This window comes from Scaptodrosophila lebanonensis, unplaced genomic scaffold, assembly GCF_003285725.1.
Source record: "Scaptodrosophila lebanonensis strain 11010-0011.00,11010-0021.00 unplaced genomic scaffold, SlebRS2 tig00000136-arrow-arrow-pilon, whole genome shotgun sequence".
Lineage (NCBI taxonomy): Eukaryota > Metazoa > Arthropoda > Insecta > Diptera > Drosophilidae > Scaptodrosophila > Scaptodrosophila lebanonensis.
The window spans coordinates 1,588,541-1,660,629 of record NW_022060586.1 but is presented as its reverse complement, the minus strand read 5'-3'; the positions used below and the strand labels follow the sequence as shown (position 1 = coordinate 1,660,629).

At 39.9% G+C, this 72,089-nt stretch overlaps 2 protein-coding genes and 1 long non-coding RNA gene across 4 annotated transcripts; 2 read left to right on the top strand and 1 right to left on the bottom strand.

Moving 5' to 3' along the window:
* Nucleotides 1-24,652: 24,652 nt before the first annotated feature.
* LOC115629099 (stromal interaction molecule homolog) lies at nucleotides 24,653-38,069 on the top strand. Of its 2 annotated transcripts, XM_030525419.1 has the most exons (9): nucleotides 24,653-24,668; nucleotides 31,698-32,293; nucleotides 32,626-32,789; nucleotides 32,862-33,094; nucleotides 34,562-34,677; nucleotides 34,759-34,931; nucleotides 35,000-35,594; nucleotides 35,656-35,703; nucleotides 36,750-38,069. In XM_030525419.1, exons 2-9 carry the CDS (start codon nucleotides 31,849-31,851, stop codon nucleotides 36,911-36,913), a joined length of 1,938 nt encoding a protein of 645 aa, XP_030381279.1. In that variant the 5' UTR covers nucleotides 24,653-24,668; nucleotides 31,698-31,848; the 3' UTR covers nucleotides 36,914-38,069. The 2 variants fall into 2 exon arrangements, with proteins under 2 accessions (XP_030381279.1, XP_030381280.1); XM_030525420.1 differs by lacking the exon at nucleotides 36,750-38,069 and having other exon boundaries at nucleotides 24,654-24,668; nucleotides 35,656-35,923.
* Nucleotides 38,070-46,445: 8,376 nt separating this feature from the next.
* Nucleotides 46,446-61,769, top strand: LOC115629208. Its single transcript, XM_030525608.1, has 4 exons — nucleotides 46,446-46,518; nucleotides 49,778-50,120; nucleotides 55,812-56,024; nucleotides 60,509-61,769. The coding sequence occupies exons 1-4, from the start codon at nucleotides 46,446-46,448 to the stop codon at nucleotides 60,531-60,533; spliced, it is 654 nt and encodes a 217-aa protein (XP_030381468.1). The 3' UTR covers nucleotides 60,534-61,769.
* Nucleotides 61,770-68,702: 6,933 nt separating this feature from the next.
* LOC115629154 lies at nucleotides 68,703-69,817 on the bottom strand. The gene is made up of 2 exons (XR_003995870.1): nucleotides 69,489-69,817; nucleotides 68,703-69,235 (listed from the first exon to the last, which is right to left on the bottom strand). It is a non-coding gene; the product is annotated as an uncharacterized LOC115629154 (long non-coding RNA).
* Nucleotides 69,818-72,089: the final 2,272 nt, after the last annotated feature.

Here is a 72,089-nt window from a genome sequence, read left to right as displayed (position 1 = left end):
GATGATGTCCTTTCCGGCTTTCTGGATCATTGTGATGACAGATGTTCTCCATTGTTGAGGATAATAGTCCCATTTCATCATGCTGTTGAAATTGATGGTGAGAAAATTTACTGCACAGCTCGACAATACAATGATCATTTTGGGGGAAATTAAAACGTGGCTCGGCGCTTTTTTTTGCTTTGAAACTTGGCGCTTAATGACACTTGTAATTTCTCCAGCTTCGAATACGATAGGGGTGTGGTAGCTTCAAGATGACTGGTTAGTGGGAGCACAAAGCAATTTGTTGCTGGATGTGGTTTGAAGACTTTTTCTAAATGGGCGGCAAATAAATTTGCCTTCTCTGCGTTGCTGTGAGCCCACTTTCCTCTTTGTAATGTACGTAATGGTGATTCACTCTCGATTGTTGGACATACGCCTGATTTAGCTTTCCACAATGGGAATCGTTTGCTGTTTGGGGAGAGTTGCTCCATATAGTCCATTTGAGCTCGGTGATTCTCATCTTCTAGGGCTTTGTGTAGTAGATGGTTGGCTTTTTTTAACCGCTCTTTTGAGTCAGGTGATCTGTGCGCTTGCCACTCCCGCCGAAGCCTTCTCTTATTTCGTAGCAGCTGCTCAATATGCCTGGGAATACGACTGCTTTTGTAAAGCTTATAAGCTGGAGTGGAATGTTTTGCCGCCCGTGACATTACAGACACTAATGCTTCAACTGAGGTATCTATGTCATCTTTGCAGTTAATGTTTGGGCAGCCATCAATATGGGAACTTACGTACTTCCTGTATTTAAGCCGATCAGTTTTTCTAGAAGCTAAAAAGTGTGGGCGCTCCTAGTACTGTGGGTGGTCATAAAGGTGAAGAAGGATTGGCGAGTGATCCGATGATAGATCTGTTAAGTGCTCCACACAAATCTGAGCCTGTGGCACTCTTCTTGTAACAGCAAAATCAATCAAGTCTGGTTGCTTCTTTGGATCTGTGGGCTGATATGTAGGCCAGCCCGGGGAAATAAAGTCAAGCTTGTTTCGTGGTGTTATTATAGCGTTATATAGTTGTCTTCCTTTTAGGTTAATGAGTCGGGATCCCCAATGTGTGTGTTTGGCATTGTAGTCACAAACGGAGAAGCGCGGTGGGCAGTATACACTCTGTATTTTGATATGAATTGTTATGGCCTGTAGATAAGTTGAAGCAAATGCTGGCAACGGATAGTGCCTGATGCGACGCTTTATCAGGATGCCAGTACCTCCATGAGCCTTGCCATCGGGATGATTGGTCGCATAGAAGTTGTAGCCATTGAGATGAAAATAATTTTTGTTTGTTAGGTGAGTCTCTGATATGAGCATGCCGTCAATGTCATGTTGATTGGGGAACTGCAAGAGATCGCATTTGTGCTGTGAAATGCCATTCGCATTTCAGAAACATATTTTTAATGAAGCCGTTTAAGTAGATTTCTTTTTGATTAGTAATTCCAGAAGGAGATTTTGATTGCGCATATTTTCCTGCATCGTTTGTTGTATTGCTACCATTGTATTTGTTAAAGTTGCCAGTGTTGTATATCCTCATATACATAAAATAGCTTTTAACCATTCGCACTTGTTAACGTTGCTCCAGTACTCATTGTCAATGTACTCATTCACATATGCCACTAACAAAATACTCATACACAGTCAGTCTAGAATAAACGCTGATTCTTGCAAGTAGACTCAAACATCTCTCGCATCATTTATTGCTCGGCCACCCCAAACACAACAGCCAGAATTTATTCAATCCCACTAGGCAATCGGGATGGATTTGCAGTGGTATGTTGGGTAGTAGTTTCTGGCCCCTGTTGCGATGTCTGACGATTCATTATTCCTGCAGTGGTTTGTTTAGAGACTGAGGCGTACAACTCGTTGATGTAACTTAACGCCTTAGCAAAAGCTACTCCTGGAATCGTAGTTGATGGTATGTGTATAATCATAAGCTCTTTTATGATTCCAAATATGCGAAATTATGTTGGCGAAATAATTGTAAAATAAGCGAAAATGAAAGTGTTCAATTTAAAAGAGGTTCACAAATGTTTATTTTGCATAGGTAGCGATCACCGACTACGATTTTGCGCGATTTACAAAGTTTATACTGGTAGACGGAAAGCTAAGCTTCTCCGTACCAGATGCGATAACGAAAACGAAACTTAACTTGCAGAGTTGGCGACAATAACTAGTACATATGTGGCGGCTGCGCAGCAGCCTATGCAAATTTATGGCAAGCAACAAAAGGAAACGTTAAGTGCTCAGCTTGCTATGCAAAGCAAGTGACAAGAAAACGAGCACTTTGTATTGAGTTATTTACGTTACTTATTAACTATGATATGCTGCCGGTTTTGGCTGTTTTTGGCCGGATGACCAAACATACTCCCACTGTTGAAGAACCAGGGTCTTCAACAACATCTTGTTTCGGCAGCGGGCATAATTTGCGAACGGCTCGTCGAATGGTTCCAGTGACAGTCCTTTATTCTGCAACTCTCGACACGCCATCTGCGCCGCTGATGAGGCTGACCACCCTTGAGGGGCGGCAAATTCTCGTCCTTGACCAGAACGACATCATCAACGGAGAGTCCAGGCTGCGACACTCGCCATTTTGAGCGCTGTTGAAGAAGCGTCAAATATTCTTCACGCCAGCGAGCCCAAAATATCTGCTGGTAGTACGTCACGCGCTGCCATCGATCCAGCCGATTGAAGTTGAGCTTTGTCAGATCAGGCTCAACGTACGTTGACAGCGGAGCAGCACCAATAAAATGAGCTGGAGTCAAGACATCGAGATCTGCTGGATGCTCTGAAAGGGATAACAATGGGCGAGAATTAATAATTGCCCCGATATGTCATATAAGTGTGTGCAGCTCATCAAATTCGAGCAGCGATAGTCCAACGGATCTGTAGAAATGATACTTGGCAGTCTTCACCGTCGCTTCCCATAGACCACCAAAGTGAGGCGAGCGCGGCGGAATGAAACGCCAATCAATGCAGTCAGCAAGGCAACATTTTTGCACACCCTGCAGGTGCTCGCTGGATTCAAAAAGACGCTTTAGCTCAGCCATCTCGTTCCGTGCGCTAACGAAGTTTGTAGCGTTGTCAGACCAGATCCTCGTAGGTCGACAGCGCGTATGAAGCAAATGAAAATGCAAATATAGCATTTTATTGGTGCGTTATTGCGGACCTCGCTTTTGTAAAAAAACGGCCCACACAAATCCACACCAGTGACCATAAAGGTATGTGAAGCATCAACTCGATCCTTTGGCAGGTCAGCCATAACATGCTCCACAAGACGAGGCTTGGCTCGAAAACAAATAGTGCATTTGCTGACTACGCTGCACACTGTTTTTCGACCGCTAATTGGCCAATACTGCAACCGAATTGAGGCCAGCAGGTTACGGACATGGTAGTGCATAATGACTGAACGCGTGACTGGATGACGCCTTGGAAGTATAATTGAATGCTGGGCTCCAAAGTCGAGCGCAGTTACTTAGACGTCCACCAACGCGCATCAATCCAGAGCTGTCGAGAAACGGAGATAAGGAAAGACAGGAGCTAGACGATTTCAAAGTGTGTCCGGCCTGCAAGGCCTTGTATTCGTCCCGAAGCGTAGACGTTTGAATTGAGCGCATCAACAGCAGTGTTCCATGACGGATGCAGTCCACCGATAGCCCAGGAATTCGTACACGATGCAGGAACTTGTATACATATGCAAACACGCGCTGCAGCTTTCCAAATGTGTTAACATATTTGCATTGCTGTGCAATGTCTTCGCTCAGTGTGGTGCTTACAAGCGCTTTAGAGCGCTGCTCAGGAAGCGACGAGATGGAATTGCAAGACTCTGGCCAAGAAGATTTACCTTTCGTCAGAAATGCGGGACCATGTAGCCACAAGTTGGACTGGACTAATTCGCTGGGCAATGCTCCACGTGATAGTATGTCCGCAGGATTCAAATCGGTTGGAATATATCGCCATTCCATGCCAGAGGTCACCTCTTGAATAGTTGCGATGCGATTGGAAACGAAAATTTGCAACCTGGATGGCTCGCTGCGAATCCAAGATAGCGCTACTGCAGAATCAGACCAACAATAAAACTTGCAGTCGAATAACTCCATGCGAGATATTTCGTTTATGAGTTGTGCCAGCAAAACGGCTCCGCACAACTCTAGTCGGGACACGGTCAACGATTTGAGTGGCGCCACTCGAGATCTGGAACACAGCAGCTCCGCACGAGAGTGGCCTTGCGTGGTCGAAATGATGTAGACGCAAGCTCCATAGGCATCTATGCTGGCATCACTAAAACCATGCACTTCAATGGAAACACCAGCAGAAAGTGCAAGCCTTGGAAATTTCAGCTGCTTTGTGCGCTCAAAATCTGCAAAAGGATTATGCCAAGATGTTGTCAATGATGCTGAAAGGCTTTCATCCCAATCAAACTTTTCTCTCCAAAGCGCTTGCAGGAATATTTTAGCCTTTGCGATTACTGGTCCAATAAGTCCAAGCGGATCATAAAATCTGGCAATAATCGACGAAACAGTGCGCTTGCAAATTCGACCAGATGTCAATGTGGGCAGAAACGTGAAAATGAATAAATCCGTTGCAGGATCCCACGACAGTCCTAGAGTTTTTGTGATGTCACTGCCATCATCAAACTTAAATAGAGTTTCTTTGTCCTCTTCCGGAACTTGTTTGAGCACATCAGGATTACTGGAGCACCACTTCATTAGCTTAAAATTAGCCTTTACAAGTACCAGTGATTAAATCATCAACATAAAAATCGCGACGCAAGATATCGGAGCCAATAGGAAATAGCTCATGCTCATCTTCAGCCAGCTGATGCATAGTGCGAACGGAGAGAAACGACGCAGGTTTTGTACCGTAAGTGACGGTATCAAGACGGAAAACTTGAATATCCTTTTGAGGCGAGCCACGCCATAGAATGCATTGAAAATAGCTATCCGGATTTGATACTCGCACGCAGCGGTACATCTTGCAGATGTCTCCTGTTAAAGCGGTAGGAAACGTGCGAAATCGAACAAGCGTGTTTGCGAGCTTTGACTGAATGGAAGGACCAGCCATTAGGATGTCATTTAAAGAATGACCAGAGGATGTGGATGCCAGAGGATGTGGACCGTCAAACCCGACTCTCAACTTTGTCGTTGTGCTGTCCTCCTTCAGAACGCAATGGTGCGGAAGGAAATACTTGCACAAGTTTAGCGAAACTGGCGATACAAGCGACACATGACCCAACTCTAAATACTCCTTAATAAATGCAGAGTACTGTGTTTTGAGAAGTGGATTGCGTTCTAACTTTCACTCTTAGTTTATAAACCGACGATAGGCTTGCGTATAGGAATCGCCAAGCAGATCTGTGCTGAGCTTTACAGGCAGTCGGACGGAATACTCGCCAGTACGCAGGCGCCTGTAATTAGCCTTGAAATGCTTCTCGCAGTCGAACTCTTCTTTTGTAAGTTTTACAAACGGATCGACACCACTTTCAAGTTCCCAAAAAGAACGAACCATCTGCTCGATTCGTGTATTGCAATCCTGTGTAGACGGAGACTTGGATGTAACCAAAGCAGATTTCTGACGCTGCGAGCCACCTCCAGTAACTATCCAGCCAAAACGAGTCTTTTGCAGAAGTGGCAGGCTATCAGCCAGTTTAATCTGACCTACGCACAACAACTCGTAGAATAAATTGGCACCAATAAGCATATCAAATTGCTGTGGCTTGAAGAACGCCGGATCAGCTAAGCGGACATTGCTTGGTATATTCCAATGAGATATGTCAACCGTGAAATTTGGTTGGTTCTCAGTAATGGAAGGAGCGACCAAAGCAGTAATATTTGCGGAATAATCAGTGACCAATGATTGCAAGCATAAGTGCACAGTGCAACCATCAGACTTGAAACTGACGTCACCAAGACCAGACACAGAGGCCGACGACTTGGTCTTTCGAAGTTGGAGCCGGTGAGCGAATCGCGAAGTTATAATGTGCAACTGTGATCCGGAATCGAGCAGTGCACGGCAGGGTACCCAAGTCCCAGCGCGATTTTGAATGCTGATGACAGCGGTGGACAAGAGCACAACATCTGAGCTGAGATTTTGGGCAGGCAATGAAGCAAGCGATGATGGCGAAACAGCTGCGAGAGCGCTACGTGGCAGTAAAGATGAAGACAGCCGCGACTGTAAGTCAGAAGCGGACGATTGCTCAGGCATCAAATTTACGGCAGCTGAATTGTTAAAATGCAATAAACTGTGATGTTTGGCACCACAGGTTCTGCACGATCCAGAATTGCAAGTTCTCATTCTGTGTCCTTTTCGAAGACAATTTATACACAGAGAGAGGCGCTTTGCTTCCTTTAATCGAAGTACAGGCGACAAATTACCAAAAAGTGGGCAACTGTATATTTCGTGTGCATTATTGTCACAAAACAGACAACCATTTGCGGATGGATTAGTGGCAACAAACGAGTGTTTGGTGTTAGTGTTTTTGTTCTTTCCCACCTGATATTTCGACGAATATGATGCCATTGCATGATCGATGTTTTCCAATTTTTGGCACCTGCTATCCAAGAACGTTGCAAATTGCTCCCATGACGGTATGACGTTTAATGGGGCGGCTTCCTCCCACTTTGCCTGTGTCGCAGCATCCACCTTGCCCAAAATTGTCTGAACGATGATGCTGCCAGCTACATCTTGCATATTGCCCAAGATCAAAAATGCACGCACATTTGCGTTGACTTTGTCGGACAACTCTCGCAGCTTGCTTGTAGTTTCAGCGTTTTTAATGCCCAAAATCTCGGAGATGTGTGCCTGGAAAATAAGACGCTTATTGTTAAACCGCTTGTCGAGTAGCTCTAAGGCCACTGAATAATTTGCACCACTTATCTCAAGCGCACGAATCGTGTCCAACGCAGATCCTCTTAAGCTTGACCTCAAAAGCTGTAACTTTTCCACATCAGAGAGATCTGGATCCTTGGCGATCACTGATGTGAACATCGAAGCGAAATCGGCATATTCAGTATATCCACCACTGAATGTAGGCAACTTAAGCTCAGGCAAACGAGACCGATTTATAACAATAGTAGACTGATCATCTTGCCGAAGCGTCGAACACGGCGGCGCGCCAGATTGCATCCTTTGTATTGCATTTAGCAGGCGGCCCTCCAAGCAGACCACCAGCTCAGCAAAGTTGCAGCGCAAACTGCTGCCAATCTCGTCAAAGTCCAGCTCCTCTAATTTGTCATGCACCAAATTAAAAGAGGCCTGAATACCTTGCAGCATTTCCACACGTTTTCGCAGCTCACTTTCTGAAATATTGTCAATTTCACAATCATTTATTTTATTTTGAATAGAAAGCGCCCACGCATATAATGATTGCGCCTTGCGCTTATAAAACTCAACATTATTGTTGTAGCCTGCACTGCATTGCCCACAGCTGTTGACGTCGAAGCTGTTGGCGCAGGCGTCACTGCATCAGCTACGTCAGCACCAGCTGGTGCGACAGCTTGGTAGGCGCGCATTACGCGCGCGAATAACTGTTTTATCTGCTGATGTTTCGTTGCCCTCAAAAACGTCGCTTCACACGGCTGCTTATTGGTGGTACAGTAGGCACTTTGAACTTATACTTTTGCACTTATGTACTTGAATCTTTTTTATGTACATGAACTCAATTAAGTACACTTTTGTTTTTTAACGCGATTAAGCAAGGTTTTGTGGAATTATTAATCACGTCGCAGTCACCAAATGTATAATCATAAGCTTTTTTATGATTCCAAATATGCGAAATTATGTTGGCGAAATAATTTCAAAATAAGCGAAAACGAAAGTGTTTAATTAAAAAGAGGTTCACAAATGTTTATTTTGCATAGGTAGCGATCACCGACTACGATTTTGTGTGTTTTGTGCGATTTACAAAGTTTATGCTGGTAGACGGAAAGCTAAGCTTCTCCGTACCAGATGCGATAACGAAAAAACTTAACTTGCAGAGTTGGCGACAATAACTAGTACATATGTGGCGGCTGCGCAGCAGCCTATGCAAATTTATGGCAAGCAACAAAAGGAAACGTTAAATGCTCAGCTTGCTATGCAAAGCAAGTGACAAGAAAACGTGCACTTTGTATTGAGCTATTTACGTTTTAGCTCAGCCATCTCGTTCCGTGCGCTAACGAAGTTTGTAGCGTTGTCAGACCAGATCCTCGTAGGTCGACAGCGCGTATGAAGCAAATGAAAATGCAAATATAGCATTTTATTGGTGCGTTATTGCGGACCTCGCTTTTGTAAAAAAACGGCCCACACAAATCCACACCAGTGACCATAAAGGTATGTGAAGCATCAACTCGATCCTTTGGCAGGTCAGCCATAACATGCTCCACAAGACGAGGCTTGGCTCGAAAACAAATAGTGCATTTGCTGACTACGCTGCACACTGTTTTTCGACCGCTAATTGGCCAATACTGCAACCGAATTGAGGCCAGCAGGTTACGGACATGGTAGTGCATAATGACTGAACGCGTGACTGGATGACGCCTTGGAAGTATAATTGAATGCTGGGCTCCAAAGTCGAGCGCAGTTACTTAGACGGCCACCAACGCGCATCAATCCAGAGCTGTCGAGAAACGGAGATAAGGAAAGACAGGAGCTAGACGATTTCAAAGTGTGTCCGGCCTGCAAGGCCTTGTATTCGTCCCGAAGCGTAGACGTTTGAATTGAGCGCATCAACAGCAGTGTTCCATGACGGATGCAGTCCACCGATAGCCCAGGAATTCGTACACGATGCAGGAACTTGTATACATATGCAAACACGCGCTGCAGCTTTCCAAATGTGTTAACATATTTGCATTGCTGTGCAATGTCTTCGCTCAGTGTGGTGCTTACAAGCGCTTTAGAGCGCTGCTCAGGAAGCGACGAGATGGAATTGCAAGACTCTGGCCAAGAAGATTTACCTTTCGTCAGAAATGCGGGACCATGTAGCCACAAGTTGGACTGGACTAATTCGCTGGGCAATGCTCCACGTGATAGTATGTCCGCAGGATTCAAATCGGTTGGAATATATCGCCATTCCATGCCAGAGGTCACCTCTTGAATAGTTGCGATGCGATTGGAAACGAAAATTTGCAACCTGGATGGCTCGCTGCGAATCCAAGATAGCGCTACTGCAGAATCAGACCAACAATAAAACTTGCAGTCGAATAACTCCATGCGAGATATTTCGTTTATGAGTTGTGCCAGCAAAACGGCTCCGCACAACTCTAGTCGGGACACGGTCAACGATTTGAGTGGCGCCACTCGAGATCTGGAACACAGCAGCTCCGCACGAGAGTGGCCTTGCGTGGTCGAAATGATGTAGACGCAAGCTCCATAGGCATCTATGCTGGCATCACTAAAACCATGCACTTCAATGGAAACACCAGCAGAAAGTGCAAGCCTTGGAAATTTCAGCTGCTTTGTGCGCTCAAAATCTGCAAAAGGATTATGCCAAGATGTTGTCAATGATGCTGAAAGGCTTTCATCCCAATCAAACTTTTCTCTCCAAAGCGCTTGCAGGAATATTTTAGCCTTTGCGATTACTGGTCCAATAAGTCCAAGCGGATCATAAAATCTGGCAATAATCGACGAAACAGTGCGCTTGCAAATTCGACCAGATGTCAATGTGGGCAGAAACGTGAAAATGAATAAATCCGTTGCAGGATCCCACGACAGTCCTAGAGTTTTTGTGATGTCACTGCCATCATCAAACTTAAATAGAGTTTCTTTGTCCTCTTCCGGAACTTGTTTGAGCACATCAGGATTACTGGAGCACCACTTCATTAGCTTAAAATTAGCCTTTACAAGTACCAGTGATTAAATCATCAACATAAAAATCGCGACGCAAGATATCGGAGCCAATAGGAAATAGCTCATGCTCATCTTCAGCCAGCTGATGCATAGTGCGAACGGAGAGAAACGACGCAGGTTTTGTACCGTAAGTGACGGTATCAAGACGGAAAACTTGAATATCCTTTTGAGGCGAGCCACGCCATAGAATGCATTGAAAATAGCTATCCGGATTTGATACTCGCACGCAGCGGTACATCTTGCAGATGTCTCCTGTTAAAGCGGTAGGAAACGTGCGAAATCGAACAAGCGTGTTTGCGAGCTTTGACTGAATGGAAGGACCAGCCATTAGGATGTCATTTAAAGAATGACCAGAGGATGTGGATGCCAGAGGATGTGGACCGTCAAACCCGACTCTCAACTTTGTCGTTGTGCTGTCCTCCTTCAGAACGCAATGGTGCGGAAGGAAATACTTGCACAAGTTTAGCGAAACTGGCGATACAAGCGACATATGACCCAACTCTAAATACTCCTTAATAAATGCAGAGTACTGTGTTTTGAGAAGTGGATTGCGTTCTAACTTTCACTCTTAGTTTATAAACCGACGATAGGCTTGCGTATAGGAATCGCCAAGCAGATCTGTGCTGAGCTTTACAGGCAGTCGGACGGAATACTCGCCAGTACGCAGGCGCCTGTAATTAGCCTTGAAATGCTTCTCGCAGTCGAACTCTTCTTTTGTAAGTTTTACAAACGGATCGACACCACTTTCAAGTTCCCAAAAAGAATGAACCATCTGCTCGATTCGTGTATTGCAATCCTGTGTAGACGGAGACTTGGATGTAACCAAAGCAGATTTCTGACGCTGCGAGCCACCTCCAGTAACTATCCAGCCAAAACGAGTCTTTTGCAGAAGTGGCAGGCTATCAGCCAGTTTAATCTGACCTACGCACAACAACTCGTAGAATAAATTGGCACCAATAAGCATATCAAATTGCTGTGGCTTGAAGAACGCCGGATCAGCTAAGCGGACATTGCTTGGTATATTCCAATGAGATATGTCAACCGTGAAATTTGGTTGGTTCTCAGTAATGGAAGGAGCGACCAAAGCAGTAATATTTGCGGAATAATCAGTGACCAATGATTGCAAGCATAAGTGCACAGTGCAACCATCAGACTTGAAACTGACGTCACCAAGACCAGACACAGAGGCCGACGACTTGGTCTTTCGAAGTTGGAGCCGGTGAGCGAATCGCGAAGTTATAATGTGCAACTGTGATCCGGAATCGAGCAGTGCACGGCAGGGTACCCAAGTCCCAGCGCGATTTTGAATGCTGATGACAGCGGTGGACAAGAGCACAACATCTGAGCTGAGATTTTGGGCAGGCAATGAAGCAAGCGATGATGGCGAAACAGCTGCGAGAGCGCTACGTGGCAGTAAAGATGAAGACAGCCGCGACTGTAAGTCAGAAGCGGACGATTGCTCAGGCATCAAATTTACGGCAGCTGAATTGTTAAAATGCAATAAACTGTGATGTTTGGCACCACAGGTTCTGCACGATCCAGAATTGCAAGTTCTCATTCTGTGTCCTTTTCGAAGACAATTTATACACAGAGAGAGGCGCTTTGCTTCCTTTAATCGAAGTACAGGCGACAAATTACCAAAAAGTGGGCAACTGTATATTTCGTGTGCATTATTGTCACAAAACAGACAACCATTTGCGGATGGATTAGTGGCAACAAACGAGTGTTTGGTGTTAGTGTTTTTGTTCTTTCCCACCTGATATTTCGACGAATATGATGCCATTGCATGATCGATGTTTTCCAATTTTTGGCACCTGCTATCCAAGAACGTTGCAAATTGCTCCCATGACGGTATGACGTTTAATGGGGCGGCTTCCTCCCACTTTGCCTGTGTCGCAGCATCCACCTTGCCCAAAATTGTCTGAACGATGATGCTGCCAGCTACATCTTGCATATTGCCCAAGATCAAAAATGCACGCACATTTGCGTTGACTTTGTCGGACAACTCTCGCAGCTTGCTTGTAGTTTCAGCGTTTTTAATGCCCAAAATCTCGGAGATGTGTGCCTGGAAAATAAGACGCTTATTGTTAAACCGCTTGTCGAGTAGCTCTAAGGCCACTGAATAATTTGCACCACTTATCTCAAGCGCACGAATCGTGTCCAACGCAGATCCTCTTAAGCTTGACCTCAAAAGCTGTAACTTTTCCACATCAGAGAGATCTGGATCCTTGGCGATCACTGATGTGAACATCGAAGCGAAATCGGCATATTCAGTATATCCACCACTGAACGTAGGCAACTTAAGCTCAGGCAAACGAGACCGATTTATAACAATAGTAGACTGATCATCTTGCCGAAGCGTCGAACACGGCGGCGCGCCAGATTGCATCCTTTGTATTGCATTTAGCAGGCGGCCCTCCAAGCAGACCACCAGCTCAGCAAAGTTGCAGCGCAAACTGCTGCCAATCTCGTCAAAGTCCAGCTCCTCTAATTTGTCATGCACCAAATTAAAAGAGGCCTGAATACCTTGCAGCATTTCCACACGTTTTCGCAGCTCACTTTCTGAAATATTGTCAATTTCACAATCATTTATTTTATTTTGAATAGAAAGCGCCCACGCATATAATGATTGCGCCTTGCGCTTATAAAACTCAACATTATTGTTGTAGCCTGCACTGCATTGCCCACAGCTGTTGACGTCGAAGCTGTTGGCGCAGGCGTCACTGCATCAGCTACGTCAGCACCAGCTGGTGCGACAGCTTGGTAGGCGCGCATTACGCGCGCGAATAACTGTTTTATCTGCTGATGTTTCGTTGCCCTCAAAAACGTCGCTTCACACGGCTGCTTATTGGTGGTACAGTAGGCACTTTGAACTTATACTTTTGCACTTATGTACTTGAATCTTTTTTATGTACATGAACTCAATTAAGTACACTTTTGTTTTTTAACGCGATTAAGCAAGGTTTTGTGGAATTATTAATCACGTCGCAGTCACCAAATGTATAATCATAAGCTTTTTTATGATTCCAAATATGCGAAATTATGTTGGCGAAATAATTTCAAAATAAGCGAAAACGAAAGTGTTTAATTTAAAAGAGGTTCACAAATGTTTATTTTGCATAGGTAGCGATCACCGACTACGATTTTGTGTGTTTTGTGCGATTTACAAAGTTTATGCTGGTAGACGGAAAGCTAAGCTTCTCCGTACCAGATGCGATAACGAAAAAACTTAACTTGCAGAGTTGGCGACAATAACTAGTACATATGTGGCGGCTGCGCAGCAGCCTATGCAAATTTATGGCAAGCAACAAAAGGAAACGTTAAATGCTCGAGCTGCAGATTTTTGTTGGCTTAGGCGACTTTTTAACAGTGTGTGATTTCATATAGTGGCAGTGTGATTTCCCTCACAGTTGTTACATTTTTTAGCAGAGGGGTCCTCCTTATTTACAGGGCAGGCCTCATTGAGATGTACATCCCTGCAGGCAACACAGACTGCGCGTAGGGTACAATAGGTTATTGTGTGTCCATATTTCTGGCAGTTTGTGCATTGGACATGTCCATTTCGTTTGTGCGTTTCCTAAACGGTGATTTTACGGTGCACTAGATATTGCAGCTTATAAATTGGGTGAACTTAGTTTTTATTTATAGGCATACAGTCAGGTGTCAGTTCTGCCTTGAACATTGGTTGGGAGATTTTATTTCTATTTATTATGTTCATGGCCATTTTGACTTCAAAGCCCTTATCTTTAAGTCAATCTTTTATCTCGCTGACTGGAACTGTTGGCTCGATTCCTTTGATAACCATTTGTAATCCCTTGCTTCTTTTAAGTTGGCAGGTGTAGTAGTTCATATTTACATCGTCGAAGTATTTGACCAGTGATCGATAGGTATTTTCATCATTGACTTGTATTTTAGTTTCATTTATGCTACCCCTTTTTATAGACGTAAGATAGAATTTGTTTTCGCCAATTTTGGAAGTGAGCTTTTTAACCAATTCTGTAGAATGCTGGGTGAGCATATTAACGCAGGGGAGAGAGAGCGTTCTCTTAATCGTTGGCATTAATTTATTTTTTCAAATTTAGTTCGTTTTAATTAGTTCTAATCACAATCACAATTTACATGGGTCACACGAGCATAAGTGCCCATGCATACCCTGAGCGTCTTTTCGCGAATTAATTTGGTTAATTTGGCGTTAAGTGTACTATATTTTTAACACGGCGGAGCGAAATAAAAATACGTCCGACGTATACGACGTTCACTTGTCACCTGTCACATTTACAACATAAAATGCTTGGAGATATCGCCATCAAGCTTCTGGTATAGGACGACATCATCGACCTTGTAATTACTGTACCCTTCGGCTAATTTGCGAGGGCTGGGGTGACATCCACACCCTCCCACTTAAGCCAAAGGAGGATAAGCTCGCCATCCCAACACTGTGTACTTCTGCCAGATTGATAAGGAATGGTCGCCCTAGCAAACCTTCGCCTGCTTAAAGCAGGGCAGAGAGCTCTGCACTCTCTTTTTCTCCATCGTCCTCGCATCTTCGGCAGTAATCCTTATCTGGGATACCACGTCTGGTGGCGTGACGGCCTTCGGACAATGTCCAGTAAGTACTCTCAGTATCATTGAGACTTATGTTTTTTTTAACTATAGGAACTGAGTCATTTTAGTATCGCCGCTGTGTCAACGTCCTTGCATGGCTGCGTGTGAGAAGGAGACTAGCGGCATGTCAGTCAATGCCTTCCTCCCACGCGCCCGTTGAGCTTTGATTTAAATTAAAAATTAAATATGTTGATGGCACTGTTTCGTAATTGTGGGAGGTGCTCCCATTCCAGAAGGGTACGTATACTGACCGTGTAGTTCATGGAAAAAGTAACCACCGGCGTGTGATAGTCCTTATGGGTCAGAAACCCCGGAGATAAAGGAGATAAAGTATTTGTGTGTGCCCATTTACAGAGTCTTTTCATAAGCCTTAGGACTGTATTAGTGGTCATTTCCTGCCCGATAAAGTCGAAGGCCAGAATATCCAGTCATTTGGAGTGGTACAAAGGGCACTACTGATGGAAAGCTCTGCCGATCTCTGTACTCGGCTGAGCGACGAAAGATGGCTAGTTTTACCTAGTGCCGGCCATACCATATGATATGGGTCGCACTATCGATATATCCAGTTCACCATCCGGGGTGATATCCCCATCTGGCGCTAGTTGCCTTTTCTTCAGCAATGCTAATGTTATCCTGCTAGAACAGTTTTCTGTCCAGGAGAACTCCCAAGTATTTAGCAATGTCACTAAAAGATAAACTTTAAAGTTTATCCTTGCCGCAATAAGTTCCGGAATTTTGTACTCTCGTGCGAATGGTACAAGCTCGGTTTTCGAGGGATTTACCCAGGCCTAGGGGTAGTTCGAGAGTGCCTCGATACAGTCTCCATGCAGATAACCGCCACATCGTGGGGTATGACATCGTGACCATCTTCCACCATTCGCCGTAATAGCTGATTAACTGTTAACAGCCAGAGTAGTGGAGCTAACCCCTCCCCAACTTTTTGGGTACCCCTGCAGACAAACTTGCGGGTGGTTAGACCCCCGAGGTTGGGCACAAGAGCGTGAAGGGAAGTGTCAGTAGATTTACCTTTCCAGCAGGCATGTTGGAAATTAGATAACAGTGCCGGGTCAATGGTCTCTTTGAGATGAGCTTCTAGCAGTCTTCCCAGTGTTTTGAGCAAATAAAAGGACAGGCTGATAGGCCTAAAGTCCTATGGTTTAACTTGCTATGTTTTTCCAGCTTTGGGAATGAATACCTCCTTTATTTCCCTCCAACTAACCGGGAAGTGTGTAACGAAGCTCTGGGCCGGGAATGATCGCCGGCCAGAGTCGCTGCAAAATTATTCGGTTTCAGGGCCCAAAATAAAGAGAGTTGTTGACTTGGTTTTCAACACGTTACAATCTTCATTTTATTTAATGGTATGCCGCCTCCAGTGGCAACTGGCAGAATCGACTAGGAAGAAGGGGTTAGGGGAAACTTAACTACAATACTTTTATTATAAAAATTTGTTGGCAGTGCAACTGCTCACCTTCGTGGCTGTAAAAAAACTAAACTCAATTTTTCACGTTACGTCTATATACATATTTCCTTTTCCTTAAAACTGCACAAGACGGCAAGTCTTTCTCTAGTGACGACACCCTGTTACGGTCGCGGGTTTCGCAATTTAAGGCTTGCCGTTCTGCCCCTGGCTCCTGCTACTGGCCGCAAATGCAACTATGACCGGTGATGCGAACGCTTTCACTGTGTATGGCCTGTCATAGCGTGGTGCCAGCTTTGCTGCAAACTGTTCTGCAGCGATGGACAAATGGTGCTGTTTGACCAGCACATCGTCGCCAATGCGGGTCGTCATTCACGCCTCCTCAAGTTGTATTGCCGTGCTTGGTCTTCACTTGCCAGCCCCTGGATCCTTCGTACCAACTGCGTATCAAATTGCAGCAATGCTGTGTGCGCTTCGGGATTGGTTGTCGCGGCGTCTGGCACATCCTGATCTTCCCCATACAGTGTATGAGGTCGTCTTAGCTGACATCCAACAACAAATATAAATATATTTATATAAAATATAAATATATAAATACAAACAATATAAACGCTGGTGAGTAGCCTGTAGCTTCTGATTGTGCTGTGTTAATTGCCAAATGGATTTCGGAGCTGCGCAATGATGGTTTTGACCGTTCTGTTGCTGCGCTCAGTTGGGTGCCCTTGTGGCATGTATGGTGCTGTTAGCTGCTGTTTAATGCTCATCTTCTTGAGGAATTGCTTCAGTGTGCAGCTGGTAAGCCATGCGCATTGTCAGTGACAAATTGTTTCGGCGTGCCAAAGTGGGTCGGAATTCGTTCTCGAACGCCAGTTTTAACGCTGTGGTGGTGCGTATTGGGACCAGCCACGTCCACTTGCTGAACTTATCTACGAGCACCAGCAGATATGCGTTGTTCCTTTTGGACCGCAGTAGTGATCCCACAGAGTCGGCGTATATGACACCCCACGCTGCTGCCGTTGGCCGGAAGTGCATTTTGCGAGCAGCCTTCCGCTGTTGGGCTTTGAAACGCTGGCAGGATAGGCATTTGTGGAAGTATTTGGCGACGTCTTGGTACAGGTTTGGCCAGTGATACTCTTCAGCGACTTGTGCGCACGTCTAGCCCACGCCCATATGACCAGCCGTCGCGTTGTCATGGCCCTCCTTCAACACTCGATGTCGTTGGGCCGTGTTCACGCAGAGCCCCCATGGGGAGTATCTTCGTGTCCTAGCACATGGGCGACGCGTCTTTACAACCGGCCATTCTGCACTGCGTAATCAGGGTACTTCGGAACGTTCTACCACTGCTGTCATCAGGCGTTGAAGCCATTTGCGCGCCGTTGGCGCCTCTGGCTTGGCGCGGGCTCAGCCAGCGTTACTACGTTCAGCGAGCCCTTGCGGTATTGCACGTCAACGTGTACTGCTGCAACTCCAGTGCCCACCGCGCAATGCGGCCCGAAGAGCTTTTTATGGAGTTCAGCCAGCGTAGTGCCAGGTGTCACTACTGCGAAAATGTATCCCTCCGGGTTAAGTCGCAATTTCCGAATGCCCCACACAATGGCCAAACATTCTTTCTTTGTGGCGCTGTAATTCAATTCGGCCTTTTGCAGCTTCCGACTAGCATAGGATATCACGTGTTCCTGACCATATCTATTCTGTGTCAGCACGGCGCCCAGCCCGTACTCGCTAGCATCTGTCTGTAAACAGAAGCGCTGGCTGAAGTAGGGACAAGCCAAAATAGAAGGCTCCATCAGTTGTTGCTGGATGCTGTCGAACGCCTGTTGTTGCGTGTGTTCCATGAGGCCATGCCAATGTACTGTCGCAACTATTTTAATTTTGTTGGGGGTTTTAATTCACGTATAGCTGCCACCTTTTCTGGATCCATATGTATCCCGTCTTCTGTCACCAAATCCCCCAGGTAGAGTATGGACCTGCGAAAAACTCACACTTATCTTAATTTGTCGCTCTGTCTTCGAAACACCTCCCTTCGCATGTCTTCCCAACCACAACTATGTCGTCCAGAGAGGCAAACACGTGTGGAGCCATATGAGGGCGGATGACGCTATTTAGTGCCCGCTGGAAGGTGGCTGGGGCCGAGCCCAAGCCAAATGGCATCACCCACCATTGGATGGGTATCTGTTAATCGTAGCTGTTCGAGAATATGCTGGATTCTCAGAATGGGGTATGGGCCTGTCTCCGAGCGCTCATTCAGCTGGCGGTAGTCGATGCACATCCGCCAAGCCCCATTCTTCTTACGTAGCAGCACTATGGGGGCGCTATATTCGCTATCAGACCGCTCAATGCAGCCCTTTGCTGTAATTCGTAATTCGTAATTCGTCTTGATTTCTCGGAGAGTAGTGCTGTTTGATGGGCCTGTCGTCTTTAACGCGGATCGTGTATATTGCCACTGACGACACATCAACAATGTTTTCAAAGCGCGGCAACTTCTCTTGATGGAACTTGGCCACTCTGGCAGAATGTTTCTCTATCAGCAGGGCCGCTGACGGAGCCCCAGTTAGCTCTGCTGTTACTAGAGCTGCACACCGTACCTTTCGGCGCTCCTGACGCATTATTCGCCGTCGTCGCTCACACACATTTCGTAACTCCAGTTTGTGTCCGCCGATGATGACTGATGTAATCCAGACCTATTGTGAGCTTGTCCTCGAAGGCCGGCAGTGTCTGTTACCCATTGCTATCGTCGTCATTGTCTCCTCGAAAGCTGCTCGTCGTGAGCCATCGGCTATCGACACCGACACATTCACACCTCGCACATTTTTTCCCCCTGGCACTCGCTGGCTCGTGGCAGGGCTCGGCTTGCAAAGCTGCAAGTGGCTCTGGTATCTACCAACGAGTCGGGAGATAGACCGCAGTCAACCCTCAATACCATTGCTAGCGTGCGTTCCGCCGCTAGATTTCCTGCGCGGGCTCGCCCGTCGGCTGTAGGTGGCGAGCCACAGCGTCGGCAGGTCGGTCATGATCCTCAAGGATAGCTCCCAAGTACTTAGCATTGTTGCTAACATTTAAACGTTAAAGTTTATCGTTGCCGCAATAAGATTCGAAATTTTTTACTAGCAGATGCCCAGTTTGAGAGTGCCTCGAGTACAGTCTCCATCCGACTGCACAGTGTTTTGAAATTTTACCATGCAGATAACCGCCACATCGTAAGCTATGACCTCGTGACCATCTTCCGCCATTCGCCGTAACAGCTGATTAACTGTTAATAGCCAGAGTAGTGAGAATAACCCCTCCCCAACCTTTTGGGGTACCCCTGCAGACGAACTTGCGGGTGGTTAGATCCCCGAGTTTGGCAATAACCGCCCTCCTGGCCGATAAAGTCAATCAGGGGTCCACTTCACTTCAAGCTCAGGCAGGTTGGGAATTAGATAACAGTGCCGGGTCAATGGTCTATTTGAGATGAGCTTCTAGCAGTCTCTCCAGAGTTTTGAGCAAATAAAAGAACAGGCTGATAGGCCTAAAGTTTTTCCAGCTATAGGAATGAACACCTCCTTTATTTCCCCCCAACTAACCATGAAGTAGTTGATTCTCAGGCAGCCCCTTTGCATCACATGAAGACACGACAATATTTGCTTTAGAGAGAATTGGAGCTGGGCTGGGAAAATTCCGTCCGATCCAGGAGATTTATTGGGCTTAAAAGTTCAACTGGCCCAAGTTATGCCATCCTCAGTGACTATACTTTATATCAGACACCTTGGAACTATACCTCTCCACGTAAAGTGGGGGGTGGGTATTACTGGGACAATCGGTACACCGCGGGAAATGGCTCCAGTGATCCGTCCATCTACCTTCCTGCCTTTGCAGTAGTGATGGTGAAGATGGTGTTTTCGGAAGGACCTTTCGCAGTCTAGCAGCATCGATTGTGGATTCGATGCTTCTGCAGAAATTGGTCCATGAAGCGCGCTTGGCTCTCCTAATAGCGGCTTTGTACACTGTGTATGGTCACTTCGTAGTTTTAAGAAAATAAAATTCAATTAGCTATTAAGAATGTAAATAACCCTATTGGGTCTCTGCCCCATGCACAATTCGCCTCCATGCGCCTCTGCTTTGAGCGCGTCTCCTCCAATTGGTAACACTAAGTGATGTTAGGGATTCAGTCACTTCCTACGGTCCTTCCAACGTATTCGGGGTCTTCCTCGCCTCCGTTGTCCTCCAACAAACGCATCAAACACATTCCGAGCTGTAGCTTCTTCTTCCATACGTACGACATGACGTAGCCAGCGAAGTCTCATCGTATTCATTCGTCTGACCACGTCAGTGTCGCCATTCAGCTCATTCCATCTGATACGGTATGTATCGCCAACGCAAATAGGACCGATGATATTGCGGAGAAAAATCTCGAACTCCCCAAGAGCATCTGCATCCGATTGTGTAGTTGTCCAGGCCTCAGCACCTTATAAGAGCACCGGAAGGATGAGCCTCTTGTAGAGAATTATTTCCGTCTGCCAAGAGAGCTCTACTGTTCAATTGCCTACTGAGCCCATAATAGCACCTGTTAGCAAAGATTATTCACCGTTTAATCTCCAGGCTGATATTATTGTTGTTGTCAAGAGCAGAGCCATGGTATATAAATTCCTTGACATCACGCTTGGTCCGACCGATGATGTCAATATCATCGGCATATCCAAGTAGCTGAACACATCTGTTTGTCAATATTGTGCCCGCCCGATGGACTCCGGCGTTCCTTACACGAGAGCGAGTCACCTTGTCTGAGACCTCGCTTGATTGTGAAGGTTTCGGAGAGGTCGTTTCCTACCTTAACTGAACTGATGGTATTGCTCAACGTCATTCTGCAGAGTTAGCTTTGCAGGAATGCCAAGCTCAGGCATGGCAGCATATAGTCGATCTCACAGTGGGCTATCAAAGGCAGCCTTGTAGTCGAAAAAAAGGTGGTAGGTGTCGATCTGACTTTCGTAAGTTTTTTCCAGGATTTGGCGCAGTGTGAAGATCTAGTCAATGGTGGACTTGCCCGGTTTGAAACCGCACTGTTAAGGTCCAATCAGTGTCTTTGCATGTGGTTTCAATGTCTCACACAGTACGCTCTTATATGCGATTCGAAGAAGACTAATACCACGATGGTTGGTACGTATGGTGGTATCACCCTTCTTCAGAGTAGGGCTGATCGTAATAAGGCTCCAATCTTCGGGCATATTCTCCACAAGCCATATCTCACAGATGAGTTGGTGCATGGACCTTACGAATTCATTGCCACCAGATTTAAACAACTCAGCAAGCAGGCCATCAACACCTGGCAGCAGAAGATTAACCTGAGACCATTGCTCGTGGTGATCTCGTGGAGACTAAATCGCCCTACTGTTGCTCCAAAGACTCCTTCTCGCCCAACCTTGGCATTGAAATCCCCACGAAGGATTTAATGTCATGAGCTGGGCCCGTCAGGAGCTAGGACCCCATAGAAGACATCTTTGGTCCCCCGTCCTTTTCTTCAGTGGGGGCGTGGGCACAGATAATGCTGATGTTAAAGAATTTGGAAATAATTGGATCGTTGCCATTCTCTCGTTTATTGGCTGGAAGTGAGAAACACGGCGTCGTAACTGAGCGCCAACAACGAAGTAACAACCAAACTTATGCCGTTGCGGATGGCATCTGTAGTAGATGTCACATTTGTTTTTCTTTATGCAGTCCTGGCCTATCCATCGCATTTCCATCCGACAGTTGTTTAGCGGCACCAGGTCTGTACATACGTTCCAGGTGCGTACTCTCAAATCATTGTCCTTTTTAGGATTGCCATGGTCGTCAACTTTGGTTCGAATCCTATCCGAGGCTCATCTTGAATCCTACATTGAATAGGGGTTTTTATATGGGTGGATCTCAAGTCCTACGCCACAACCTAGATTACGGTTCTAGGGAACCCGCCGAGCACTTTAGTTTGCCAACCAACGGATGTTAAGTGGAAATCCAGGAGGAACCACGAGGAGGTAGTGCGTCGACTTAAAAAGAGTATTGACACGGATCATGCTAGCGTTCACCAAGTTGAATGGAATCAGTCACTTTGCCTTGTATACACAATCTCATCCCCCCAAGTTTAGATCTAAGAAAAAAATGAATTGTTTGAATAGCACATATTTTATTGTTACGCTCTGTGTTTACAGCTGTAAGTTTTTATGTACATATGTTGCTCTTTCGCGATGTCTCTTAATGCGTTCCACACGCGCATGAGACCGAGCATAAGCGCTGTAATAAACTCACTTAGCAAATTGAGATCAGACTGTGCAGTTCGCTTTTTTTTTTGTAAATTTCATTTCCAACCACACAACATTCACTTCACTGGAAGTGGAGAAAATATACTCTGGATCTTCGCTTTTGCCAAACGGGCAAGTTTCCAACTTTAGCTGAACACACGGTGAGTTTACTTTTGTATTTGGACCACCTGGTCTGTGTTATCATATCAAGCTGTATTTAATTCCTTTCTGCTAATAATTCTTAGTTTATTAAGCTCAGGAGACCAGGGTGGCTTTCGACCTTCCCTGAAGATAGTCCTTGGACTGGCTTTATTGAGTGCATTACGGCACGATTTTTTGAATTTTGGTTAAGAGACCGGTGCTGGGGGGAGCTTTTCGGATAGCAGTCTAAGGTAGTACCCCCAATTGGTTATGATTAATACTCTTCACAAGTGCCGGATGAAGGTACCCAGTGTGGCGGTGAAGTGCCTTTGTGATCGTGGGCGAGATAGAACGATGTTATTCTTAACTCGGTGGTTCCCATTCTGTCGTTGGCGTTGATGTTAATACTGACTGTTTTTATGTTAGCATTGCTGTATTGGGAGAGTAAAATAGCCTTAATTTGTCTCTTTTCTAAGGTACATGACCGCGGTTTAACAGTGCCGTGAGTATAAAACAAGATAAATTCTGATAGGCAAAGACCCCAGATCGTATTACTACTTACCCATTGTTCCTGTATTAGATCAATCTCTACTTCGCCTGTTGCCAAACGAGGCAACCAGTTTCACATTGCCCTAGAACCACCCTGCATTAGTGCATTTGAGGGTGCTAATAGCACTTGGATTGGCTAATGACCTTGCGTCACCTCCGCAAATGATCTTGACCATGATTTCCCCTGGTTCTTTTGCTTCTTCGGCCCTGTATTTGAGTCATCCTCCATCGAACACTGTCGTTTGGCTGGCTGGTTGACTTTATAGTCTAGCACAAAGTTGGGCAGCACCCGACTTGGCCATTTCATATCCTCGCGGAATTTTGCGAGGGTTTCCTCCGATGCCTGTCCTGCCTCAATTGGCTCAATGGCATGACGTCAAAGTATGCAAGTCTCCGTACGCCGCTCGCTGTTACCGATCACTATCGATTCTCCATTGGTTTCCCCTTGGATCGCATCTTCGCCGGTGTGTAGGTGTACTGACTGCCGTTGTGGTGGGAAGAGCATTCATTCCGACCTACAGGGAGGGATGGTCTCCTTCTTGTTTGGTGTTGAGGTTGAGTTTTTCGTTTTCAGTGTATATTTGCCCATAATATGTCCCACGAATGGTGAAGAAGGGAATGGACCACCTGGACAGAGATCCGTGAACCCAGGCTAGGCTTAATAATCCGGGGGTCGCCTGGTACCCCGGATGCTCCGTTAACGGCAGGAATATTTGAGGGGGCCCCCAGCCAGGCTAATCTTCGGCACGAGTAGCATGACACCTCGATCCAGCCCGCATCCCTAGCGATGGTCAGATACTATTACCAAACAACGCAGCTAGTGACGATTTGGGTTGTTTGGCCATGGTACCTGACCTTAGCTCTACACCGTCGACCGTAGTGTCATTACCAGTCGACACCTTCTTGGAGGGCTAAGCAATGGGGTTTTGGCCAACCTGTCTTGTCATACCGATCAATAATATATATGTAGACATTGTGGGGTCAGCCGCGTCTCCTTCTTTGTGTAACCAACATGTCTCGAGTCTTTGTTTTACGAAGTTGAGGGTTCGGTTGAAGGAGACATGTTATGGAACTATGCAGGCCCATTCTTTGACGGCAAAATTACTCCTAAACTAGTTAATAGTTTAACAGTTGCACAGTACTGCCACTTAAACAAAAGCAGCCGTAAGACCAGACACCGTTGTAAGCAAGAAAGCACAAAATTCATATGCGCGCCAAATTGTGTAATTTTCGATATTTTGAACAGTCACTTTGTCACGGGCAGCTAATATAAGTAGAATTTTAATATAGCATTTATGTTTAATCTCACACCTATCGAAAATAAAGTTTTAAAAAAAGTTCAGTTGGTATCGATACAACAATATCGTTGATATTTTTTTTATCGTTTTATTGCTGTTACTCTAGTATTTACAAAACATGTATGAATAAACTAAAAACACTAAAAAAATATTTAAAACAAAACATGGCTCTTATTTACCTATATAAACGTTTCTATGATCAATTTGATTTAAAATTTAATTAAAAATAGATTTGAAACATCCACTTGTTTGTGGGTACGCCCATAAGCTATGAAATATACATTGTTAAATATATATTAAATAAATAATGTTGTTTCCCTTGAGGTCATATACAAATAATAACGAAATCCATTATATATTGTGAACATAAGGGAAACTTAAATATTGGAATTATTTTTCGCAGCTTGGGTGTATCAAGCCCCCACCTATCGGTAATTCCATACTCGATATACAAATTCGAAAGCACCACTGATTCAACACAATTCATACCCGAACCAACACATTTTAAGTTTGTACTTCATTTTTTACATTTATTTAAACTAAAAGAAATGTGCAGTTGACTGTGGTAAATCTTTACGTGAATGTTATCATACTATATATAAATGCAGCAAAGCGAATTACAAAACCAAGGCCAGAGATGTGTAATTTTATAACCGCATTCCATTTTAATAGAAAATGCTAGTATCAGCCGCGACTTGTACGCTAAACTCATAAATATTTTTTACGAATTGAAGTCTAAGTCTGTTAAATATTTACATGCACCCATATACATATATGTATATGTAGGTATATTCGTAGTGGATAGACCATAATATTTTTGTTCATCTATGCTCCACGAATATGTATGCATGTACATTCGTTCGTATGTATGTATGTTTGTTGCAAGTCAAAAGGTGAAATATAAAGTTACGTTGGTACACACATATGTACGTTAATACAAACATTTGCATATGTGTATACATTTGCTTTCATGAAAAATTAATTGAAACAGTGGCGTGGGATATGGCTTTTAAGTTATACCCTAGTTGTCTATGCGTGATGGAACTTAGCCACATCACAAGTGCATGACCAAATGAGCTGCTCAATAAATTCACAGAAATAACAATTGGGAAGGTGCAACAAGCTGTTGTTTGCTATCATAAAGATACATACATATGTATGTAGACATAGGTATGGACCTACATGCAATGACAGTGTCCCTTTTTGACTGTTACTTAGTTAACCGAATAAAAAAAAGATGCTTACCAAAATTATGAGGCGCTTTTGTTCCGTTTTGACAATAACAAAAACATACATGGGTAAAAGCTAGAGCATAGGCTTTTAAAGCAAAACAGTGTTGAGACAAGCTTATAAAAGAACCGTCTCTAGAAATCAATGCTCGCAGTTTTGTCCATCTGCAGCTGTATCACAATAATTATACATATAATAAATAGTTCCTATTATACATACATACATAATATAACTAGTCGGCCCCTTGCTCCCTAAAGACCTTATAAATCTAATAATCAGCTAGCTATGTATCTTTTACAGCAAAATGTGTCCAATGACCCTTTAGCGAAACTTAAAGAGTTCAGAAAACATTGTTAGAAGAGTGTTAAAAAATGTTTCCCAGCTACTACACTCAAAATAACATCTTGGGACTCGGCACCAAAATTTGTATCTGATCGGTTAATTTTTCGGACGAACAAATATATTCTTAAAGACCGATATGGTTTTCGATAGTATTGGCGTGAGGTAAGGAAGGAACTCGCATTTCTTCGCAATAGTTTGGTGATGATTTGGAAACATTTCATAGTTTTGGCTCGAGTGTAGCATACATAAGTTTATTGGAAGGCAGCCTGCTGCTTGTCTGCATTTTGCTGGAGGTTGCAGGACTATTGTGGATTGGCCAGTGTGCTCCCCGAATCTTAATTCAATTGAACATTTTTTTTGTGTGATGTTAACACGTCGAGTTTATTTTGGAAAATGAAAATTTGACAGCATTGTTTATCTTGACTTTAAATGAATAGATAACAAAATGGTAAAGTCTACAATGGTCCTATTAATAATTAATAAGTGAAAAAGCTGAAGACGGGTGCCTCGAATTTAAAATACTTGTACTCTGTACCTATCTAATTATATACATTTTAAAAAAGCTACAAATTAAAAAAAAAAAAGCAATAAACAAAACTGTAATAAAACTACAAAATATATGAGAGATAATACCTTCTTCGGATGTCGAACTCACGTAAACGGTAAAATAAATAAAATAAACTTGCACAGCTTACACATATAAGGCATTTGGTCTTTAGCTCTGATAGTCTCTGTGTTCATACGGACAGACGGAAAAGGCTAGATCGACTCCTCTTGTCATGCTGATCAAGAATATATACATACTTATTGGACTTAAAGCAACAAATACTCAGATGTCTTATCATTTTGATACACTTGCAGGTGGACAACAATTCCGGCTTGATAGTAAAACATAATGTTATTTTATAAGGTTACCTCAAACTTGAAAAAAGCTGATTTCTTCCAAAGCTGCCTATGTTCTATACTTACCTATTTTGCTTTTATTTTTATCAAAATAGGAACATCAGAGGTGTAGGAAAAAAGGAAAGCCAAACATTTACATCAACGAGCTTCCAAATATATAAAATATATGAATATCAAGTTTGGTTGTTCTAGCTCTTGTACTTATTGATAACGTTGCAGATAGATGGGTATGCTCACACCGACTCGTCATTCTGATCACAAAAAATATATATCCTTTGTGGGGTCTGCCACGCTACGCCCCCTATGTGTAGCATATTAAACTACTACATTTGATCAGCAGAATAAAATACATATTCATATTCTAATAGTTTTTATTCATTATATTATAGAAATTAAATAATGATCTACCGTTACCATGGGATATACATAAGTATATGTATAGTATGTGTAGGCAGTATATGGATTTCAAAACGTTTCTCCCTCTTCCATTCACTCTTAATATTTAGTTTTGTTTATCGATCCCATCGATTGGCTTTCAGAAGAGCTCTTCATGAATCCTGGACAAGAATTTGTTAGCGCCAACACATGTAGATAATAAGTGAACTATTTATGTGACACGCCATAAAACGTCAATGTTTTATACCTCAAATACGGCACCAACGAACTTTTCCATAATACCCACGAGCATCGTATGATGATTTACTAAGTCGCGTTTTCAAAGATAGACAGTCAATCCATGCGACGTATAAAAGTTATAAAAGTAGATGATGTGATTGATGTTGTCTGGAACCGATTGTTGTTAGATTGTAGTCTTTATGTATTATTCACAGTTTAAATTGAATATTTACCTCAATACGATCGAAATATTCAACAACGGTATACTAACATGCAGAAAAATACTAACGAAGTTCCATTCCACTTGTCTAGCAACGGAATCCAGATATCATCATCATCTTCAGAATCGCAGTTGTTTTCATATCCAATAGCTCCTTTATCAGTTAAAATTCAATGTCTTTCTCAAACAATTTTAAGAAATTTATAGCTCAACGACGCGTCATGACTATCGAAGAAATCATATGTGTAGTATTTAAGGAGCCACAAGTGTTGGACGCCAAAGGGCGGGACTGGGCATTACATTAAGGTTAAGGTGGCTATGTGTGAACGGCTGGTTGGAAATCTAGTCTTCCAAAGTTTCTGTGACTTCCCATGCCAGAGGAGAAGGATTTATACAATGATCTGTGGTATAAACTTGTTATATGATGTATGATAATGACTTCTACGGATAAGAGGGAAGGTTGGTTAGGTAGGCCGATGATATTCTGCATAGCTTGACATAGTTGAAGTAAATAGGAATTAAATATGTATATCTGTTTTTCTATAATGAAGGTCCCTCATCACTTGTACCTCACTAATTCTAAGTCTAACATATTGAACGAGACTGGTCCAATGTCCCAGAACGTGGGTCGCTTCAAGAAGGTCCTATAGGAACTGTTATCTCAAATATATATATCATCGGAGTGGCTTTTTTTAAGCGCGGTTGTATTTTGTAGGATCTGATATAAAACAAATCCTCGGCCCTACACTTACCTTATTACCTTATTTTGGTGTGTAGACTCCAAAAATCTACCAATTTAACAATTTCAGGGTCTGGTCCTTTTTTATATTACCAATCGGAAAAAGGTCTTCAGTGTCATCTCTCCTTTGTACTTTTGGGCTATATTTTGTCGGTTTTAGTTGCTCTTAAACTTTCCTTTGACAATGAGAAATGTGTGACTGCTGGCGTCACAACAACTTGTTTCCTCTGCTTCGTGAAAACTAGTTGCCTGAGATGCTTCAGGTTTCCATAGGGTTGCATGAAACGTTCAATGAGGGGATTTTGTCTAACCTTTACAATAGATGGGCCACAATCGATTCGATTCAGTCCTGATTGACATTGCTTCGGCTGTGCGATTTTCTACGACTTTACTATATCCTTAGTCCATAGAAACCATTTAAATATGTTTACTTACATATTGAAGATGTTTTCACGATGTTGTTCTGGATAAGTAGCTATAGCTTACGTACGATCTAAGCAATTCTAAAATTGTGACTGACATTCGCATGATTTTCTAAATTTGTGTACATTTATGTACAAAGTAGTGCAGAAATGTTGCAGATCTCTTCAGCACAGTTCTCAGTCTACCTCATATGGGTCCCAGGCCATAGGGATATAAAAGGAAACTGAAGCGCCGACGATCTGGCAAGACACGGTACTATTGTCCCTATCATTCCGGATAAGGAAAATATACTAATGGCCAGCTGCAAACTTCTAGTCCGGAAACACTCCGAAGCGGTTGCAAATCGACTGTGGATTGACGAACTTCATGCCCGTAAAACGCAGAGCAGAGCTCTACAGGCTTAGCGTTGCTCGGCGGCAATCAGAGCCATCAGTGGCCACTGGCTGGTAGGCTGTCACCCCGCCATACTTGGGCTCCAATACAATGACTTTTGTCGTAGCTGTAAGTACGAGGAAGAAGAGGAAGCCGTAATCCACCTCTTAGGTGACTGTACGGCCTTACTAAGAACCAGACAAGGATTCTTAGGAGCCAATTTCCTTCCTAACCTATCGGCATTGTCAAGGAAGATGCCGGAGCATATTTCAAAATTCATCTAAGCCTATGGATAGGTGTAATATATGTACAGACGCGTAGAAAACCATGGGAGGACGGTGCTGCCAAAAATCGGCCTAAGTGAGTCAGGACTAAACAAATCGGTTAAAAAAAATTGCTTTTGTAAAAAATGATAGGTATAGTACGTAAATATAAACACAATCATCGGTGTTTTTACATCTTTAAGCAAATTTGAAGACGTTAGCAACATTGAGTCAGGTTAATTTTTTCTCACAACTTCAATTATATTTTCCGTTTAGCTAGAAAGTTGTCTACATGCACCGAAGCTGTATATCCGTAACTCTGCCTTACGACATAAACGAAGCCTGGGTATAAGCTTTTAACACGGTAGCTCTTAAATTGTGGGAGGGGTAGGTATTAAAACAGACGGACACATGGGCAGACGCATACGTGGACAGATGGACATCGCGATTTCGAACCGTCTTGTCATGCGTATAAGCTAAATTTCTATTTATTTATTGAAAAAGTGTAATATTAATAGTAAATTTGGCCTAGTTGGTTTTGAACTAAATTATTAATTTCAAATCTAGCCGTAAGTAAGTTGTGCTTGACGATACCAAATGAGTTTGTGTGAGAGGCGAGAGGAGCGCCCTTTTAGGAACTTTGTCAGCAATATTAAGGCCATAAGGCACGTTGTGTGTTGCTGCAGTAAGGTTTTGATACCTCATTTAGTATGCCGGGGGTTATTGGGCCGAATTGATGATAACTTTCCCTTGAAGAGTAGTGGCTAATTTTTTCCGCTTTCTGAACATGGTTTGCAATACTCAACTCACACAATGATCTGTCGATAACTTGAGAAGGCAAATGGACATATGTACTTAAGTAAATTAATGTATTCTTAACGCATATTTTTATATAATTTTCATTTTTGGAGCTTTCTTTTACGAGTATTCCAAACATTTAATCTCTAAGCTAAAATACACATGTACATAGCTTAAGGCCTTTAATAGCCAGTGCTATATTCAAAAGTGATAATAAATTTATTTGCAATGCTATATAAAATAAACTCTGTAAACTGAAATTACTTCGTTTCTAGTGGGCTATTGATGTTTGAATTTTTTCCATTTATTGCTATTGTATTGTTGCTTTGGTAACAATTATTCCAGAACTGGCATTTGAGTATAATAGTTTAGTCTATCTGTTAAAGTTTTTGATATGGATGGTTCTCATTCTGAGAGATTGTACAGTGTAGATTTCCTTTTACTTGTTAATATCCACTGTGGGTGCATCATTAAAATTATTTACGATGAATGCTCTTGCGATGTGCTAGTTAATACCGTAGTGTTGTTATCCTTTTCACCTATTTCTTTTTAAAATCAATCTGCTGGCTTGGACAATAATCTTCTGTTAATTTGAAATTAAATTCATTTAACCGCTTGAAATGTACGTGTCAGTTTCCGTTTCTTACTGTGGTATTGTAGGTCGTATTTCTGTTTTTGTTTCAGTTGTTATAAGGAATGTTGTCTTATCTAGCCTGCTCTCTTGTCTTGGTTCGGGAGTTACTTTCGTTATCTCGAATACCTATACTCGTGATCGAGTGAATGAAGTAGTGGCACTCATAAATAGCTCTATCAATAAGCTTTCAGAAATGTGTTTCTATCTATCCGTTAATTGTACTTTTGCTTGTTCGTGAGCAGTATGTACGGATTATGCTGTCACCTCTGAAAAAAAAAAACTTTGTAACTCAGGGGGAACTGAAGATGTTTTGAATACATTGTATCGTTGCCTAAAACGCTATCAAATGATTTTAGGGTTGATGGTTTGAAAGGTATCCGCTATTATTAGGTTTATTTAATAGGTTATCATATCATATTCAAATGCTCCCAATAGAGGTTCTTGGTTGGAAATATAACACTGCCTTTTTGTTATATGATTTATTATTTTTGTAACATTTTATTTTCTTTAAATAAATAATTCGAGGCTCTATCTTGCACACAATTATATAGGAACGTGTTAAGTTACAAACATGCTGCCAAATCATTTGGTGGTGTTCCAAACGTTCTGCGACCTCATGAAGTATATATATTCTTAATCAGTTAGTCCTAAGCAAGTCAATTTTTCTACAAAAGTAACAGAAGTTAAAACAAAAACTTGCACAGCGTGCACACATAATACAACTTTGTGCAAAATTTGGTGTCTCTAGCTCTTACAGTCTCTGGGATCCATCTGTTCCTATGGACAGACAGACATAGATCGACTCGACTTTTACTTTGTGGGGTCTGCCACGCCCTTCTGCCTGTTACATTATTCAGCTCGCGCAAACCGTATATACATTTCATGTACAACCACCTGGTGTTTTAACACTGGGTCTTATAAATTGATCTTCATCGTTTTCAGATACATTTTGAGAACGCACCTGGAATTGAAATTAGTTGCCAAACCGGCATTATTACTGTCTTTAGACTACCATTGCAATATTTATTAATTTAAATTTATTGATTTATTTACAGCAGTACCTCAATTTATGATTGCTTATATTTAAGCAAGAAAGCAGAGTTGATGTAAAATTACATCTGCTGACCACATACATACATATCGTAACGGCGCACCTATAATTGTTATTTCGATCGCGTCTACTACACACACGAAATACTAGGAAACATGATGTGTTTCTACTCATTGGTTTTATTGATTACACTGACTACCAGCGCCCAAAATATTTGTCTAGTGCAATCGTCTCAAGTTGTCAACAGAGTTGATGATGCTTCTTCACAAGTGGTGCAAAACACTCACAACAGTGCATCTAACCAAAAGCAACATCAGATATACCAACAAGAACCTCACACTAATGAGGAATCGGTTGGTGTTAGCTTGCACGCCCATTCACAAGCTACCCCGCAGAGTCTTAAGTTGCATGTGGCATCAGACCATCCGACACATTCTCAACATTCAGCAACAATTCAGGACGCAGCGGTTTCACATCCGGCTCATATAACGACTCCGCATGCTGGCAGTGGCGGCCAATCTCCGAATGTTGATGCGCAGCCTAGGAGCTCCTACAATCTACTAAGTGAAGCTATGTCTCATGCAGTTAGTAATGAGTTCAGTAAGTTATATTTTTACATTTGTGCTCAAGTTTATTTATTTGTGTAGATAAATCAAAGTCCGTCAGATCGTCCTTTTTATACCCTGTACCCGTAGGGTAAAAAGGGTGTATTAAGTTTGATCATTTTAAATTAGGTTATAGTTCTTGGCCAGATAGTCATAATAGAATAAGAGAATGAGCGTGCACGACAAATGGACTCTCTGTCTGTCCGTCCGTGTCCAAAATCCAGGCGGTCATCGCGGAAAAATGGATACCTCTTTATAGATTCTGTCCTTATTTTAAATATATTTATATTAAATATATCTAATGTATGTATATTTTAAATTTTACAGATTCTATGGGTGTTGGATCGGCTGACGGTGCTTGTCATGCAGAAGATCTTGACTGTTATACCGGTAATGTGCAGGATCGTCTTGGCATGGAAGCGATTGCTACCTTACATCGTCAATTAGATGACGACGATAATGGAAACATTGACTTAAGTGAATCTGATGATGTAAGCTTACAAAAATGTTGTTTAGAAAGGAGCGTTTATTTTTACCCATTTCTTGTATATTTTCAACAACAGTTTCTCCGTGAAGAGTTAAAATATGATTCGGGTTACGAAAAACGTCAAAAGGCTTTTCATTTCAACGATGATATGCACATCTCGGTCAAGGAACTGTGGGAAGCTTGGTTGCGGTCGGAAGTTCATAATTGGACAATTGAACAAACTACCGACTGGTTAGCACAGTCTGTTCAACTTCCACAATATGTAGACCTTTTCAAGCAGCACAAAGTAGCTGGTGCAGCTTTACCAAGGTAAATATAAAATACAATAACCACAAAATCATCAGCTTCTAAAGAGATAAAATACCTGTCAGCTCAAGTTGTAGCAACGAGTACACAACTAAAATGCTAAGCACACTTTGTGTCCAATATGTCCACTTTGTGCCTAATAAGAAATATACACAGAGCAAGATGTACAATAAAAAGGGACTCTAAATTCAAAATACAAACAACAAAAAACCTCTCAACGTAAACAGAACTTTTTAAAAATAGGAACTCAGTTTTGGCAAAACGTTTTGCACGATCATACTACTTGTGCTTTAGAAGAGTTAAAATTCGTTTCTTTTTTTTTTGGCAAAAAAAATTGTTCGGGTTGACTGATGAGACGATGAATTCTCGTGCAATATGCGCCAACTTCCTTCTTCACGATCTAGGTGCTACCGTTCGGCACTTTAATGTCTGCTTTCGCCGAGGTTTAATTAGTCGTGTCTGCAAGTGCCTGGCTTATACAATTTAGAAGTGCTTGTAGTCGTAGCAAGATTATTCGCGTCCTGCAAGTTCATCGCATAGCTGACATACAAAGGATATGACTTGGAAAGAGTTTTGTTTATATAGATATTGGTGCCAAATTAAATAATGCGAATATTCTTTTCGGTGCTGATGGGGCTTCAGAACTCAATGGCGCGCAGAGGGAATACTAATCACGGCCCTTGGTCGTATCATAAACCTTTTCTGAAAATGAAATGGAATGGAAATACTTCATTTTATACCTGTTTTTATAGCCCCTAGGGGATAATTGTCCTTTACATAGGAAATCAGATTGTTAAGAACCCTGGGATTTGATCAAGGTAGATCAGTACCCATGCAACCCAATAATAACTACACACTATGGAATGTTTGTACGAGTATAAACATACTAGCGTTTCCGGCTTGCGTTGCTGCGCCACTGAATTGTAGTGCTTTTTAAACTTTCTGATGTTACATCTGTCCCAATACGTCCTTCGCTTCGTACCCACTGTCGTCCACCTTTCGTCGTCTGTACAAAGGATGTCTATCGCCTCCTGTTGGTGTTTCTTGGATCAGATGGGGATGCCCTTTCGCTCTTTGCCGAAGCCGCAACTCCCATTTTTGTTCTGTTTCTATTGCTCTAGACGTAAATGCCCTTTCGCAAATATCTTGTAAACGTTATTCGCGTTCATCAGCATTGTCAGCTGCATTTTTTTTAAATTCGATTTTACAACTTGAAAGTGACTCAAATATGTTATAATGAGCAAATAAGCCAGAAAATTGATTGCGTTGACGAAACGCCGCGAAACTTCACAATATTACCCATTGGACTATTTTGAATATTGCCAAAAAATTTGATCAACATCAGTTGAGCGGTTTCGGAGCCTATACGGAACATATATACATAGATACATACATACATACTTCCATTTTTATATACATAGAAGATGAGCAATCATTAAATTCAATTTCAAATTTTCTTGATCCTTATAGATTGGCCGTAAATAATCTGCATTATGTAAGCAATGTGCTCGGCATTAAGGACCCCATCCACAAGCAAAAAATTTCGCTGAAAGCCATGGATGTTGTTTTGTTTGGACCACCACGCGGTAAAGGAGCTCATTAGCAGCGTCCAACGCTTTAAATATAATCACTGAAAAGTACCTTACAGTTTTCCTTTAATTTTACAGAAACTGGAACACGGTGGAAGGACTATATATTGGTTACGTTACTGCTGAGCGCAATAATTGGATGCTGGTATGCTTACCAGCAAAACAAAAATGCCAAACGGCACCTGCGGCGCATGGCTCAAGACATGGAAGGGCTTCAGCGGGCTGAGCAAAGTCTGCAGGAGATGCAAAAGGTGCATATGTATGCCCACAAGGTGCAACTGTGGGAATGAAATAACAGCTGATTTTAATTTTTGAGCAGGAACTGGAACGTGCGCGTATGGAGCAAGAAAACGTAGCAACGGAAAAAATGGATCTTGAACGTCGTTTAAAGGAAGCTCCATCAGTAAACACGCCGAGCGCTGATTTGGAGGTACAGCAGCTCAAGAAAGAAATTGAGATATTGCGTAACGAGCTTTCGCGTGCCGAGTTTGAGCTGGTGGACAATTGCTGGGCACCACCACCGCAGTTACAGTCATGGCTTCAATACACTTATGAGTTGGAAAGTAAAAACCATCAGAAAAAACGTGTCTCTGCCGAAAAGCAGCTGCAATCAGCACGTGAAGCGTGTGAAAAATTACGTAAAAAACGTTCTAGCTTAGTTGGTGCTTTCGTGTCGACACATGGGAAGAGCATTGACGACGTGGACCGCTCCATAGTCGAAGCCCGAAATGCTTTGGGAGAAGTAACCAATGAACTGCAGGAACGTCTTCACCGCTGGAAACAAATCGAATCCTGTCTCGGGCTTAATATTGTCAACAACAACGGACTGCCATATTTGGAAAGCATATTATATGGTCGCAATGGCGGAACTGGTGGGAGTGTAGGTAGTGCCAGTTCAACCAAAGGGTCAAGAGGTAAGTAGCTGGAATAGCAACATATCGATGTAACAGAATGCAGACATATTTTTTCATTTAGCGCGGATGACGAGTAGCACAGATGATTTGGATGATGAATCCGTGCAAGGTAAGCTGAATTTTGAGAACTTTTCGCTGCTAGCCACGGAGTGACTGTTCGTTAATACATTATTATATATGCGTATATATGTAAGTATAAATGTAATACATAATATATTTATATTTACATATATATAAATATACCGCGTTGTGAGGAGAACATGGCTTCACATTACACTTATTATAATTCGCAAACAAACTTAATGTCCTTAAAATACATTTTTTGTTTACGTATATGTACTTATATTTGTATGCATTTGTTATTACTGTAAATCAATATTCTATTTTTAAAATGTATGTATAACCCTTGCTTACATTTATTTTTATAAATATATACATATTTAATTATTCAAAAGTATCAATCAAAAACGTACATGTAAAATTTTATGACTTAAGAAACTAAATGTTGTTTACCTATCTATGTACATCATGTTTTTAGTTAATTAACACCTATGTTTATTCCTTATAACACCATAACAGCTACAGCTACATATACATTTATTTTTTTTTAGTTAATTGATTGTTATGCTTAATCCTTTCCGGTTCTTTTGTTCTCTTATTATTGCTAAAGCTGGCTCACATATTTACATATATGCACGTGCATTAAAATAGTTTTTGATTCAAACTCAGTTTAAAACATAATGATAATATAAATATGTAAATATACACATATGTATTAGAAATCTCGATATTGAGATAAATAGATAATTGCTCACATTCCGAAAAGCTTACAACACTTCTAAGCAATGATCGTTCAGCAAAGTTCATAAAGTTCATTAGACGTAATTTTTGTTGTTGCATGCAAGGGCGTAAGCAGCTTTTTCCAAAGTGGACGCCAAAAAAATTTAATAAAATAATAATTTATGCATATGATCAATAGAAAAACTACAACAAATCCAACTAATGAATGAGTGGTCGATTTCATATTGAGAATTGCATACGCCCTTGGTTGCATGTATCGTGTTTTTTTTTTTTGTGGTTGGAAATCAGTGTAATTGTTGTCCGATATTTTTTGGAAATAACAAAAGTGTTTGTATTTCAACATCACCACAACAGTCTTTCGGAGGAACCAAAATCTCTTGCTGCCAAGAATGACGAATTCGGATAAAAAACATTTCAGTTTTGTCGCCTTAGGCTACAACACTTTTACAATTTTCATTAGTGACTTACTTATGTCAAGAGTGTGTTTTTATAATTGTGTATACCACGTACATATATAACTAAAAGGGCATATCACATGTTAATTTATTAAATTCAATATTTTTTTTATAAATCGAAAAAAAAATTAATGGAATTTAGAGCGTGTTACGAATGATTTGTTTGAGAAGTCCGTTGGCTACCCAAGATCGAATGCTCTGCAAGCTGTTCCTGTTTGAATGATGCGAGAAATAAGAAAATTGTGTAAATCCGGTCCAGAGTATTGTAACAAAACGAAATATTTTATGAACGCTTTCCTTTGGCCGGCTTAAATTGAAGATAAGTAACACGTGTAGTTATTATTCCACTTATTTTTAAAATTCTATAACGTACAGGAGAAAAAGAAACGTCCTTTAAGTATATATGAAAAAATTAAATAGAAACAACATATACACTTTATTGAATAACTGCTACGCTTCATTTCAACGATCCGTTTTTCGCTGAGACAAATTTTTAGAAATTGTATTTAGTAAATGTGTTTTTTACAGATGAATAATCAATAGTCTTAGCAGTAAGTCAGAATAATAGCGTTCAAAAATAATGGAGATACAAACGTGGAGCAGCAACATAAGCAGAGCATTCCCAAAAAATACAAAGATTCCTACTATAATTTAAATCTTTAAAGTTACAATATTAGCCAGTTCGAACAAAAAAACGAATGCACAAAACAACAGTTGCAATTGCATTTCACAAATTTATATCTGTTACATGTTGATAAAAGGGGGGAATCAGCAATGCCATTTTCGTTTGGAAACAAAAACATAAACTGATCACAACACACACACTTTTAGAAATTGAGAAAAGATTATCACATTTATAGTTCTTGTATGTGCATTGATCCAAGGCAATTAGTGCAGTTCATTATTTGGAAAACAGTGGGGGAAATAGTTGTTCCTATATTTCTTTGCCTTTACAATACAATATGAAATATTAGTTTATTGGGTCGAAAGTTATAGAGTTTTAAATCTGTTACGTATTCGGCGGTAAAAAGAAAACGGATCGTAGAATTGGGCTTAAGTGTATCCATGTATTAGAGAGTGTAATTATGTAAGTCCACACAAAACACTAATAAAGTTTTTTGTGCAGTATCTAAGACAACCGGAACGGATTAAATTATTATATTTTTTTAAATAATTAAGTTAAAAGTAAACGAAACTCAAATAAAGTAACTTTATAACAGTTGTTTATATATTGGATCTGAAAAATATAAATTTGGGCTTACAGTTCTCTTTGCCATCATGGACAGGAACGCGTTGCACAGCCCCGTTATCCGGCCAAGTAAGAATTGGTTGTGGATATACTATGGGGTTTGAGACAGCTGATGGATCAGTTTGGAGCCTACAAATTAAATTACAAACCAAATAATTTTCTACCAATCGAATGGGAAGAATTCTAAGCCCACCTACTATATTTCAGTCGAAAATAATTAAATTGGTCCCTGAATGAAGGGGTTTGCCCCAAAATCTATGGTGCGGGCAGAAGCATTTTCTTGTCTGTTCTTCTCTCATAGACTCTGCTGATTTCTAGGCAGCACGAGCTTATTTTATTGTTTTGTTTTCGCTTTAAATTCTAAAGATATAACATCAATATTTACAGTTACATTAAAATCGATCAAATATCGGCCTTACAACAATTATGTTTGAAAAGCTGGAGCGTTATGTTTTTCACGCGTTTACCTTTTGTTTGTTTTTGGTTTCACCTTCTCCCCACAAACAATGTTGTTAATAATGCCAATATTTCCAAAACTCTTTAACTAATTCTGCATTTATAATATGTTAGTTGTTCTATACTTATTTTATGCACATCATCCAATCTTTAGAAAAGTTATTGCCAACATTATTTTACACCAGTACAGCTCTCAAGCTGTATCAGCACTTTTCATTCTACCTCTTTTGCTTATTTTATACGCACACATCGGTGTAAATAATTTTGGGTGCAGGGTATTTTACGGTCGAAGAAATTCGACAGTAATCTTTTTTTATATATGTTTTTATATTCTGTAACCCAATCGTAAAAAGCGCATATTAGGTTTGGCAATCCTCTCCGATCCCATAAAGAATATACAAACGATCTATTTAGACATACCCGTCCGTCTGTTAATCCGTCTGAATGTACGCATTGATTTCGGAAAAGGCTAAACCTACATCCCAATGTTACTTTTAAACTCTACATGAAATGGACAAGGTATACTAGGTTTCTGCAAAATGAACAAGATAGAACGCTACAGTCGAGCAAGCCCGACAGTAAAATAGCCTGTACTCTCCACAAAAAAGAAAAATTACGGACACGGACACATTAGTACTAACTGGATGTACCTACCAAAATTGATTTCAAAATTACGAGAATTACGGAAGTTATAAGTAAAAACACGAATTGCGGGGGAGTGGGGGAGTGCATCGGAAAAAAAACTCAAACTCGTACTTTCTCGGTCTTAGGAGAATATGGAAACCAAGTTTGGTTATTCTAGCTCTTATACTTTCTGAGATCCTTGCGTTCATACGGACAGACAGACGGACGGACGGACAAGGCTATATCCACTCGGCTTCTCATCCTGATCAAGAATATATATACTTTGTGGGGTCTGCCACGCCTCCTTCTGTGTGTTACATACATGCGCACAAAACTAGTATAGCATTGCACCCTTTGGGTACAGGCTATAAAAATTTAACAGGCAGAATGAGGCATGGCATACCTCGCAGAGTAGATCTCTGGGCCATAAAAGAGCTGGAGACTCAAAATTTTGCACGCGATGCTTTATATGTCTACGCTCACTCCGCCGCTACTAGTAATTTTCCATAAATAAGTTCTTGAAGTTGTTTACTCAAATTTTGCAATTACATACGGTTAGTGCTTCTACTTATGTCAATTCATTAATTTGGCCAAGTTACTGCTTTAAATTTTGAATTGCTACATAGTATAACTTCGAATTCAATAGATATGTATATGGTGATGTCCGATTTTCTGGTCAAGAAATTTCCAATTAGTATTTTTGTAACATAAAAGCAAGTTGAGTAGGCTTGAAAAATGAAAATAATTTTTATGAAGCAGGCCATCCACACGCGAGCATGTTGCCTGAACTTGTTCGGCAGCACAAATACATTTGCCCATCAACGAGGCAAACATTTCCGTCTGTATTTCCCAAATATTTTTTACAAATGATGCTCGGCCAACACTGCCATCAACTGTCGAACATGTTGGCACGAACAGCCGCAAGATAGAAACATTTGTAGTCTTTGCGAACAAAACGTCGCACACTCAAATTTAACCCGAACCGCTAACGTCGAACATTTCGTCGAGCACAACAAATTCGGGCAACATGCTCGCGTGTGGATGGCCTGCTTCATAAAAATTATTTTCATTTTCGTTTAAGCAGAAAATGATGCTTGGGAATCCTTAAATAATTAAGTCAGAAATATTATTAGTGATGTTACTTCTTGCACCTGCTAGCTGTATCAAATTTCAGACCTTGTATTTGGTAATGTAGTTGTCTTTTTGCAGCGTCTCAAACGATGCAATATTGTTAAAGCTAACAGCAACAATTCGTACAAGCCAGAATAGCTTGAGTTAAGCTTGATAGCCTCAAAGCACGATTTCAATAAAACGGACGATTACAGACCTTTTAGGCCTATTATGTAGAACAGTTGTTAATACCTAAAATTACCGTATTACCAACTAGAAGCTCGCCATTTGGCTGCACGTTGTTAAGTTGAAGGCGCCCAAAGAGGTGGTTATCATAATCAATAATACCCAGCACTGCAAGCTCCTACGCTGAGCCTAAATTAAGCAACTAAAGGGTCTACAAGAGACCATCTGTTTAAAACACAATGCTGGTAAAAGTGACTAGGATGACTGGACCAGTCCTTAATTCACCGTTGCCCAGAGCCCCATTAGTCTGAAGATATGTTCTCAATACAACATCAACTCGCCAGCGACAAAATGGCTCTGATTATTTTTACATAGCTTAAGTCTCTAAGAAATATTTTTTACTATAAAACAAAACTTGTGATCACGAAACTAAAAGTTCAATAAAGCGTTTAATAAAAGTTCAATAGAATACAAAACAAGAAAGGAATGAAATTTAAAAAAATAAAACATACTTGACCTGCCTAGGGCTTAGGGGAATCTGGATACCACGTTTGATAAATCTAGCTCTTGTACATTCTAAGATCCTTGCTCTCATTCAGACGGGCATTGAAATGGCTTGTCACCTTGATCAAGAATATATATACTTTGTGGGTTCTGCCACGCCTTCTGGGTGTTACGTACATTCGCACAAAACTACTATATCCATTTACCCTTTGGGTAGAGGGTATAAAAACAAAAGATCATATTTCTAAAAATTAAATCTAAGATACATATAAATACATTTAATGAAATTTTTCTTATTTTTATACCCTGTACCCGTAGGGTAAAAAGGGTATATTAGGTTTGTGCAAAGTATGTAACATGCAGAAGGAAGCATCTCCGACCCCACAAAGTATATAAATTCTGAATCAGCATGACGAGAGAAATCGATCTAGACATGTCCGTCCGTCCGTCTGTCTGTCTGTCCGTCTGTCTGGATGAACGCAAGGATCTCAGAAACTATAAAAGCTAGAATAACCAAAGTTGGTGTCCAGATTCTCCTATGTCCGAGAAAGGACGAGTTTATTTTATTTTTTGGAATTTTCCCCCCTTTCCCCCGCTCCAGAATTTTGTCAATACCGTCCACATTTCAAAAGTTACATTAACCAAACTGCACACATAATTACATATACCTAATAGTCTAATTCAAATTTCATCTAAATCGGTTAATTCTAAGAAAAGTTATTCTGCTCATACAGACGGACTGACATCGCTATATACAGTCGTTTTTATCATTCCGATTAATATATATATATATATATATATATATATATATATATATATATATATATATATATACTTTGTCGATCTGCCACGCCTCCTTCTGTATGTTACATATACTGAAGGTATATATAGTATACCCTTTTACCCTTTCGGTACAGATTTAACTAGAGTTCTGCGAACTTGTATATTGTATTGCTATTTGGATCGGTGGGCCGTTGCTTTAGCCTCGACTGGCCAGGTAATGGGGGAACCATGTCTCTTTTAGTAGGCTCATATACCTTGATACCACCCGGGGGAGTTACTGGGTTCGCTGTTATCGCCTGCTATTCATCGTGCTTCTGAGACCTTACAAAAAAAGCGTCGGAAAACACTTCCAGCCTTATTATGGTCTACGGGATCTTCACCACGTCAGATACGTCCCAAACTTTCCATCCGCAATCCAAGTCCACCAAGGTCTCGAGATGTGCATACACATATAACTTGCAGCAAATTCTTGACATCTGATGGGCACGCTGGCGTGTCTCTTATGCAGAAACGCATTCATTGATTCACGGCCCGATTCATCCAGCGTGCAAGCTAAAACAAAGGTGATCCGGCTGAAACTGAAGCCTATCGTTGGGTAAATATGATGGAGTACATTCCCGTGATCATCCAATTAGGCTGAGTCCCCAGTCATCCAACCACTCGCCGATGCCCAGGTACCGGTACTTGTCAACATATGGCAAATTTACTTCTGCAAGCCGCACATATGGCCGTATGGTGCGCGATAATGTGCCCCTCAGTAGCATGACCACCGTCTCCCTAATGAGAACGGTGACTCCGGTTTCCATGCGCCAAGCATTTCTGCTGCTTTCTCCTTCAGTCCGTATCGGGAATTTCCTTCGACGAAAATCAGTAGGTCTTTCGCATACGGGAGCGATCTACCTAAGTCAATAATCTTATTTCGTAGCTCCATTTCACATGGAGGCTTTGAGGACGTGGCACCTGGTTTGGGGTCAAACTGCCACCTGCATTCGGCCGGCAGCACATCATTCAGACCATTCACCATTATCGCCTCCAGCACTTGCCCAAACACTGGGAGCAAACAGATACCTCGATAAGAGGCAGGATCGTTTTTGCCCTTATCAGGCCATTTGAGCAAAGCAACCATACGTGGCTTCTGTCTTCGGGAAAGTATCCATCGCTAAGCAGCTGGATTACATCGCCACCAAGTGCTTGATTCTGGCGACACTAAGGATGGCGACACTTCCCTTACGGCATTCGACTCTCTGCGCCCTGCACTGCACTGAACTGCAGACAACTGATGATCCAACGCCATCTCCACGAAGTCATCAGGCAGGTGAGCTGCCGGTCTCCACACCAACTGATTGTCACCTGATTGTCAGGACGGCACAGGAGTAAAACTATCAACCGTGTTCTCCGGACCAGGTGTCACCACAATAGAAATACTGTTGTGGTCACTCAGGGCCCTTTCGTCCACTCTCCAGATGAATGTGGCCGACATAAACGCTGTGGGGTTCACGAACGTTACGGTTTTATCTCTCCTAGCCCGATGATTGTCGAGTGTGAAGACCTCACCTAACACGTTCAGCACGCCAGAGCGGCTTCCTAGTTCAGTCCGCCAGCTGCTCACCCCGATGATGGTTCAAGTGCCTATGAGAGCTCGCTGAACCACATTCGGGTATTCCGCGTTGGCATCAAGTCCATGACTGCTGTGTTGCTACCGCGCACCAACACCGCACGCATTTACGAAGGAACTTAGGAAGATTGAGCCAAACTTCAAACGCCTCCGGGACTCCGAGCCCGCGTTCACAGCTTGGTGTCGGCCATAGTTCGCTTGGGTGAAACTAAAAATCAATGTTCAGCTTACACCCTCTCCAACATCGCGTCATATGTATGTATATCGGGCTCTTCCTCCAAAAGCATGTAATGCATCAAAGAAAGCCCTTGGAACGGGCTTTCCAGTCCAGCAGTCCATCGACTTGATGCATTTTGCTGCGACGTGGCCTTTATCGATAGCTTTTAACAGTTATGGAACTGACGGTAGCTTTAGAAAGCTTATCAAAAGCTGTGTTCGCACACACTGACACAGGTGCTTATCTGGTCTGGGCTGCTATTTTTAGCCTTGGAATACATTCACCGCAATCCCACCATTTTCCAAGGTCGGAGACTATTGCCTTATCAGAAATACACACAAACCGACAATGAGCGCACTCGTGTTGGACGTCTGTTCACGACGACTGTTTGAAGCAACCTGATCCCTTTCTAATTATAGAAACGAACTGCCGCTCATAATTTGGTTAGAGCTGGATGCCACGAACAAATCTCCCTATTGGTAAGATTCAGCCGCAAGCAATGCGCCAAAATAGAAAAAATTTGCTGGGAGCGATGAACCGAAAAACTATCGTCTTGGCCAAAATGGTAAAATATATGTAAGACGGTCAAAAGAGAACGAACTTTTTCAAAGGAGTTCTGTGACCAGTGGGCAATCGATTTAAAACCTAAATCTATGTAAATAACAATAGCTCTATATAAATAAAATCGTATTTAATTTATGACCGGATAAAATGGTGGGAAACGAACGTTCATTCGTGCCATTCATGGCCAACATTGTACGCACCGCACATTGCTTAGCTTAATCAGCCTTGATTTTTGATACGAACTGTCGCAGCATATAATGCATTGCAGAATGCTATCCGATCCTAATGTTTGGAACTTGTGATATCAAAACTTTGTTCAATAAATAAGCAGTAATTGTCAGGACGAAACCATCGAAAGCATGCCTTGTATTGTCTGTCTATTCTGATTTAATGGGAGGATCCAGTTCATTGGGTTGTTCCTTAAGTCCTTGTAGATATGGACGTGTGATTAAAATATTTGTATTATTTTATGAAGGTCAAGTACTGGACTCCTAAATTGGAAGTGTGATTACAGAAAATAGGCCTGTTGAAGGAATCATTTGTTTTAGTATTTGTTACCGAACAGAATATTCCCCTCTGAGGATACAAACAAAATTGGTACCCTGTTTTTTTAAAGCAGAGCTGATTCATTATTTGGCAGACTGGCACCGGTATTTGAGCGATCTGTATAGCTCAGTGTTAGCGTATTGGATATTCGAGTTGATTTTTCAGTGCGCAAAATCCGGATAAAATTTGGTGTTCATATGGACTATGTTCGGACTGCAGACTTAGCAAAAATCAGACAGTTAGATACAGTTCTGTCCAGATTTGTTTAATGAGAAGACCTAGTCTTGAGGACGTGGTTGCTTGTTTGCTGATATTGGAGATGATATCGGTCAGGACCGTAACATCAGGATTGCCATGCTATGCGGAAACTGTGAAGAAAGCCCAAGAGTCAGGTAGTAGTTTGTGGGGTCTTTCATACTACTTTTGTGTGTTACATATATTCGCGTTCAAATAGTGTACCAATCTACCCCTTAGGCTCAGGGTATGAACACAAAGTTAACTAGAGTGCCCACTGCACCTTTGCTTTAATTCTTGCGCAAATGAGGATGAAAGCTGCTCCAACTTCCTTTCGAAGTTAAAAAGTTCTTTCGTCGAGGAATTTTAAATAATTATGTTAAAATCTTTTATTGCTTCCTCCAATTCATACTGCACGTTCACCCGGTATAGCCATTGTGGACTGTGAGGTGGGCTATCAGGAGATATAAGTTCACCTTCACCGACACCTTGGTAGTCAGTGACAAGAAAGGAGCGCTTGAGTCGAGTTGGCTCAAGTCTTTAATACCCTAGTGTTGTTTAATATTTTTTAAATGCAGTACAGAGCTGATCCAAAGTAGCAATAACAACAACAGCTGCGGGCAGAGATTACACTTATGGGGAGGTGTATCAGAAAAAAACATTAACTTTTCCTTTCTTGGACTTAGGAGGATCTATGTACTATAGATACCAAGTGCTGTTACATTAGCTCTTATACTTTCTTAAAACCATGCGTTCATACAGACAGGCGGACTTTTCTATATCGACCCCTCTGGTCTGCTGATCATGAATAGGTACACTTAGTGGGGTCTGCCACTCCTTATGTGTGGTACATGTACCAAAGGGTAACCTTTGGGTATAAATGTATTGTGAATAGATCGCCTGCTGCCCTTATTTACTAATAGACCAATAAGATGTGAATCTTAGATTAGAAGACGCTAACAATCGAAATTCCGGAACTTACAAATACTACTACTATAACAAATTCAATGCTTCTTCTTTCACACACGCTACAAATTCACAGATTTTTCCGCTTGTGTCCCTTTATTTGATTTGTTTCAGAGGAAGCTGCTTCAGGGTTTTCCAGAGTCTAGCTCGGGCGACACTAAGAAGGTGATTGAGTATGTAAAAAGGACCATATATGTAGCTACAACAGGACCATATAGCTACAACATTTACGTATTACACTTTTAAGGACTGTGGCAGAGAGAGGGCAGGTACATGATTATAGTACAAGAGATGGGTTTGCGTGACTTTACCATTCTACAAGTTTCCTATTTGGGGTGATAAGCTTGTATTTTAAAATCACACTTCCTCTGTTATTAGATTGTTTTTATTGAAGTAGGCACACACGTAAGAATATATGTGTTTATGTAATTCCGTATATACATATTTGTGAAGCCCACAATAATCAATTTACAATTTCCTCATGTAGGATGCCTTGTAGGACAGTAAGGTTTCTTGCAAGTGCAGGACTGGTACAGAGGAAATGATTGATGGTTCCCGCAATCCTACACTAAACATACCGTCTGCTGGCTATAAAGCCGATGACATAGTATCCTGTGAGCTAGATTATTGCTACAAAGTAGGTGATCGGATATCGTTTTTGCATTGTACTTAGCTTGGCCAAAGTATTTGGAGATTTTGAAGCCGACAGTTGCCACACGTTAAGTGCCAGACTTCTCCTTTGCTTCGACCAGCCGCGAAAGCATTTAGTGCCAGGCACATTTAAATCAACATGTAATTTCATCGATGCTACCAATTAAGCATCTTTATTTCCACCCAAAACCCGTTATGCAATTTGATGCCGTTGTTTTCAGGAAGCAAATTTTGTAAAATGTACTTTTCCTGTTAAAGTATGCTGATAGTCAGCTCCCATTTTTAGTATAAACTAACGCGTATTTTAAAGTATATATTTTGAATCATGTGTCCCTGTTTTTCATTACCCCGTACTCGCAGGGTAAAAAGGGGTTGTGCAAAGTATGTAACAAAGACTATATATATTCTTTAACATCATGACGAGCCGAATTAATATAGCCATTTCCGTCTGTCTGGGTGAATTTCGGGGAACAGCTGGGCCTTGACCAAACTTGTAATGTAGACATCTCTAATATCAAGGCAAGGTTATTTAATATTTTTATACCCTGTACCCGTAGGGTAAAAAGGGTATATAAGGTTTGTGCAAAGTATGTAACATGCAGAAGGAAGGAAGCATCTCCGACCCATAAGTTATATATATTCTGAATCAGTATGACGAGAGAAATCGATCTAGACATGTCCGTCCGTCTGTTTGGATGACCGCCTCGATTTCGGAAACGGCTTAGCGCCCATTAACCAAGCTTTGAGCACATTTACTTTTGTTTCAAATTTCATCTTAATCGGTTAATTCTAAGAGAAGTTATTAGCGAAACAATTTCTCGCAGGTACCACGCCCATAACCTGCAGCATCAAGTTCACTCTTCTTTTTCCTCTTTTTGCTTCTTATGGGCGCATATAACTCAGTGACGGAAGTTTGTTTGGGTACAGGGTACTTTACTGTCGGGATTCCTCGACTGCACTATGGTGTTTTTGCCCGTTTTTTTGGCAGAAAATATATGAATATTAAGATATTTACCCAAAATTTATTTTGTACGTATATTTTAATACCTCGAGACATACCAAGTTTGGTGCAGTTTGCGCCGCTATTTCATATAGCTGCCATATAATCGATATGGCCGATTTTCACTAACGTCAGTATTTTTAACTGTATCACACCAAAACCGGCCCATGCATGCAATATATTTTAGTTCAAACAAGATAGAACGCTACAGTCGAGCAAGCCCGATAGTAAAATAGCCTGTACTCTCCACAAAAAAGAAAAATAAAAAAAAAAAAAAATTTAAAAAAAAAATTAAATTATTTAAAAAAAATGAATGAATTAATTAATTAATTAAATTAAATTAGAATACATGTTTATGTTCAGTTTAAACAGCATACATTTACATCACGTACCTATGCGTGTTTATATGCGTGTATGTATGCAGCACAAAGTTGAACCAAAGCAGCAACAACAACAACAGCTGCGGGCAGCGCTGCCGACAGAGCTGCAGGCAGCGCATGAGCAGCGATTTTACTTATGGCTATAACTTTCTTCAGAATTGACCTATCATGATGAAATTTGGCACACGGACACATTAGTACCAACTGGATGTACCTACCAAAATTTATTTCAAAATTCCGAGAATTACGGAAGTTATAAGAAAAAACATGAATTGCGGGGGAGTGGGGGGGTGCATCGAAAAAAAAACTCAAACTCGTACTTTCTCGGTCTGAGAAGAATATGGAAACCAAGTTTGGTTATTCTAGCTCTTATACTTTCTGAGATCCTTGCGTTCATACGGACAGACGGACAGACAGACGGACAGACGGTCAGACGGACAGACGGACGGACGGACAAGGCTATATCCACTCGGCTTCTCATCCTGATCAAGAATATATATACTTTGTGGGGTCTGCCACGCCTCCTTCTGTGTGTTACATACATGCGCACAAAACTAGTATAGCCTTTCACCCTTTGGGTACAGGCTATAAAAATATAAATAATTGAATATGAGTTTATTTTATTTTTTGGATTTCCCCCCTCCCCCCTATGCATGGCTACAGAATTTCGTTAATACTGTCCACATTTCAAAAGGTACATAAACTTTGAACACGTAATATATATAGAATCATCTATCTTTGTTTTAAATTTCAATCAAATCGGTAAATTTTTGGAAAAGTTATTAGCGAAAATATTTCACTCTAGTACTACGCCCACAAGCTGCAGCGTCAAGCTACCTCATCTTCTTCTTTTTGCTTCCGCTATGGGCGTATATAACTCAGTGCTTGAAGTTTGTAGGGTATTTCACTGTCGGGATTGCTCATCAGTAGCGTTTTCTATCACGGCTCAAAATCGCCATCAGCATCAATAATCATGTTAAAAGCAGAACAATTTGTGTTTTTTTTTTTTAATGGCTTTAAAGTTTGATTACAACTTGGCATGTGTTTTTTAATATAATTGGAGAAGGTTTTTACTTTTACCGATATTAACATAGTATTGTATTCATCTAAGATGCTTACGTTAATTTTCTGTAATATATTCTGCTTAAATGCGTATTCTGAGTCTTTGTTGCTGCTACAAATGTCAACAATGTTTGCATGCCCAAACAGTAGTTTTGCTGCAACAAACGCAATTTTAAAGAAAACGTGCAAATTGGGACGAAGTTCTTTAGTAATTCCATAATAAACATATAATAGTTAGTATTTCCACATTTATAACTTTTTGCAACTCTGCCATTCAAAAGTACTATTCCACAAAACGCAGCGCAACTTAAAAAGGTTAATTTTTAAAAAACACATGAGCAACACATGGCACTATTACACGAACACACTTCATCGCTTTAAAACAGTTTTGGATTCTAATTTTACATACCTTGATTAACGTTTTCCATTATATAACTTAACTTTTGTTGGTCGTTTTCTTAATTCTGCAAGCTCGAAAGTTTACCAAAAATTGAAGTCAAATTCACAAATACTTGTGTTTCACACAATCAGGTAACTTTGAATGCGTGCTAAGAAAATGGTGTTGCCATATCAGCAGGAATTAATTTAATTTTCGCTTAATTAAACAATTTATAATAAAATACAAATAAAATTTTTTATATTTGTTTATATATATCTACTTGTATAATTATTCAACATATGGGTACAGAGTATTTCAAAGTCGGGGCACCTGGCTTTAGACTTCATCTTGTTAAATATTATTGCTACCACCAATTCAATTCAAAATCTCAATGTTTTCAGGTATCCTTGATAATTACAACCGCAGCACGTTGACAGTCGGCAGTGTTTTGAACAACACCAACGCCATGCGAGATGATAGCTCATGCAGCGAAGATGGCACGGACAACCAATCAGTTCAGTTTTATTTAGGTAGCATCGCGCCTTCACCGGCCATAATTACTTCAGAAAAAACACGCCCGCTTTATCCACTACCTGCACAGGACGGGGTAAGCGTTATCAATGACATTAGTCAGGCACACAGCGCGCTTAGTACGACATCGGCTGTGTCAGTGGCGCCAATGTTTAATGCATTACCGGCCTCGCCTACGCCAAGTAACACGCACGCGACATCAATATGTGATAGGTAAATGATACTCAATGTATATTTGAAACGGTAATCTTAATATAAACTTAGACGTATTTAGCATAAATCAAATATCGGATAACTAACTGCGTTCCTTTACAGGGGAAGAAAGACAAGTTTTTAATCAGACATGTTTCAAAATTCGTATATACAAGTACATTCGATCAAACTATTTGACACCCATTTTCATGGAAATAATGTGATAAATGAAAGAAGGTGTTACTACGTGAACCTATAAGATAATAAGATCATTCGAAAATAAAATTTGTTCAGTAATAAAATAAACAAAATTCCTTTCGTGTGGTATCACATACAAGTATATGTATATTATTGCACTGATAATTTCCCCTTCACACTGATTACGATATGTTTTTGGGGTTCATCGCCCATATGAAGAGTTTTTATACTCTGTACATGAAATGTACAAGCGTAAATTAGGTTTGCGCGAGCTGAAAAATGTAACAGGCAGAAAGAGGCGTGGCAGACCTCACAAAGTATATATATTTTTATCAGCGTGACAAGACGAGTCCATCTAGCTCTGTCTGTCTGTCCGTCTGTCAGTCCGTATGAACACCTGGATCTCAGAGACTGTAGATGCCTTGGAATAAAAATGCTGTGCTGTGCAAGTTTTTTGAAGTGGAACTTCTTACTTCACGTTTTTGTCTGCTGGATCGGCGACCTTTTTTATGCCAAAAGTGTCGCCAGCCAAACGCACAAGCAGAATGACGATCGCAACCGAGCTTACAAAAACAAAATATGTACAACAAGAGAGAACGCTACAGTCGAGCAAGCCCGACAGTGTAATACCCTGTACCCAGGTAAACTTCCGTCACTGAGTTATATGCGCCCAAAGCAGCAGCAAAAAGAGGAAGAAGAAGAGCGAACTTGTTGCTGCAGTTTGTGGGTGTTGTACTTGCGAGAATTTGTTTCGCTAATAACTTTTCTTAGAATTGACCGAATTGAATAAAATTTTGAACAACAGTAGACAATTATATATAAATTATGTGTGTAAAGTTTGGTTTAGGTAGCATTTGAAATGTGGACGCTATTGACGAAATTCTGTAGCGGGGGAAGGGGGGGAAAATTCCAAAAAATAAAATAAACTCGTCCTTTCTCGGACCTAGGAGAATCTGGATGCCAACTTTGGTTATTCTAGCTTTTATAGTTTCTGAGATCCTCGCGTTCATCCAGACGGACGGACAGACGGACGGACATGTCTAGATCGATTTCTCTCGTCATGCTGATCAAGAATATATATACTTTATGGGGTCGGAGATGCTTCCTTCTGTATGTTACATACTTTGCACAAACCTAATATACCCTTTTTACCCTACGGGTACAGGGTATAAAAATCCAAAAAATAAAATATACTACTCGTATAGACTATAGGAGCGTCTGCATACCAAGTTTGGTTAATGGACGCTTAGCCGTTTCCGAATAATATATATACATATATTATAATAATTTTGATCTATTCATAAATAACGCATTTGTTTTCGTGTGAATGAAAAGGTAAAATATTTTCTTTGCGTGTACTATTGAATTGGCAGAGTAAGAAATTGGTGCTACAATTTGTTGGGCGGAAATTTGTGTTGTTTATATCTTTTCCTTAAATTGAGTGACTTGGATAAAATTTAAACACACTTACTTAATTACATGTATCGAACCTACCCTACTTAATTACATGTATGTACATTACGGGTGCAAAGTTAATTTATGGAGCTTTGGAAATGTAGACATGATAGACGAATTTCTGTATCGGGGGGAGGATATCCAAAATATAAAATTAAATCCTATTGTCTGTATATTAGGAGAGTCTGCATACCAAGTTTGATTTATGTAATCTTCAAAATGTGGACAGGATTGACGATAGTACAGCATTGAAGTTGATTCACTAATAAATTTCCTTCAAGAAATTCAAAAAAGTAAAATTCTGTAGCGGGGAGAGAGGATGGATAACCAAACAAAATTAAATAAGCTCGTATAGACTAGGGATTAGGAGCGTCTGCATACCAAGTTTGGTTAATATGCGCTCAACCGTTTCGGACATTCAAGCGTTCATCCATACAGACGGACGGACAGCCGGACGGGCGGATATGTCTAAATCGATTGCTCTCATCATGCTGATTCAGAATATACATATACAGGGTGCCACAGAAATCACAAAAAAAAATTCGTCGGTGCCACAGAACTTTGAAAGATTTCATTTTTCCAAGCCAGCTGTGAGACACAGGTGACTGTCGACGATTACATTTCATTGATTAATTGTGTTTAAATTCGGCAACGTACTAAATTAAATAAAAAACAAATATGCCATTTCCATTAATGTTAGCCAGCAAGAATTTGAGGAAACGCCAATTAAATGTTAAACAAGAAAGGAATGCTAAAGTCGAGCGGGCTCAACTCTTAAATACCCTGTACCACCCCACAAATCGAAAATAATAAAAAAATTTAATTAATTAATTTAATTAAATATAAAATATTTAACACATGCATAAATTTACATCAGAATCGTAAAAAAATAAGTCAAAGCAGCAACCCCTGCCGGCAGAGCATGGGCAGAGATTATGTTTATGGATATAAATTTCTTCATAATTAACCTATCATGATGAAACTTGACATACAGACATATAATAACTATATGGATGTATTTGCCAAACTTGAGTACAAAAATACGGGATTTACGTGAATTATGGAAAAACACAAATTGCGGGGGAGTGGGGGGTGCATCAGAAAAAAGCACAAACTCGACCTTTCTCGGACTACGGAGAATCTGGATACCAAGTTTGGTTATTCCTGCTCTTGTACTTACTGAGATCCTTGCGTTCATACAGACCGACGGACGGACATAGCTATATCGACTCGGCTTGTCATCCTGATCAATAATATATATACTTTTTGGGGTCTGCCACGCTTCCTTCTGTATGTTACATACATTTGCACAAAACAAGTATAGCCTTCACCCTTTGGGTACAGGCTATAAAAAATACAATGCAAATGTTTGAGAAGCGCATCTGATCCCACTAAAAAATTCCACTTATGTTGCCTTTTAAAAATTAAATTTATTTGTAACAGTGTTTATAACATTTGGAATTTTGCGCAATGTTGGGGTGTGCATCCATAAATTGAGCGAAAATTGCGTCCTGTGTGTCTATGTTTTCCCCTACAATAAACTAGAATTTGAAATTGAGTTCAGAAATTTCAAAAATGTAGCTGCATCTTGTTTTAAATGGCGGTTTATTACCATTCATATTTTCGCTAACACACAGACCTGCAACTTGACGTCACACAATTTCCGCTATGTTTGTTAAATTAATACACAGTTATTTGGTACTTATTTGAAACAAGAATTACGTCAAATATATATTTCATTATACCTTGTAACCGTAGGGTAAAAAGGGTATATTAGGTTAGTATATACATATATTCTGAATCAGCATGTCGAGAGAAATCGATCTAGACATGTCCGTTCGTCCATCTGTCCGTCTGTCTGGATGAACCCAAGGATCTCAGACACTATAAAAGCTAGAATAACCAAAGTTGGTATCCAAATTCTCCCTATGTCCGAGAAGGGACGAGTTTATTTTATTTTTTTGAATTTTTCCCCCCTTCCCCCGCTACAGAATTTTGCCAAAAGCTACCTTAACCAAACTTTGCACACATAACTTATACATAACAATCTACTTTTGTTTCAAATTTAATCTAAATCGGTTAATTCTAAAAAAGTTAATAGCGAAACAATTTCAATCCGGTACTACGCCCACAAGCTGCAGCATCAAGTTCGCTCTTCTTCTTTCTTTTGCTTCTGCTAGATGCGCATATAACTCAGTGTTGGAAGTTTACCTGGGTTCAGGGTATTCCACTGTCGGGCTTGCTCGACTTTAGCGTTCTCTCTTGTTTTTAACATTCGTTTGACTCACAACTTTAGACTTAACTCAACAAATGGTGATGTTCGAAAAATGTAATGTTCTATTTTGGCCAATGGGGCATCTCTATTGTGCGGTTGATTTGGATGCTGTGCGTGAATGCTTGTGTTTTAAATATACTTGTACATTTAGTACTCTGCTAATTTATTAATATTTACATAGGATATGCAGAATATTTTTGATGCAGATTGTTCAGAAAATGTATAATTTTATATCCCAATGATTTTTTTATGAGGAAAAATGTCTTTGTTATTGTTTTTATTCAAAACTTCTGGCAACACAAACGAGATTTGGACCCTCCTTTGTAGCACCGAGAATTGGGTTTGTGGTGAAACTTGGGCGGAAGAGATTTCTGTGACACCCCTGATATACTTTATGGGGTCGAATATGCTTCGTTCTGCATGCTACATACTTTGCAGAAACCTAATATACCGTTTTTATCCTACGGGTACAGGGTGTTTAAAACGGTTTGTCTTGACTGACTAACTGAGCTAAGAGCTAGTTTGCTGAACTCTAAAGGGGGAAAACAGACTCAAGCGTATGTATGAAAAAGTAAAAATAATCTGCTAACTTGATTTTTTGAAATATAAAATTTGGACTCAAGTCGTCTTTTGTGATGTAGGTAAAGAAACTCGTTTTTGTGTAAGTGAATACAGGGTATTTACGAGTTGAGCCCGCTCGACTCTGCCATTCCTTTCATGGTTTTTTAAAATGAGGTTAATTTACAAAATATTGAACTTTTTTGGTTTTTGTGGGAGTCGATACAGGCTATTGAAGAATTCAGCCCACTCGACTCTAGCACTCGATTTTTGTTTTGTAAATTAGTGTTGCGATGCTCTGTTTTGTTGTGTTGGTACAATGGAGTATGTATACGAGTATGTGAAGAAAACAATAAAAAACATATCTGCTAACTTGCCAACCAGAACTAACCAACGTTTTGTAAAAAGTGTGTTCACTACCAATAAATATTTTCCAACTAGGTAACCAGTCTTACCGTTATCCGTGAATATAGTTTTGCTTTTTTGTCTTTGTTAAGCTAAAGGGTTTTTATATACTCTGTACCTGAAAGGTACAAAAGTGTACATAATGGTTTGTACAATGTGAAAAATGTAACAAGCAGGAGGCGTGGCTGATTCCACAAAGTATATATATGTACATATTCTTGATCAGCATGAGAAGGCGAGTCGATTCAGCATATCTGTCTATGTGTCCGTCTGTGTTAATATGTACACCTAGATCTCTGTTTGTCGGGTCGGATGAGTACCGAACTAGGTGGATTGTAGAATCAGAATATGTACGAGTATGTTCCTTTTCTATTTAAAGAGCCGAGTTTTTCAACCCAGTGGTTTTGAGAGTACTGTATGTGCGCCTCCTTTGCAGAAGTGTCATGAAAATTCTACTCTACTTTGGGGCGTTTTGGGATCATACTTTAGAGCAACAGTTCAAAGTTTTAATCATGAAGCCATTACAAAGCTTACTGTATATATACATAGTACTAGGTTAAACTGGGATAATTGTTTTATCTGTTTTATACTATCGAATGAATGCTTCAATAATTTTTGTTGCCCTTTAATTGTTATGCGCAACTTCTTCCGACATTTTGTAATGTTTTTATCTAAGTTCACGGTAATCCAAAATTTTTTTGTTTAAATTCGGTATTGGAATTTTATGAACGTATGCAACTCGCTGATAAAAATGCAAAGGCATTTTATTTACATTTTAATATTGTATTACTTTCATCTTTTCTTCATCTGATGTCACGTAGTACTGTCTTCTGTGTCGATAACGGTGACTGCGGCAGTTGCCACAGCCCCTCTGTTTCGTCTGAAAGATCTGTAACAGCTCCACCACGTGCCAAGAAACAGATGTTGGGTATGACATCAGGTACAATGCCAGCAGCGGCTGTTATTTCCAATACCACGTGTCCTTCCAGCACAGGTCGCGCACCTCTACCTCCACCTCGCAAAGCGACTCAGAGGTTTGTTTATTAAGCAATTCACATGCGCACTCTAAGTACATGCGGTCTACATCAATAATGCACTGTTCATACAACACAATTACATGATTTAGCCCCGACTGCACTTACTGTCCTAGAAAACACAATATCAAACTTCATCCCTTTTTATAAAAACAAACGTTCAAAAAAAACATATAGTAACTATTTTGCAAGCTAATGTAATTGAAAAACACACTTCCCTATGTTATGTTAGCCACACACAATATATTTTGTTCTACCAGCAGTATCGACTGGCAAGAGGGGGCACAAGGTGCGTCATGTTTTTGGAACAAGTGCGGTACTGCGACTCAACGACGGTGCTGCTCAGATTTATTTTACTTTTTTATTTTTTATTTTACTTTGGGTCGGTGCTTCATTATACAATATGCATAAACTATAATATGTTATACTCAATTTTTATATCCCATGTATCACCACAACCACTCCAAAATATTAAACGATAATGTAAATTTAATTACTAGCTGAACTTAGACCAACTTTGAACTTTTGGAAATGACGATCAGTCAAACAGGAAGAAATTCCATATATTCAGCTCTGGGAGCTCTGCCTCAAATATATGTAGATCTCATCAACAGCTGTTTTCTACCTAAAATTATGAGGGGCTTATTATTATTCAAAAGAGCATTACATAGATGATCACATGAGTTGTTCATATATAGTAGTATCTTGTTGCTGCGCGCTGTATACTGATTGAATAATACAGTTGCAGAATCTTACCCATTAGCAAAAAACGATTAGCTTTGTGAAACAGGACATTGTGCTATGTTATGAGGATTACTTTAAGCTGTCTTATCCAGAAAAGCCTATACTGCCAACAAAGTTACCAAAATGACAGTTAACTAGATAAGCAGATTTGAACGGAAGCAAAAAAGAATGAAGGAAATAATATGTAGAATGTATAAATCTGAAGAGATAATATGTTCCACGGACTATTTATAAGTAGATCCCATTTAAAGTGACTAACCTATAGCATTAGCCGCGCGATGATGTACACGTTCGTTAATTGTATCTTTTTCCCGACTTTGTTTGGTATTTATAGTTTTTAGGCTTTTTTTGGACACACCTATTCCACAATAGTCATCAATAATGACACGACTGGTGGGCAACAGCATGTCCTCGCAGGGCGATCTGAGATAGCACGAGATAGTCAAAGATAATCCCTTTTTTTTTTTAAATAATATAGATTAAAAGAACTCTTACCATAATTTTAAAACAAAGCTTGAGTGTATTTTTAAGACAAGTGTTAAGTTTGAAACTTTTTTGCTTGCTTGGTTTACTCCTGCCAAACCACCTCCCGAATAAAAGCACGAATGCAACAACAAAGCTCAGATTTTCTTTTCCTATACAAGTATTATTGGCAGATGTATTATAATTATAACCTTTTATGAAATTCCTCTACACACACCTTAAGGGACTATTCAAATGGACTTGTTCCCACCACGTTAAAATTTATGTATTTTGAAGTCCCTTATATATGAAAAGAAACTTCGCCTATGATGAACCGCGCGCGATTTTAGTTAGCAGTCTGAATTCTTAATAAATCATGTATTTTAAAACACGAATGGGTCATTATTTCCCATATGTACATGCAAAACATGCATAAAATTACAAATATATAGTATACAATACGAACGAATTAAGAGTGTTCCGCTCGTTTGCTATTGACAAGATATGTAGATATGGATCTTAACAACTTGCTGTTCGTGGGTCTGCGGGTAACTACCTCTTTTTAAGAAGCTTTTCAAAATGTACAAAAAATTGAATGGACAGCCGGACATTAATTAGCCAAACATAAAACTATTATTCGTTCATGGTAATAAAAATCTAATATCGCATGTACTCTCACATTTGCACTTTATATGTACATACCTATTATATGGTGTTACAGCTGCAACTTCGGTTGCACCGTCCTGCCTTGACCATTGGAAATTGAAACAGTCGCGCAGGGTATAACTTCCATTTCTATGCCGCAATGCAAAATGGTTTCTTTTTAATTAAAGAAATGATTCCGATTATAATGCTGTGATTGCAACTCTTTTTCGGTTAATATATTACTAATTATATTTCAAAATCAATCAATTATAAACTTTGATATTAAACGACAAAGCCTTTAACAGATTCAATTATTTAGTGAGTACACAAAACATTTAAAAGAACAATTGCTCGGGCTACAAATACTATCCCACCTTCTCAGATTTATTTACATAATATGTACATAATTGTATGTACGCAGCTTTTTTCAAAGGGGGCCACAAAATATAATATTTTGATAAAATAATGCGCGATGCGTTAAAATAATAATTTATACATATGATCAATGAAAAAAAACAAGAAATCGAACTCAGTTCCATTTTAAGGCGAAATAGTTCGCCATAATAATGAATGTGTGGTCGACTTCATATGGCGAAATTTGTTTAGGGGGGCAACGGACCCTCCCTGCACCCTCCCCTCTGCCTACGCCTTTGTGTATGTATGTATGTACTTGTACATAACTTTACACACGCATGCACACACATCAATGCTTGCATACCCAACATCGAACCGTCCATTATGCGTCGAACCATGCACCGATTCCTGGGAGAATATCAAGTGGAACGCCACTCTACTCACCAGCATACAACTGTCGATCTTAGCCCGCTTTTTCCTTATGCCCGCTAAATTGCCAATTTTAGTTTCTGCATTGCAACATACAGCAAGGATACGTTAGAATTATTGGCTTAAAAAACTGAATAATGAATGTTGCTTTTGTATATTTTGTAATACGTACATATGTATTTACATCATACTCATCATCATGTACTATTTAGAACAATTTCGGGTATTTACTCTGTAAATGCCTTAAAAGATACTTAACGATTAACAATGTTCAAAGGCGAAGGTCACAAAGCAATAGACATCAAGAGCAGTTAAAAGCGGTGCAAACGTGTTGCTATACAGAACAGATTTTCGAAAATGCTGATGAAAACATGAATGTTAGGGAGGGACGCTTGACACGTCACAATCATATTATATGCTCAAATCAACTCAAATTATATTAAAGCGTAGTATCTGTTTGGGGATAACTGTTAATTATGAATTGTATTTAGAGTATTATAAGTATGAATGTACTTACTTTTAAAAATAATATTGGAATATGTCGAGCAAAATGTTCGATATACATACAAGTATTTTAACTCAAATAAGAAATATATTTGGCTTCGCCAAACAACCAACTTCTTTCAGTAAGAAAGGTGTGTAAACGGACATTAGCTATACGGACTTCCTGGAATGGAATAGAAAATTAGATAATTGGGGTAAGAAAAGCGCCAATCGGTTCTGCAATCGATTACATATTTCCTAGTACACGAGTTGATATTACCACCTTAACGGTGCAGAGGCCCTACCTACATAATATATTTAAATTTCATGGTCCAATAAAAACCGTATGGTATTAAAAGCTGCATCTTCGTCACTTACTCGTACGCACACGAACGTACATACATACATACATATGTACATATGTAAATAAAAGTGAGAGACGTTTGATTTGTGTGCTCTCCTGTTCATAAGGACGCACGGCACGCGTGCATCATGGCTGACTCTTAAGGCTGCTACCAATATGCTGCGCTAAAATCTATTATTTCCATAGGTGCACTTGAAGAGCTTAATTTAGTAATCATTTCACGAGACAATGCGTGTCAACACTAAAAAGTCACTATTCAACATAATGCCTGAGAAAATGCGAATTGTCTGACGTCACACAGAAAGAATAACGGACACCTCAAACGTCATACCATCTTTATTATACATACATACATACATGTACGATGCATACATACATACATTCATAATTCGCTAAAACAAGCACCAACAAACGGGCATAAAGCAGCATCGTACCAGAGCGCAGCATCGTTCAATTGCACGACTTGTGACGATGGATTTCAAAGTACGAGTGCTCTGCAACTTTCTGCAAGCTGTTTCAGAGTGGGTGTGTGTGCGATATATACATACATAAATACATACATATGTACGCATTACACGCCCTGTTCGTGAAATTTGATTTAGTAATCTCAATAGCTCCTATCATAGCGTTCGTCGTCTACTCTTTTTGGTGGTGCATGTGTCAGAACTATAACTATATAGTAGTTTTGTTGCTCAAATATCAAGCAATTTGGTGAACGATTGGCGATATCGAGCTCCAGCCGCCGACGCCACGCAAGTTGTAAAAACGGGCTTGAGAATTTTTGTACCTTAGTGTGGCTAGCATTACCAACATACATATCTACAACAAAAAATTGATAACTTGCATTACCACTTACAAAAAAACACTGCCGTTTTTGGTTTGAGAAGTTTTTATATTGCATGTCACCCTAAATATTCGAACTACTTACATAAGTAAATTACAATAAATGTTTCCGTTTATTTCTTAATGTAAACTTTCATTTTCTGATTTTTGAATATTTCAGAACTCAAAAGCAGAAACCCACATGAATTTGTTTTATGTGTACCTATCTCTCCAATTTTTCTACCAAAAACTATAATTGTAAATTGATGAAGACTATATGGGAGTGTTAATCATTTGCATTCAGCTTATGTTACAATACATCAGTTATTTTATTTTGTTTTTATTTTATATTGATAAATTTGCATATAAAAGGAAAATTAATTGCATATTTGTTTTAACTCTCGTTTTAAAACATTCTATTTGCATAATATAGTCTAAAAAACACATACATATAATAATTATACTTTACTCGTAATTACACAATTTGTTATATTTTTAAAACCAATGCGCGATCAATTGGGAATTGTTAGCAAGCCCATTCTAACTGAGCAACACTGTACGTACTGTACGTATGTACATAAGGACTATACATAAACAATATTAAAATCTGTCAGATGCTGCGATCACAAAGCATGGACTTAGTTCCCACACCTCAATCGCAATCCGAAGTAACACTCATCACTATCACTACGATTCGAACAGAAAATACTACCAAGTCGTTGGGTGACAGGTATGATAACCAAAAATCGAACGCATATGGCTGCAGAAGTTAATAAGTAGTTGGACCAAAATCAGTTCCTATATTATTGGGCAAGTGACAGGCCACTATTTGGTAGTTCGTTCGTCTAAAACGCAACATTGAGAAGGTAACAACCAGAGACATGGCCGACAGCAGAGCAGAATAAAGTTCTCAAACAGCAGATTTTCGTGGTATAGAGTATCTCGTATACCCCGTTGCTCATGGAACTAACATGACACGCCTCAATTTATTTGGAGATCAGGGCACCAACAGTGTAACACCAATGTATACCACAACCTAAGAACAGATTCAGTGCAACTGATGGAAGCAGTGTTAACATCATCTAATACAGCAGCTGCATCTACACTAACATTTGTCAATTGGATTGGTAGTTGATTTTCTCACAATAAGAATAATGTTAAGATCAACATGAACGATGTCCATAAAGGAATATCAGAAATATGTATAGTATGTATATGATGTTGCTCCAGTTTCGCGATCTTTATGCATAATAAGCTCTAAATATTTAATGTTAGTACTTGATCGCCCAAAGAAGCGACGTAAATACATAAATAGGTCGTAGGTAGTCAAGCAAACAATGTAAACTGGAAATAAAATTACGAAAGTGACCTTTTATGTGTACTTAATACTTATAAGATTTTAATTTAAGTTTCCATTAAATTACATATTATTGTCTTTGGAACTAGTCGCTGCTTTTTGTTATACATATGGGAAATGTAAATGGGCAATATCTATTTCAAGATAACATTTTTATAGTAATAAAGACATGATGCCGAGAAGAGCAACAAGCAATTTTAATAAAGTAAGTACAACTGATCAGTGGATCATAACCAGATTTTCATTTCATTTTGCTGTAAATAAAATCCATAACTCGGTTATCCATGACAAAATAAACTGGCAACTGCATCACACTATCTTTAATTTATAAATACATAATTTAAACAAGAAAGAAATGCTAAAGTCGAGCGAGCTCATCTCTTAAATACCCTGTACTCCCACCAAAACGGAAAAAACGAAAAAAAATTTAAATACAAATATTTCATACATACTTGTATATACGATAGTGGACACAGGTTCATGTACAGTTTCAACAGCATAGATTTACATCAGAATCGTGTCTCTGCGTGTTTATATGCGTATATCTATGCAGCACAAAATTGAACCAAAGCAGCAACAACAACAGCTGCGGGCAGCGCTGCAAGCAGAGAATGGGCTGCGAATTTATTTATGGCATACGGATAAATAACCACAAACTGGATGTAAATTCATACATATGTACATATATGCCAAATTTTGGTTCAAAATTCCAAGAATTACGGGAGTTATGAAAAGCACGACTTGTGGGGGAGTGGGGGGTGTATCAGAAAAAAAAACACAAACTCGGTCTGCCTAGGGCTTAGGGGAACCTGAATGCCAAGTTTGGTTATCCTAGCTATTGTACTTGCTGAGATCGTTGCGCTCACACAGACAGACGGTCGGACGAACGGGCGGACGGACAGACGGACATACATAAGTACATAGCAATATCGACTCGACTTCAGAATGTTGTCAATACTGCAAATTTCGAAAGCTACATAAACAGAACAGGAACTAGTATAACGAAGTTTTGTTTAAACACATGCGTCCAGTTTATATTCTTTATTCATACTGAACTGTTACATTTTTACTTAGAGTCAGCTTAGCTAGGGCCGCGTAGCTGCGCTGCCAGAAACGCCGGCAGCGGAGCGGCCGCATTATATACAAGCTTATATACTCAGCGAAGTTGGCAGCGAGAGCGCGAGAGAGCATGCTATGCACACTTGACGGGGCTGACATTAATTGCGCCGTCCAGTTATGATAAACATTCGCGCAATGAATATTAGTGCGATCATATTATGTCGCGTCTGAAATATGCTTAGCCCTGGAGTTTATGTAATCACTGCAACAAAGTGTTACAGTGTGTGTTCTCAAGAGTGCACTGCGTACAGTGTGTACTCCTCATGTGCGCAACTACATCTCCCTCCTTTTGGAAAATAACGTAATACTTGTATAATGAAGTTATTTTCTAAATGATTTATATACTAATCTTATTCTGTCTAATTATAAAAATGTAGTTATATGTTTATAATTTGTCTCTTTTTAATCTATTGATATTATACATAAATTTTTTATTTTTGTTATTGTTTTTCTTTTCATTTCATATTAATGAATAGCAATAGCATAAGTAAGACAGGCCTAACCGATAGAGATAACCCATACATACGTGACAAATTGAACCGGATTTAAATACTTGTAGTATATCCAAAATAGGTTTAATAGATACAAAGACAGTGAATAACATTGCAGGAATAATCAATAAAGTAGAGTCACAAAAAGTAGATGTAGAAACAATAACAATACTGTTGATAATAATCGTGTTAATGAGCGAAAATCTATTTTTCAAGTTGTACAAGTTGCACAATAAATGCCTCAGAAAAAGAACTCTAAGCAAAAGGTCACTACGAAAAAAAAAACTAATCAACAACGATTAGCGGTAATAACATTACCAGAAACGGTAGAAGAAAATTGGTCGAAGGCAGATTCATACTCAAGTATTGTTGAAACAAAAACAATCATCATGACAGATGAAACAATTGCCCAAAGGGCATGTATAAAAGATATATCGAGCGACATCCCGGAAATCAATGGACAGAGAATTAACATACAAAGATTTGTCACTGCACTAAAATTGGTCGATCTGACCAAAGGACCACATGAAGAGTTAGCGGTTCAAGTAGTCAAGTCAAAAATAGTAGGAGCAACACTCTATAAAGTCCAGAATGAAAGCACAATAACAGCAATAACACAAAAATTACAAGACTCTATTGTTGGTGAGACATCCGACGTAGTAAAAGCCAAGATGGCAAAGACATGTCAAAGGGCAAAACGGCAGAAAAGAAAACCTCGGAATCGATCATTTGCGAAAGCTGAAGCTTGAAGCTTCATATATCGACGAAGGTCTAACAGCCGAACATGCTGATAATTTCAGCATGTGAGCATGGTCGACGTAAGACCATCTTGGAAGCGGGAAATTTCACAACAATGAACGAAGCCGTCACCAAGTACATACAATGTAGTACTGAAATAACAGGCGGTTCAAGTGCTATACTTTATACCCAAAGGGGATAATTCCAACACGGTAATTATCGTAGCGGAGGAAGATCCCGTGGGTATAACCCAAACCGAAATTACGGTTATCAGAATAACAATTACTATATTAGAGGCCGTGGAAATTGCAGAGGAAACAATAGTGGTAGAGCCAATAACGGCAATAGTTATAGTGGCTTAAATAATGCCAACAATAATAGACAAAATAATAATGTCGTGCTGGTACAAACCACGTCGGAAAACCAATAAAAACACTTAATAGAAAAAACAGTAAAACAAACGGTTCACTCTATAAACCTTAACTTCAACCTTTATATTTCATTAAAAAAATGAGGGAACACAAAAATTTAACACATTGTTGGTTGATACAGGTGCAGATGTTTTTAATTAAGGAAAATAAGTACAGACTCATTTGATAACGTAGATTACAACAAGAAAGGAATGCTAAAGTCGATCAGGCTCAACTCTTAAATACCCTGTACCACCCCACAAAAAAGTAATTAAATTAATTAAATTTAATTAATTAACTAAATTAAATATTAACTAATTAAATATAAAATATTCCATGCATGCATACATACATTTACATTTACATCAGAATCGTGCCTTATGCGTGTTTGTGTACTTGTACATATGTATGTATGTGTACATTGGACCTGGTTATATGGCTATAACTTTCTTTCCGATCATTCTATCATAATGAAATGAATGAATGAATTTTAGTTCAAAATTCCAAGAATTACGGGAGTTATAGAAAATCGGTAATAGGGGCGGAGTGGGGGGGGGGGGGGGGTGGTTTAGAAAAAATGAACAAACTCGTCCTTTTTCGGTCTCAGGAGAATCTGTATACCAAGTTTGGTTATTCTAGCTCTTATACTTTGCGTTCATAAAGACAGACAGACGGACAGACGGACATGGCTATATCGACTCGGCTTGTCATGCTGATCAAGAATATATATACTTTGTGGGGTCTACCAAGCCTCCTTCTGTGTGTTCCATGTGCACTCGCACAAAACTAATATACCCTTGTACCCTTTGGGTACAGGGTTTAAAAATATTACTCAATTATCCGGTATAGGTGAAAGAACAACCAATTCCAAGGAATCGGCACTGATAGAACTTCTTTTAACACCCTATGCCACCCCACATGATTTTCATATAGTGGATTTGGATTTTCCAATTCCCTGTGATGGAATAATAGCTATAGACTTCATGAAGAAATATAAGTGTCAAATAGACTTAAATCAGGAAAGTGATTGGCTCATACTGAGACCCAACAATCTTGATCACCCAATAAAAATTCCAATACAGGATACACATTAAAACAATTTCACAATTGCTATAAACACTGCAAGCAGGTATATTCATACCAAACCAATAGATCCAAAACGGAGTATACATTGGAAACTCCATTGCAGATTCTAACAAGAGAGAACGCTACAGTCGAGCAAGCCCGACAGTGTAATACCCTGTAGCCCGGGTAAACTTCCGTCACTGAGTTATATGCGCCCAAAGCAGCAGCAAAAAGAGGAAGAAGAAGAGCGAACTTGTTGCTGCAGTTTGGGGGGTTGTACTGGCGAGAATTTGTTTTGCTAATAACTTTTTTTAGAATTGACCGAATTGAATAAAATTTTGAACAACAGTAGACAATTATATATAAATTATGTGTGCAAAGTTTAGTTTAGGTAGCATTTGAAATGTGGACGCTATTGACGAAATTCTGTAGCGGGGGAAATAAAAAAAAAAAATAAAATAAACTCGTCCTTTCTCGGACCTAGGAGAATCTGGATGCCAACTTTGGTTATTCTAGCTTTTATAGTTTCTGAGATCCTCGCGTTCATCCAGACGGACGGACGGACATGTCTAGATCGATTTCTCTCGTCATGCTGATTCAGAATATATATACTTTATGGGGTCGGAGATGCTTCCTTCTGCATGTTACATACTTTGCACAAACCTAATATACCCTTTTTACCCTACGGGTACAGGGTATAAAAATGGAGTTTCCATTGGATGATCATAATAATAAATATAAATAATAATAATAAAAACAAACACGAATACCAATCACAGTTAAGTTTTGGATAGGCTCAATAAAAATTGTCCACCCCAATTCGAAACAACTCTTACAGAATTATGCACCAAATACATTGACGTATTCGGAACAGAAACCGAATCGATATCAACCAATAATTTTTATAATGAGCCGGTTTACATTAAGAACTATAGAATTCCACACAGTAAAAAGTGTAGATAGAAAAACAAGTTGAGAAACTAATTAAAGACAAAATAGTAGAACCGTCAGTCTCGGAGTACAATAGTCCATTGTTGATCGTGCCGAAGAAATCATCTTGTCCAATAAATTCCCATTGCCCAGAATTGACGATATTCTCGATCAATTGGGTAGAGCTAAGTACTTCTCATGTCTGGATCTGATGTCGGGATTTCATCAGATAGACTTGAGGAAAATTCCAGAAATATAACGTCTTTTTCCACGAGCAATGGTTCCTATCGCTTCACGTGATTACCATATGGTTTAAAAATAGCACCAAATTCTTTTCAGAGAGTGATGACAATCACATTTTCGGGTATTGAACCCTCTCAGGCATTCCTGTATATGGATGACCTGATTGTCATCGGGTGTTCAGAAAAACATATGATTAAGAATCTTACAAGCGTTTTTGATTTGTGTGGAAAACACCACCTTGAATTGCACCCAGAAAAGTACTCAGGCACGAGGTAACCTTTTTGGGCCAAAAGTGCGCTGATAAGGGTATTTTGCCAGACAGCAAGAAATATGATGTCATAGAAAGGTACCCAGTCCCGACGGACGCAGATAGCGCTAGAAGATTCGTTGCATTCTGCAATTATTACAGACGTTTTATAAAAAATTTCGTCGATTATTCGCGACACAACAAGATTATGTAGAAAGAATGTTAAGTTTGAGTGGACAGATGAGTGTCAAAACGCATTCGAATATTTAAAAGTCCAGTTGATGAAGCCTACGTTACTACAGTACCCAGATTTAACCAAGAACCAAGATTTAAACAAGAACTGGCAGCTATCCATTGGGCAATAAACCATTTCCGACCATATATTTATGGCAGACACTTCACAGTCAAAACTGATCATAGGCCGTTAACTTACTTGTTTTCAATGACGAACCAGAACTCAAAGCTGACGCGTATGAGACCCGACTTGGAGGAATATGATTTCACTGTTGAATATCTTAAGGGAAAAGACAACCATATATCAGATGCGTTGACGAGAATAACAATATCAGATTTAAAAAGTATACAGATAAAAAATAAAATATTAAAAGTCACTACAAGAAACCAAAGTAAACAGAAAAATTCCTGCGCAGGAAAAGAAAAAGTGGATTTGCCTACGCAAACTCGAAATAAAGCTTCTCAGCCCAACGTATACGAAGTCATTATAAATGATGAGGTACGAAAAGTAGTGACCTTGCGAATGGCAGATTTGAAATGTTTACTAAGACATGGAAAAAAAGTAGCAGCTAGAATTGACGTTAGCGATATGTACACCAATGGAATTCTCCAACGGATTGAAATTCAAGCCGGTGTACTTAATATCAGCCGAATCAAAGTGGCACACGAAAAGATCTTTGAAACCATTTCAATAGAATCTTTTTAAAAAAAATGGGCAATAAAAGACTGAAATCATTAAGAGTAGCGCTACTCAAGCCATTGACCCAATTAAATAAAGAAAAATAAGCAATATTGTTTACATTCCATGGCGATCCAATTTATGAATCATGGAAAAATAATAAGGCAATATTATTGGCAAATATGACACGAGAAATTGCGAATTATATAAAAAAATGTCCAAAATGCCAAAAGTCAAAAACGACTAAACATACCAAGACTCCATTAATATTGACAGAAGCCCAATAATCGCTTTCTACAGGGAAATTGTGGATACGATCGGTCCACTGCCTAAATCCGAACAAGGAAAGGAATACGCAATAACTTTAATGCGATCTAACAAAATATCTTGTGGCAATAAAAAACAAAAGTGCAAAGGCTATATTTGAAGATTTCATTCTAAAGTACGGTCCAATGAAGACGTTATTTACGGACTTGGGAACAGAATAACAAATTCAATAATTGAAGATTTATGTCAAAAAGCACTTCATCACCAGACTGTAGGAACCGTGGAGCGAAGCCACAAAACATAAAACATCTCAACTGACAAATCAGATTGGGATGTGTGGCTACAATACTTCGTATATTGTGTTAATACTTGTACAACCCCCTCAATGGCACATGGCTATTGTGCATATGAGTTTGTCTTTGGTAAGACTTCAAATTTGCCAGAACACTTTAATAGTATAGATATAATAGAACCACTTTATAATATAGAAGATTATGCTAAGGAATCTAAATTAATACTAGAACAAGCTTTAAAAGAGCAAGATTAATGCTAGAAGTAAACAAACAAAAACAGAAGATAAGTTATGACAAGAATATTTTAGATTTCAAGTTGAAAATAGGAGACCAGGTTTTATTGAAAAATGAAACAGGGCATAAGTTCCTACCTAGTGGTTCGTATAGCTTTACGGGCTATACTTCTAATCGGGCAGAAAAGGTTCCTCTCAATTTTAAAATTTTCTTATAATTGTATACATGATATTTTAGGTTGTTTTACAATTCGGTTATATGTATGTATATAATGTTTTAAATTATCTTACAAAGTTCTTATGTATATACATATATTTAGTATTTAAAAAAAAAGTTCTTTAAATTTATATTTCCATCCTCGGGTGTCCTTGGCTCTTCTTTCCCAAAATGAATGTTTTCTCCAGCATCAGCTGGACGTCGCCGGATGTGCAACGCTGATGCTCCCTCGTTGGTGCAAAAGGCGGTCCTCTGCCTTTCGCACTTGTTGATCCTGGTGACGTTTTCTTTAGTACAATGTTGGCTTGTGTATTCGCATTCAATACAATGCGATGAGGGGTCCCTCGCAGTCTCTGGGGCAGCTTTTTACTGTCTTTGGTATTTGCTGGGGAGGTGGAGGTATTGTAATTGATTTTTCGTTTATTATTTTAATGATTGCTGAGTGAGCTGCGGTATTTGGGGTTTTTGTTTCGAGACTTGATTTGAGATAATCAAGCTCGGCTTGTAATTTCTGGGCTATTGCGCACGCGGGAGGTGATTTGCTTGTAAACAATAGCCACTTTATGTGTACTATTCTTTTTTTAATTTTAATTCTAATTAACACCTCCGCGTCTTCCCATCACCCGCACTCTACTCACTCAGTTTTTTTTTTGAATTCCATCCGTTTTTATTGATAACGGTGTTGATTATTTCCGAAGCTCCTGTTGTTTGTTGAAGTTGGTGAAGATGGATGTTGCTGGTTGTTGCCGTGCTTCAATCCAGGAGCAGACCGCTGATGTTCTTGTTGAAGTTGGTGTTGGTCTACTGTTTGCCAATAGTCGCTCGCATTGTTGTCTCCTCATTGAATTCATATGATGAAGTCCTCTCAGCTGGAGCTTTTTTTCACATTTAATTCATTAAATTCATTTCACATTCAATTCACAATTCTTGTGGTTAACATAACATAACATGGTCGCCATATAATGAAGTCTTTTTTAAACACAGACGTCTCCAGTTTATATTCTTTATTCATACTGAACTGTTACATTTTTACTTAGAGTCAGCTTAGCTAGGGCCGCGTAGCTGCGCTGCCAGAAACGCCGGCAGCGGAGCGGCCGCATTATATACAAGCTTATATACTCAGCGAAGTTGGCAGCGAGAGCGCGAGAGAGCATGCTATGCACACTTGACTGACACACACACACACTTGGCTGACATTAATTGCGCCGTCGAGTTATGATAAACATTCGCGCAATGAATATTAGTGCGATCATATTATGTCGCGCCTGAAATATGCTTAGCCCTGGAGTTTATGTAATCACTGCAACAAATTGTTACAGTGTGTGTTCTCAAGAGTGCACTGCGTACAGTGTGTACTCCTCATTAGCGCATACTACACTAGAACAACCAAACTTGATATCCAGGTTACCCTAAGCCCTAAGTCGATCAGGTTTCTGATTTTGTTTTTCCCCCCAGTCATCCACTATTAGTTATTTTCCATAACAGAGGTGCCACTCTATTATACCCCCGATCTTAGCTTTTCCACTTGTTAATATAGACCAGTATTAAGTATATTGCCGCTCTTAATATGACGATTGGCTACGCTGAGCTCGGAATGGAATTGATGCTCAATTTGTACAATTTTATATTGAAACAATGAGCGCGTTCAGCCGGTCATAGCGATTTCTGATCGATCATTACTGATTTCACCTGCTGACCGCTGTGATTTATGATTCGGATAAGTAAAAATGTCAATCGAAATCACAAAACGCAAATCGGGAAAATATTATGATTACTTGATTTAGATTTTTCAATTTGGACACTACATTTTTTCGAGATCTTTTCGGAAATATATAAAATGGCAAAAGGCACTCCAGCAAGTTGTTTGATCAAAAATACTAAAATCAGAATATTTGATTGAAATAGTCATCACATGCGGTCAGCAGAGGCAAATCAACAATCGATAATCAAATATTGCAAATCGCTAGGACCTGCTGAACGCGCCCAATGTTTTGGAAATGATCGAATGTAGAAAATAAATTGTAAATTTCCTTGCATGAAAAGCTAGGCTCTGACAATTCTGCCATTCCATGTTGTTTGTATTCTTTTCACATGAAAAGTACAAAAGTACATGTATAAATACGGACACATAGCACTGACCGAAAGTTGCTGCCAAATTTGACTAAAAAAAATCTCCGAATTTCTGGAGTTTTAAAAATTAAATTCACAGCCACTGCGTACACATATAAATTCATAAAAGGCACACAAATCATAGATTTCATATTATTTTCTTGCTGTGAACATAATTTACTTGTATGTGTCTCTTAAAAGAAATACAATGTATCCCAAAATCAACTAAAAATATATAGAGTTTGTTCTTGCTTTAAATTGTTTATTTTTATGCTAATGCGCGACAGTGAAAATAACGAGGGAGAGACCTTGAAAATTTTGGTACAAATAAGAAAAAACTGTTCTAAGAAAACAAACAAAACGCATACATACGCATATGTATGTAGGAAGCACAGTGGTCTATACTCGTTTTCCATCAGATTTATAGTTTAAGTTTTAAGGCAATATGGTATTCCTAATACATACTTGTACGTACAAAAATAATAATAGCGAAAAAATAAATATAATGAATCGATCGAGCCATATCCCTCTGTCTGTTTGTCTCGCACAGCCTGCAACACTAAAATGTTGTAAATACGAGTACATAGGTTTCTGAAATGCAATCAGTTTCTCAAAATCGGACTACATCACACAGTTTTCGTAGAATTGGCCAATTTAGAAATACCTTTGTTTCAAAGTCTCTCTACCGTTATGTATGTATGTAAGTGCGTACACTGTCATGCACTTAAATAGGGACAACATTTCTGTACCACGTACCCAAAGGGTAAAAGGGTATACTAGTTTTGTGCAGATGTATGTAACACACAAAAGGAGGCATGGCATACCCCACAAAGTATATATGTATATATTCTTGATCAGGAGGACGAGGCGATATAGAACGCAAGGTACGCAAGGAACTTGGTATCAAGGTTCCCCTAAAGCCCTAGCTAGACCAAGTTTGTTTTTTTCTGATAAGCCCACCCAATCCCTAGCAATTTTCCATAACTATCGCAATTCTTTGAATTTTGAACAAAAAATTTGTTAATTACATACCGTTAGTGTGCCCTTATGATACGTTTCTTCAAGATATGTCGATTATGAAGATGGTTATAGCCATATGTGTAATCTCTGCCCAAACTCTGCCCGCAGCT

Excerpts from the sequence above, each read along its gene's own strand:
- LOC115629099 (XM_030525419.1), top strand. The coding sequence starts at position 31,849 with ATGATGTGTTTCTACTCATTGGTTTTATTGATTACACTGACTACCAGC. Across the intron at positions 34,678-34,758 it reads TTTGTTTGGACCACCACGCG|AAACTGGAACACGGTGGAAG; the intron begins GTAAAGGAGCTC and ends TTAATTTTACAG. Across the intron at positions 34,932-34,999 it reads GTCTGCAGGAGATGCAAAAG|GAACTGGAACGTGCGCGTAT; the intron begins GTGCATATGTAT and ends ATTTTTGAGCAG.
- LOC115629208 (XM_030525608.1), top strand. The coding sequence starts at position 46,446 with ATGATTGATGGTTCCCGCAATCCTACACTAAACATACCGTCTGCTGGC. Across the intron at positions 46,519-49,777 it reads AGCCGATGACATAGTATCCT|GTATCCTTGATAATTACAAC; the intron begins GTGAGCTAGATT and ends CAATGTTTTCAG. Across the intron at positions 50,121-55,811 it reads GCGACATCAATATGTGATAG|TACTGTCTTCTGTGTCGATA; the intron begins GTAAATGATACT and ends GATGTCACGTAG.